The 72,089-nt window shown below is 37.5% G+C and overlaps 1 protein-coding gene across 1 annotated transcript; it reads right to left on the reverse strand.

The window, feature by feature from the left end:
* Positions 1–1,301: 1,301 nt before the first annotated feature.
* LOC128648290 (neuropeptide-like protein C4orf48 homolog) lies at positions 1,302–55,199 on the reverse strand. The gene is made up of 4 exons (XM_053700916.1): positions 55,158–55,199; positions 12,651–12,798; positions 5,115–5,203; positions 1,302–2,282 (listed from the first exon to the last, which is right to left on the reverse strand). Exons 2-4 carry the CDS (start codon positions 12,769–12,771, stop codon positions 2,211–2,213), a joined length of 282 nt encoding a protein of 93 aa, XP_053556891.1. The 5' UTR covers positions 12,772–12,798; positions 55,158–55,199; the 3' UTR covers positions 1,302–2,210.
* Positions 55,200–72,089: the final 16,890 nt, after the last annotated feature.

Raw genomic sequence — 72,089 nt, forward strand, 5'->3', positions numbered from 1 at the left:
GCCAATCGGCCGCCAGCAGGGGGGTGTCAATCAACCCGATCGTACTCGATCGGGTTGATTTCCGGCGATGTCTGTCCGCCTGCTCAGAGCAGGCAGACAGGTTATGGAGCAGCGGTCTTTGTGACCGCTGCTTTATAACTGCTGTTTCTGGCGAGCCTACAGGCTCGCCAGAAACACGGGGCATCAAGCTCCATTTGGAGCTTGATAAATATGCCCCATAGTCTTTTTATTACCATCTGCATGGTAAAAAGAACAGCCAATCAGCTTATTCATGTCACACTTTGCTATAATGTGATTTTAAGGGATTCTTGTGAGGCTTCACAGTAAATTTCTTAAACTAAAAAAGTAAATAAAGGGACTGTGTCTGCACATGCCAGATGCATGGTCATTAGCAAGTCTCAGGACTAGCAACCTGATTGGTTGCTTAAAGTTAATCTACAAGAGGATGTGGACACAGTAAATTATGAGGTAAAAAAGCTTTCTTTTTTAAAAGAGACGTTCAGCTGATATTTGCTTTTTACAGATATTCTGTATTGCTTTCAATTGTAATCTAGCATTTGTCTATCATGTTCCTTTAAATTACATTGAAATAGCATCATTTAAAATTGTATGCGTTTTTACCTGAAAAATATGTAATTAAACCAGTTTAAACTAAAATGTAAACTAAAATACTTAAGGGACTTCATATTAATGTTTAGAGAGCATTAGCAGTAAGTACCTATCTTATCATTGTTAAACATTGCTGGAAACAATGCTGTCATACAGTGCTCAAGGCACGTGCATGCTCCTGAGCCTACTTATGTATGATATTCATTAAGTATTCTAAGAGGAAAAGAAAGTACATTTTATAGACACAAGTCCATCTTTTTAACCCCTTAAAGTGATGGTAAATCCTAGCGTTTGTGAAACGCTAGGATTTACCATTGTAACAAATAAAGAGGACTTTTATTCATGAAGTATAAAATACTTCATGATGAAAGCTCCTTTATTTGTTCCAAGCGATCGCTGTTCTGGGCTGCAGAACACTATTTTCCCTATTCGGCTGAAAGGTGACGTTTCCACCTCTTAGCCAATAGCCATGCGGGAAATCCGGCTTAATTTTATGGGCTTGATTTTATTACACTAATGTTCATATTTTTTGATGCAATTTGCAATATGTATTTTTACCTGATGGCCTCATTTTAAGAGTTAATGGTTAATATTGTATTGTCTTAATGATCTGTGTCTTCTTGGTACACATTTCCTTTATCTACTCGGTTTTTTTGTTATATATAAGAAAAAAATAAAAAAAAACAAGGCAGTATCTATTATTTGTGTACTTTATTGTTTTATTTTAATGCATACATTGTATTTTATTTATTTTTTTGCATATACTCAATGTTCAAAACATAATACAGTAAATTCGCTTATTGCAGCATCTTTTTTTTATTAAACTGATGTTTGGAAAAAATAAGACAATGAATACAAGATGATTACTTGATACAGAGCTTGGATGTTTCAGTGCTTGAGGGTATTTTCTGACTGAAAACTTACTGATAAACATTTGAGGGGGATTTGAGAGTACAGTATATGTGTCAATAATTATCTGTAGGTAGATATTACCCTTGTTTGTGACGTTGTAATGTAGGGGGGGGGATTATCATGTGTGTCTTCAAGACAATGGCACGATTTTCAACAATCAGCATAAATTTCCTTCATTAAACATTTTGACAGTACTTTGCTGCCCTTACAAAAGCCCAAAAATATTCTTTTTTTGCCTTGTTTTATAGCAGAGCTTTTGTATGCTGTAAATGTGCACGAGCATATGTATAGTTCTTCTGATGTTAACTTAAATAATATACTTTTTTCACCATGGTTAAAAATGTTTTGTATATAGCCCATCATTTAACTCCTACTGAGCATAACTAAGTGATAGACAATTTATTAAAAATAATAATAAAGTGATATTGCAATTTAATTAAATGCACAAAACAGATTTAAAAATTGTGGTTGATTTTAAGAACCGTTCCTATGGCTGTCCCATTTCGCACACATGCACAATTTGTGTTGTTGAAATGCATTTGTCCCGTGTAGTCTTTATTCGTAATATACTTTCAACTGAACGCTTTCGCTGCAGGAGCAGGCCTACCACACATTGCCGTGCAATGTATCGCAACCTTCAACAGCAGCGAAAGAGTTGTTGTGGACATCTTTCGCAGGTTTCGTCATCTTCAGCTTAGGCCCTCGGCAGAGATGCAATCACACAGAGTTCTCCTCTCCACTTTTAGAAGAAGTGTCTCAGTCTTAAGAAAAGGAAAAAAATATAAATTTTATTTAAACAAATAAAGCCTATAAATTCCTGAACTTAATATTTCGGCAAGGAAATAATCACATAGTAATGCTAAAGCCTGAAAAGTGTTCTTTCCTCCAATATTTTTTTTACTTCCTTGGATAAATATTTTGTGTAAAATATAAATGGAAGTAAACATAGTTTTAAAGGAATTTGAAAGTTTTCTTCCCAGTAGTTCTTAAAATAAATGCATGAATTATGGACGTACGACCATTAACATACCCCTTGAAATGCTCCTTGGGTATGTTTATCTTATATTTTTTGTAATGGCCAATTAGGGGGTCCCTGCACTGATCAAATAATCGCTTAGCATGTTGCTTGGTTGAGGACGTGATCCTGCCAGATAAATAACCCGCCTCTCTGGAGGAATTCTTAGATATAAAGTACAGGTGAATAGAAAGTTGCTTAAATTGCTTGCTCTATCTCAATCATGGAAGAAAAAAATTGGGTTTAGTGTCCCTTTAACTTACGCTCATATTACAAGTTGAAAGCAAACATGCACCACAGAGCACAATCTAAATTAGAGCTTGTCAGGTTATGGCAAGTTAAGACCTCACGTAAAAGATTAGGGCTTTAAAAAAGTTGCACCAAACACAACTTAAATACATTAAACTCACTATCTGATGAAAAATATTTAGGCTTAAAAGGTATATGGTATGTGACAAGTTGTTTAAATGAAAAGGGCTATAACATATATATAAATATATTTATGTGTTTAAATATGTGTATGTGGGTACAGGTGTAGCTTGTTTTTTTGCGCTTTGCTTTATTGCACTTTGCAGATATTGCGTTTTTTTTACAAATTTAAGGTTTGTGGCAACCCTGTGTCGAGCAAGACTAAGGGAGCCATTTTTCAACATACTGTATATACAAATATAAACACATACATACACATTATTATATTATATATATATACACACACACCACCAGCAAAAAGATTACGACTCATTGAAGGCTCAGATAATGTGAAGCATTTTTTAGGAATAAATCGTTACTCACTTTATTGCAATATTCGCTTTATTGAAGTGGTCTGGAACCAAACTTGCAATATCTGCAAGGCATGCCTGTATATATATATATATATATATATATATATATGTATGTTTGTGTCTATATGTGTATGCATGTGTATTGATATATGTATATACATACATATATTCTCATATAAACACACACACATATATAAATATATATATATATAAATATATATATATATATATATATATATATATATATATATAGAGAGAGAGAGAGAGAGAGAGAGAGAGAGAGAGAGAGAGAGAGAGAGAGAGAGAGAGAGAGAGAGAGAGAGAGAGAGAGAGAGAGAGAGAGAGAGAGAGAAATAGAGAAAATAACTCATTGTGTAGTTCATTTACAAATCTAGACAAGTCAGAAGACTGGCTTTTCCCCCAGAAAACTTCTGAAAAAATTGTTTCCAACGCAGCAAAGGATTCTGGGTAAGATATGCAAATGAGGTTCACGACTCACTTTTTTACTTTAATCTGCTTTTAGGCAGACTTCCCTTTACGCCATAGCATTGCTGTATACACAGCTTATAAGCTTAGCTAGAGTTAGTGCAGTGATTAAGACCAAAACCAGGACATCTGTTTCGTGGTTTTTGCCAATCATCAGCTGGTAGTAGGTTAAATCACTGCTGGACCTACATTTTGTGCTTAGTAGGGAATTTTAAACTCACTTTTCGCCTCCCCATAATTTTAATTGTTAATGTATTTCACCCAGAAATCAACTTTAGCCAGCAGTGATTCAGACCTACTCCCAGCTGATAAGTAGCAAAAACCACAAAAAAACTGTCCTGGGATTGGGATTTCGCCCCTCCCCATAATTATAATTGTACTGTATATACAGTATATATACGTATATACATTGGAGCCATTTCCACTCAAATACTTTAAACCTTGAAAAATAACTTTTAATCAATATTAATATTTAATCATGTGTTTGTTATATTAATATATATATATATTATATATATATATATATATATATATATATATATATGTTTTTAAAATGAATCATAAATATATATTTAAAAACAAAAAGAAAATTTTCTTCTGTGTGAAGAACATTGGAATGTAAAATATGCATAGCTACCTTCGGGCTGAGCGCACTTCGTATAACGTGGTTTTTTTTCATCAGTACGCTCCATAAAAGTTTATGGGGAGAAGTTAGCGCAGTCCAACTTCCTTTTAAAGTGACATTTTAATTATTTTTTCTTTAATATTTTAAAGAACGTGTTCTAAGTTGCATTGTAGTCTTTTTTTATAATGAGAAGAATAAACTGCGTCAAGAATGTAATGGGTTCTCATTATCCACCAATGCAGAATAACAGCTTCTGAGTATGCTATAGCAACCCGGGCTACAGTCGATAATTTTTAAGGAATAAATATTGAAATTAAAGCTTTGTTACGGGGACATTCTTCTAATTTTAAAATATTTCCATTTGAATGTAATTTTAAATCAATTGTTACAGTTTAGTTCCTAGAAAAATAATTACAATATTTTTGGCATATAAGATTTTTTTCCCTATGTGCCTTTTAAATAGTTTTTTGTTTTATAGAATGGAAATGAGGAGGAGCCAGTGTTGCTGTGTGGCCAAGTACAGGCCTGTTCCTTTAATTATCTCCCAGCATAACACATATGTTGAAGAAGACTTGAGAGTCCAAAATCTAGTCTATTTATTATGCAGTAGATTGACTGGAGCAGCAAATGTTGCATCTGTATTTCAAATCTATACATATTTTATAATCAGTCCATTAATACTTACCCGTGAGTCTAGGCTATATGCTGTCTTTTTAAGGTCTTGTAAAGCTCTCTGCATGAATTCAAACGCATGGCAATCAACACAAGGGCGACCTAGCAAAGCAAATGGTGAAAAATAAAAACGGTGTCATCTAAAAACTATAAATCATTTGGCTATTATATGCACATCAGCGGTGTACTTTAGTTTTGAGGTCTAGCTCTATTGTATGATATTTTCCTATCTCACTATTTTATTTATTATTTTTATTACAAAGATACCTGGTTGTGTAGTGGCTAGGGTTGCCAGGTGTTCTGTATTCAAACAGACAATCCAGTATTTTAGCAAGCTGTCCAGTAAAATCTTCACACAAAAATATAATACAATGAAATGTTATGCCTAAATGCATTACAAATATAGAGCAGAAAGAATTGAAGGGAGGTAAAGGGGGTCAAATCACTTCTGTTTAAATATTTTACTGGCAGACAAAGAGGTAAAATGATTGATTTGTATGTTACTGGCAGCCAAGGGGTAAAATTACTGCTCAGATGTGAAAAATGGTAGAGCTTTTAGGAGAGCATTAGGGACTTTTTTTTTGGGGGGGTGGGGGTTGTGGAAGACAGCTGGCAACACAAGTCATGGGGGACCATGTTCTTGTGTAGTTGGCCTCAGGTTGTGAGAGATATAGGAGGCAAATATGAGCACAAATGTTTACGGGATTCAGGGGACAGCATATTTTCCATTCCCTAGGGCTGCACAAAAACTAAATACACCTCTGATGCACATACATTACAGAAAAATAAATAAATTATGCATAGTATGGTTGTAAATATATTATTGATGTAAAATAGTTAATACTTTAGTTAAAACTAAAAATTAAACAATGTACATTACTTAAAGATTATTGTTAACCACTATCTGTCCTTTGTGCACTTTACTTACATTAAAAATAGTTATTTTTATAATATGTTTCCAGAAAAAAAAGTATTATACACATTTGCAATACATTTTTGTTATAGTTTCCAAAGAGAAGACAATGTATTTTTAATGAACAGAATGTTTACTGTGCTAGAATGTAACTGGCATTTGAAAGCTATAATAAATTATGCATTTAGCTATTAATATTTTCTAAAATTAAAGGTGACTACATATGTACGTATAGAAGGAGGCTATTCAAACAGAGTGAAGTTCTTTAATAGAGATATGAAACCCAAACATTTTCTTTTGTGATTCAGACAGAGCATAAGATTTTTTTAAAAAGTTTCCAATTTAATTCTATCAAATTTGCGCTTTGATAAAGAGATACATAGGTTGGTGTCCGGAGCACTATATGGCAGCAAATAGTGCTACCATCTAGTGCTCTAGCAAGTGGATAACATTCTTGCAAAACTGCTGCTGTATAGTGCACCAGACACGTGCAAGCACCTGAGCTTACATCCCTTATTTTCAACAAAAGATACAAAAAGAACAAATTAAATGTGGTAATAGAAGTGAATTTGAAAGTTGTTTAAAATTGAATGAAAGAAACATTTTGGGGTTCATGTCCCTTTAAGACACACAAGTAAGGTTCATGATATCATTTTCACCCACGCAAAGTTAAAACAATTATAATTATATCCACTGTCCTTGGTGTCCTTACAAGAACACAAACATCATTAAAGCAAATGATAATTTGTTTTGACTAATAAACCCCTGGTTTGTTTGCTCATGATCTTTTTAGTAATGCATTAAAATCTAGAAAGTGTGTCTAGTGTACCGCAGGGGCTGCCTTCCCATAAACAAATATGAGCACATCAGCCAATCAGAGGTTGCAGGGTCTCTGATTGGCTGATCTGTCTACATCCTTTTGTGAGGGTGGCAGTGGATCTCATTAATAGCACTTCTTTTAGGCACTATTTTATTTAGAAATTGTTAAGCAAAAATCGCAGCAAATTGTTATGCAACAAAAAAATATAAACTCCTCTTTCTTCCTTATTTGCTCCTTTACAGTTGCAAATTTTACATTTGAAATTATGGGGCCAATTTATCAACCCCCTGTATTCACCTGATCACCTTCAGGCTCTCAGGAGTCAAGAAGCAGCGGTTTAAGATAGTTGCACCTTAACTCGTCCGCCGGCGGACAGCAATCGACACCCCCTGCTAGCGGCTGATTGGCCGGGAATGTGCAGGGGGCCATATTGCACAAGCATTTCACAAGAACTGCTTGTGCAATAATAAATGTAGACAGTGTATGCTGTCAGCATGTATCGATGTGAAGCAGACATGATCCGCTACAACGGATTAGTAAATAGGCCTCTATGAGTGATAGAATTGGGATTAGCAGATTAATAAATATTAAATGTGTATTTTATATGAAATTCTTCAGGTGTTTTCAGTGATGTCATTGTATAGACAATACTATTCTATCAATCCCTAAATCCAATCTCTGAATAGCTACACTAGGAAATGTAAGATAATTTGAAATTACAAAGCAGATAAATAGTCAAGCTTGTTTCCTTAAAAAAAAAAAAAGGACCTAACTGGTACAGTATGGGTTTTGACAAATATGACCACAGCGACAACAGGGTTTAATCATATTCTATTATATCAACTTCTCTGGCTGTGGTCATGTGGGTCAGACAAATCCTGTTATTTTAGGGTACATTTAACAGCTGTTTAATAGTTTAGCATTTTTAGCCGTTTACAGTTTGTGCCCTTTCAAGACTGCACATTGTCTGACATGGATTTTTTTTATTTTTATTTTATTTTACATGTTACAATGAACAGTGGTAAATAAAAGAATGTTAAAAGAACGTTAAACACTAGCGGCTAGATTACAAGTTGAGCGAAAATATTGCTTCCGCGAAAGCGATATTTGTGCTCAATTTAGTAATACCAGCGCATGCAAATGGGATCCTCATTCTCATGCCGTCAGACACAGCATGAGAACTAGCACAGCAAAGGTGGTAAGTCGCACAGCGACGGGCAGCAATGTTAAATCTATATACTATTATACATATTAAAACATACATTTATATGTATATAAGCATATACATATATATTTACTGGGAACACACAGTTCCCATAGACCATAATGTAAAGGCATTTTTCAGTGCTGTTTTTTTCTAACACCCCACACCTGCCAACTTAAGCCCCCAAAAACTGCTTAGAGCAGTTGTTTTTAAAAAAAAAAAAAAAAAAAAAAAAAAACGCTACAGTTTTTAAAAAAGGGACCTCACCCTTTATTTCGGATGTAATTGGGGGACATTTAAAAAATGAACCAGATGTCTGACCACTGCGAGCTTGCGGTAGCAATAACCAGCCACTTAATGGCTGGTTATTAATGGCGTGCCCGTTTGCAGGCACGTGATAAACAAGCACTCCTCTTGTAATATAGCCCTAACTAAAAATAATAAAATAAGATTCAATGGTCCTTAACAGACAGATTATTAGTGGTGCTACATTAAAGGGTTAAAATAACGTTCAGACATGAGCATTCTGCACACTCACACACGTATATTTACACAGAAAGAAAATGCACAACAAATGATTATTTACATATCCATATTGTAAAAATATACTATATTACTACAACAAACTAGAGTAAGTGGGGGGGGGATCTAATAAACACATAGGCCCAAAGAAAGCTGATACCAATAGATTATAGATTAAAATTCATTAGTCAGAAACAACCTGTCCTAGACAGCCGGTTTCTCCCTCGTGCTGTTCGTCATTATGACGATGTTTCTTCTGACTCAAGTCATGAATCTAAGGAAAAGCTACTTGCCAAGTGATTCACATAGTATACGGTGAGCAAATCAGTGACAAAAGCCTTCGTACACAATGTGCTGCAGTGATTTACAGCTATTTATACTCATTTTTATATTGATAAACAGATTTCATAATGTCACATTTAAAATCTTAAAAGATATTGTGTTAGCACAGCCCCTCAATGGACAGGACATGCAGATGAGTAGATGTGCCGTGTACTTCCTGTGTCATTTCATTTCTGCACTTGTAATTTTAGCAATTGTATTCATTTTAATTTGAGGCAGCTGATGCTCTGGGGAGGGGGCTTCAAATCCCCCCATCTCTTACTGTCGCATGCCCAAGCATCAAAGGTATCAGCAGCCCTGAATTTGCAAGCTAGAGCTATTCTTACACTTCCAGTGCTCTGTGCAGAGCAAGATTATTAAGATAGAGAATTCCAATTTACTTCTGTTATCAAATTTGCTTCCTTCTCATGATATTCTTTGTTGAAGAGATACCTAGGTAGGTAGGGTGCACTTGCCTGAAGCACTACATGACTGGATATCGTGCTGCCATCTAGTGTTCCTGCTAATGTATAACATTGTTGCAAAACTGCTGTCATATAGTGTTGCAGACACGTGCACACTTTTGAGCTCACATCCTTTTTTTCAACAAAGGATAACAAGAAAACTAAGAAAATTTGATAACAGAAGTAAATGGGAAAATTGTTTAGAATTAATTGGAATGGAGACCCAAACTGGCTCTTCTTATTGGGGGGGTTTTGTTTTTATTTATTTTGAGCAGCTGTGGTTGAGCCACTTCTCAACAGGATGAGGGTGCTAAACCTGGGGTATAGGGAGCATTTTTCAGTGATAAATGTACCTTTAGTTCTTAGAGTTAACTCAATTTCACAAAAAACAGCTACAATATCTTGATGAGACAAAGATTTTGCTTCTGCCCTTAGCTGTTTCTGGATGATAAACAAACGCATGGATCTATGGGAACCAAAAAAAGGAAATAATGGGCTAAAAATGCCAGAAGTCTTGAAAAACCTTAGGGTGTTTTTCAAATTGATTTGACTTAAACCAGTAAATACTTCTGAGCTTCTTTCAGATATATACCAGGTAGTTGTTAAAATGTTTGGAACCCAGGACACTGTATCTATCCCTCCCACCATGTTTGCTAACCTAGATGATGTTTTATGAAACTCCTAAATCCCACCATAAAAGGCACAGAGCACACAGGCTCCACCCATAGATTGTTTGGTCACGCCCATGGACCACCTTTACTCAGATCATTCAGCCACAATCTAAGACTACTTAAAGGGATACTAAACCCAATTTTTTTTCTTTCATGATTCAGACAGAGCATGCAATTGTAAGCAACTTTCTAATTTACTCCTATTATCAACTTTTATTTAATCCCTTGGTATCTTTGTTTAAAAAGCAGGGATGTAAAGCTTAGGAGCCAGCCCATTTTAGGTTCAGCACCCTAGATAACATTTGCTTATTGGTGGATACATTAGAAAAACAATAAGCAAGCATAACCCAGGTTCTAAACCAAAAATGGGCTGGCTCCTAAGCTTTACTTTCCTGCTTTTTAAATAAAGATAGCAAGAGATTGAAGAAAAATTGATAATAGGAGTAAATTAGAAAGTTGCTTAAAATTGCATGCTCTATCTGAATCATTAAAGAAAAAATTGGGTTTAGTATCCCTTTAAACAAATGCCCATAACCACCTAAACTCGGACTAAAAGATTATTTTCTGAAAGTCACAGACATGACAGCTTAGCTTTGAAAGTTGCAAATTATGGGGAAAACTAATATAGCTCAAATAGATAAGAAAATATCCTGAATGCAGGTAAATAAGAAAACCTGATTAAAGTGAATGTAAATTTTGATGTTTAAGTGCCCGGTTTTTAAAACTTTGATTAAAAACAGGGGCACTTTAATTCATCAAAATTTACATTTCACTCCTGTTGTGACAAAAAACTTACCTTTTTATAAATGTAAAGCTCTTAATGCTGACTTGAACCATTGCTTTTGGACTTGCCCTAAAATCAAGAAGTTTTGGTATAAGACTAACGCCTGGCTGAATAAAATTAATCACATAAACCTCCAACTTAAATTGGAACATATAATGTTCTTCATAGACGGACAAAAAATAGGCACATATAAACATTCACCTCAATTAAATTCAGCAATAATGGTCGGTAGACTACTTATATTGAAGTACTGGAAATCTAGTAAAGCCCCAACTTGAACAGAATTTATTCAAAAACTGAAAAATATACTGATTATGGAGCAAATGGACACATCTATAAATTCAGAAACACAAGTCAATCGTTTTATATTAAAATGGCGGAATGTAATTGCCAGCTTCCCGAAGGAAATACAACTACAACTGATTTCCCCCTTTCGGGGATCAGTGTCCATGGAGCTTGCTATTGCCAATAAACATTTTTTAGATGCTAGCGCCCAGACCTGAACACAAGACAAAGCCGGCATTATTGGGACTCTGGTAATTGGACATGATGTTGGGGAGCTGAGGGGGGGGGACGGACGAGCGGGAAACCCCCCCTTTTTTTTTTTTTTTTTTTTTTTTTTTTCTCTTTTGTTGCTTGTTCTGTTTTGTTTTTGTTTGGTTCTGTTTAGCATTGTTCAGAGAAGTATATAAAATATAATTCAACAGGGAAATATTAGAGATGAAGGAATGCTTGATTCAAAATTCTTTGAATAAGAATATTAGCATGTGGATCCTTCATGGATGTTTTGATTTTTCCTTTTCTCATTGCTTATATATCCTTCTTCTCTTTTCTTTTTGGAAAATGTATAAAAATGTACAATTGTGTTGAATTATAATAAAAAATTATAATAAAAAAAAAAAATTGCATGCTCTATCTGAATCATTAAAGAAAAAATTGGGTTTAGTATCCCTTTAAACAAATGCCCATAACCACCTAAACTCGGACTAAAAGATTATTTTCTGAAAGTCACAGACATGACAGCTTAGCTTTGAAAGTTGCAAATTATGGGGAAAACTAATATAGCTCAAATAGATAAGAAAATATCCTGAATGCAGGTAAATAAGAAAACCTGATTAAAGTGAATGTAAATTTTGATGTTTAAGTGCCCGGTTTTTAAAACTTTGATTAAAAACAGGGGCACTTTAATTCATAAAAATTTACATTTCACTCCTGTTGTGACAAAAAACTTACCTTTTAAACATCACAGCTGCTCCAGCTTCCTCCGGTCTCACAAGCCATTTCTGATGTCAGAAATGATTGATAGGTCATCCTCCAATCACAGATTCCCCCCCGGGGGATTCAGTGTCTGATTCACTGCTGTGATTGGAGGAAGCCAGATACCTCATTTTAGACCCAGGAAGAGGCTTTGAAACAGGTGGAGGAAGCTGGAGCTGCTGTGAAGATTAAAAAGTAAGTTTATTTTCACAACAGGAGTGAAATGTAAATTTTGATGAATTAAAGTGCCCCTGTTTTTAATCAAAGTTTTAAAAACCGGGCACTTTAGCATCAAAATTTACATTCACTTTAACTTTGATTCATTTAGCCATAATGCTGCAGCAATGTGACAGCAGTGACCTTATGTATAGGGTTGCCACCCATCCCTTAAAATACAGAACACTTATAAGTTACACATGCTGCAGGGTGTGAAGGGAGGAATATGAATAATGCTGTGCAGAAACACAATACATGTTCCTCCCTGCACACCCTGGAGCATGTGTAACTCATAAGTGTCCAGGAAAACATGGCTGAGGTGGCACCCCTACTTATGTATGACAGTAAACAAGCTTATTGTGGGATACTGTACTTACTTTCTGGTGGTATAGTTGTTCCTGCAAGTTCATCTGCAAGAGCAAGCGTCATGAAAGGCACCCCCAACGCTATCATCAGTAGAAGCAGGGAGTAGATACATCTTGATGTGCTTCTATGCATTGGACTGTAGCTGTATTTTCAGAGTGCCTAGAAAAATACACAACAAAAGGAGTATTACATTAGTAGAACAGCACGCAAAAACTATACAAAATGACATCATAATATAATAAATATTTCCTAATGAATTAATCACTAGTTACCAATGTTTCATATCTGTATCTGAACTAATAAATAATCATTGTTAAAATTATACTATTAAAAATGTCCAAGACAAGGATCATGGTTAAAAGAACATTTTAACAGTTGTTTAGCTTTATTTATTTAAAAACCCATAGTTATGCCTGAAAGAAAATAATTAGTATAGAAACAGACAAGTATAATTCTGCCATACATTTTTTAATAGACTTTATTTATGTTTCTCATTATTCAGCAGATATAAGATATAAACCCTTTCCTATACACAGATAACTGTGATTAACCACTTCTGGCAGCTGCATATACACCAATAATTAACCCTTACCTCCAACTAATTAACCCCCAAGAACAACCAGTTCTACAGCAGTTATTGACAACTTATTCCAGTCAGATATGGGATAGTGATCAACCCCTTTTAAATGCCATATATGTCAGCGATGAAACAGTTGTATCAGGTCCTCAGAAGTGATTAACTCCTCATGACAGCCACATATACAGCAATTATTAAACCCTTCATAAAACAGTGATTATATTTCTGCCAAAAAACATACATAACTCTTATTAACCATATCCATACCCTGTTATTTTCTGATGTGTGTATTGTTATATATATTGGTTATTTTTTGTTTGTTTTTAAAATTTTAAATGCATATTTTATCACCATTATGTCTGACCATTATGTTAAAAGTTAGTTTAACCAGTTAAGGCCCATATATCTTTTTTTGTACTTTGTTTAATGGTTTATTCCCCTACATGAATACCTCTGTCTTATCTCTGTAATTTTCAACTTTCCCTGTGTTTTTGCTTGAATGACCCTTATCTCAAATGTCCATAGATATACCCTCCCCATTCCTTTAAACTTTTGCAGGCCAATCTGACGCTAATATATCTCTGTCCTTGAGCCTGTTTTAAAAGAAAATACAGACATTCATCTCAGCTGTTCCACTGCTATGCAAACAACAGGTTTCCCACCTACCCCAGGCTAATTTCTTAATTTATAGATAGTTTCCCACACTACTTTCATTCTCCTTAAATGACAGCTGCAAACACTGATCAACACATCCTTCCTTTTACTTAACCCTATAGAATACATACCCTCTCCTCCTACAAATATCTACATATCACACATTAATAGTATATACTTTTTTTTCCCCATCTACACACCTCATACCACTAACATGAATCAAAATATGACCATACTGTTATTCATTATAACTCTTTTCTCACTCCAATTCAGTTCCTATCATTACCGCCATAAACACACACCTCAAACTGGAAAACACATTATCATACACCATGGCCTTCTCTGTTGCTGTAACTTATCTGCTGAGTGCTGGTGGAGGGTTATTAAAAATAACCCTCCTACCCCAACCTCACAAAATTATAAAGTATCACATTCACTATATGGCCAAACAAAAATTATTTCAAAATTCCTATTCCTTATGTTACTTGCCCTTGCAAATGAGGTAGAGTCTAACCCTGGTCCAGCAACAAATTCCATTCCTAGCCTTCCAGCTAAAAAAGGCCCCTCCTTTGTGCACTGTAATATCCGCAGCTTACTACCAAAAATCAATGCACTGCAAGCTTGGTGTTCGCATTACAAGCCCAAAATCATTGTGATCTCTGAATCGTGGCTAACCGCAAAAATACCTGACTCTGCCATTGCAATACATGGATATTCATGCCATAGAAATGATAGAGCAAAGAGAGGAGGCGGCATTGTAATTTATGTTGACAATTCTACAAAGTACACCCCCTTACAAAAATATAGCTCTCCTGCCACCTTTGATTTCCTTTCTGGCACAATTGAGATCCCCTGCAGTAAATCAATCATTGTTGCAGGAATCTACTGCCCACCTAGCTCCCCTGTGCATTCAATTTCTGACATAGCACATCTCCTTAGTGAAACCATAGCTCAAAACCCAAAAAGTTAAATTTTGGTTTTTGGAGATTTTAATATTAATTGGCTGAATCCAAAAAATAACAGTTGTCGCTCGCTGTTTAAATCTTTGCAGCTAACGCAATTAATCTCCTCCCCAACTCGCATAAACATCAAAAACCATAATCACACCCTGCTCGACTGGATTCTCTCCACTTCTCCTGACCGAATCCAGGAGGCAGGTGTTCTCCCTAACAATTTCAGTGACCACTGCGTAGTGTACTGTGTGCGCAAAATAAAGGCAACTAAATCCTCTCCCAAGGTTAAAATCACCAGATCCTTCAAAAAATGTAATCTTCAATCTTTTCTAATTGACATCCAGAACCTCCCCTGGCACAGATTAAACCTAATCCCTGATCTAGAATCTGCAGTTGAATTCTTTCAGTCTGTACTCCTACAAGTTTGGAATTTACATGCACCGCTGCGTAAGGTGAGAGTAAAAGGAGCACACTTGAATTAGATCACAGCTGACCTCATTCAAATGTACCAGTTTCGGGATTCATTGTGGTCAAAGTTCAAGCATACAGGCTCTATGAACGATCACTGTGTATATAGACAATGGTGAAATATATGCTCTAAACAAACAAAATTGGCCAAGGCCCAATATTTCTGTGAAAATCTAAACAATAACATATCAAACCCTAGAAAGTTTTGGAAACTCATAAATAACTTACAAAATTCTCCAATCCACTCCCAACTAGGGGTGTTGAATATAATCGTTTGTACGATGCATCGCGATGCAGCCTTCCACGATTCTGCATCGATGCAGTCAAGGGCCCTAATCGATTCACGTGATGACGTCATGTGACCCCGCCTCCAGGACTGACAACAGAGGCAAGAAAAAATACAGAGCGCTGGATTGGTGTCATGTTCCACCTTAACAATTGGGAACTAACGTCTCACACTCTTAAAAGAGCTAAACCTTCCATATTCCAGTGCAAGTATTACCCAGAGATACTTCAGCCATCATCCCTAACAGATTGCTTACTTTGTGTCTCGCTCTTACTCCTTACAGCAGGTAATAGCAGCCGTTCATATCTGCAGGACGGAGATCCGCTGACGTCACTACCTGCTTGGCGTCTCCCTTCTCTCAGCGCATCCCCGCCAAACCCTGAAACTACAGGGCAGCTTACTGAAGATCTCTGCAGCAGTCTACCGGAATGGCTCCATCTTTGGCCTCACTACTCTGCAGCCTTACCTACTCAGCTCCGGACACTGTGAGTACAGTGATAACTACACACGCTGTAACAGATTCTAAACGTTACCTACTTTGTATCATGGGGAGACACGCTTTACTGGGATTTGTATCCAAGTTGTCAAACCTGCCATAGCATTGCACTCTGTTACACTTTATATCTACACTTTGGGGTTTATACCTACGAATCTCCTAATACCTGAATCCTATACTCGTTTGCCTCATATTTCAGTGGATTCATTCCTGGTGTACTCCATGCATAACAGCGGTATATAAGTATCAATAGCAGTTGTACTGTTTGTGAACTGTAAACAATTTAAACTCTTTTGGAACAAACAAGCAATTAAAGGGACATACCATACCAAGTCTAACCCTGCTTCACAGATTCTAGAACTGCATTACAATTGGCGCCATTCGCCATTAATAAATATGTTTTCAATCCCTGCATAATGCATTACCACCACCAGTGTTCTCACCTATGCACTCTGCCCTTGGGACACATCAATTATTTCCCCATAAGCAATCTAGTGCTACCAATAGTGTTACGCTATTTCCGGTGTAGGGACTGGTGCTGAATCTGATAGTGTGTGTGATACGTAGTGGACCACAGTGTCTAATTTTTATTTTGGTAGTAGAAAGCAAGAATTGTCCTACAGTGAGAATCACTATTGTCAAATTTAGGGAGCAATTATGAATTATCCCAGGAGCACTTTATGTTGGGAAGAGAAATACAGCACGAGTGGGATATGACTCAGTGTTCAATCAACTGTTCAGACATGAAAACAAAATCTGCAATGTGTTGGTGGCTATGCTAGTGTAATTTATGACATAAGTTCAATAAGTGATAATCAATAATTATATGAGTCTTTATAAACATTTATAATACAATTTCCGTTTGAAGTATGTAGGGATTATTGTAGGTCAATTTTATATAAATATATATATATATATATAAAAATCATGGGCAGTAATCGTGATGCATCGTGATGCATCGCAGAATCGAATCGAATCGTTGAGAGGATAATCGTAATCGAATCGAATCGTGAGACCAGTGAAGATGCACACCCCTACTCCCAACCCCCCACTGTCAATGTGGACAACCATACCCTGCAACTCCCCTTAGAAGTAGCAAATGCCTTTAACAATTATTTTGTCAGATGCTCCACCACCCTGATTGACAAACTAATAAATGACACTGAAACTACAAATGTGGATCAGGCCCCACTAAATCAGCAAAGGCCCAATATAGAGAAGTTCAATTTTAGACCTGTACCCATCAATGTCATTAAGAAACACCTTAATAATCTAAAAATGAAAAACCAGTCTGGACCTGATCAAATCCCAGCAATGCTGTTGAAGCTCAGTGCGCCGGCAATCGCTAAACCGGTCATAACCCTAATTAACGAATCCTTGGTGTCTGGATACATACCCAAACTTTGGAAAACTGCAAGAGTAGTGCCTATCCATAAAAGTGGGGAGTTAACCTTGGTTTCTAATTATCGCACTATATCTTTGCTCCCAGTATTGTCAAAAATCTTAGAAAAATGCGTCCATACGCAATTATGTGAGTATTACCAATCAGGTTTTCTCCCGAATCACTCCACTACAACTGCCCTCCTAAAAGTTTGCAACGACATCCAAACTGGCATGGATCAAGGAGACCTAACTGGAGCTATTTTCCTTGATTTTGCAAAGGCCTTTGACACAGTAGACCACGACATATTACTGCTCAAACTAAAAGAACTCTGGTATTGCTGATAGTCCGTTAACCTGGTTTCAATCATATGTATCGGATCGATCACAATATGTCTCCGTTTCTGACAGCGACTCCCTCCCTCTCCCAGTCAAGTGTGGTGTACCCCAAGGTTCCATTCTCGGCCCCCTGCTATTCACAATATTTATAAATGATCTGCCTAATGTCTGCAAATCCTCAACTGTACACATGTACGCAGATGACACAGTATTCTATGCAAACAATTCCGATCTGCCACAGCTTGAAGCAGTGCTCCAAAACCAGTTCACAGAGGTAGAAAAGTGGATCTCAAAAAACAAACTCTTCCTAAACACTGACAAAACTGTCACAATGATTTTTGGAACGGGACCTAAATTACACAAATTACAAAATTCCCATCTTCGCATCAAAACAAAATTCAATTGCACGCTGACCGCAGTCTACTCTTTTAAATACTTAGGTATGTTGTTAGACCCTAATCTATCTTTTGGACTCCACGTAGAAAAACGTGCATCTAAACTTTATCCAAAACTAGGTGCCCTGTACAGAAACAAATCCTGCCTCAGCCCTACAGTAAAGGAAAAGATTGTACAGCAAATGCTGATGCCAATCTTGGATTATGGGGATGTAGTATATGCACCTGCACCGCAAACTCACCTTAATAAACTAAATACACTGTATAACTCGTTCTGCCGCTTTGTGCTACAATGTAACTACAGGACCCACCATTGTGACATGCTAAAAGAACTAAACTGGCTGTCGCTGGAATCCAGACGCACCCTCCATTTTTCCTGCCTTGTCTTTAAGAGCCTTTCTGGGAAGCTCCCACCCTACCTGAGCAGAATGCTCTCCCCGGCTGTTCCCACCTCCTATAACCTCCAATCCAGTACCAGCACATTATTTAGCTTGCCTCAATACAAAAAGAAAGCAGCTCGATCCTCCTTTTCCTACAGTTATGGAACGACCTCCCGCACACTTTCAAACCTTCCCCAAGCCTAATATCCTTTAAGAGATCCCTCTCTAGATATCTTTAAACAGAATGAATGCACCTGTCATGGTTGATTAAATATTTCCTACCAGTTCTATATTAAATGTTTGCATACATTGTGTATTATTATTGTTTCTGTATGTTATTGTACCCTATTGTAACAATGCAATGTTTTGTGATCCCAGGACATACTTGAAAACGAAAGAAATCTCAATGTATCCTTCCTGGTAAAATATTTTATAAATAAATAAATATCATCCAAACACTTACACTGTAGATCAATGAATGATCCTTTCTGCCAGTCATATAAAAAGTGATTAACCTCCTAATCAGCTGTATATGTGAACAGTAATTAAAGGTGCATGAAACCCAAATTTGTCTTTCATGATTTAGAGAGAGCATACAATAAAAAAAAGTTTTACTTCTATTATCAAATTTACTTTGTTCTCTTGATATTCTTGTTGGAAAATCAGGTAGGTAGGCTCAGGAGCATGCACATGTCTGGGGCACTGTATGGCAAGGGTTTTGCAAGAAAAACGTTTTTAACAATGTTATACATGTGCAAGAACCCTAGATGGCATCAGTAATTAAGTGTTCTAGACGTGCACACTACCTATATAGGAATGCTCTTCAACAAAGAATTCAATGAGAACAAAGCAAATGTAATATTATAAGTAAGTTTGAAACCTTTTTTTTATTATTATTATTGTAGCTGAATCACATATTTATTTTGATGTGTAAATACAAGTTAAATTGTGTTATGTTGATCATGAAAGAAAACTATTGGGTTTCCTGCCCCTTTAATTGGAAATACAGTTATTTCATAAAGAAATTTAAAAATATATATTATAGAGACTCACTTCAGTCATTAATTGCAAATTTATTTTATCAGAATTTTACAAGGGTAACTGTTTATTACAACAGCATAATTTACAAGTATTATACCTGCCACTGAATTACATTCAGTGTTTTTAACTGCTGATTAGTGAAATACACCAAGAATATACACTTGGGGAACTGCTTCTGAAAGGGACAGTCTAGTCAAAAATAAACTGGCATGATTCAGATTATTTAGGGCATGCAATGTTAAAAAAAACTTTCCAATTTACTTTTATTATCAAATTTTCTTTGTTCCCTTGGTATTCTTTGTTGAAAGCTAAACCTAGGTAGGCTTATATGCTAATTTCTAAACCCTTGAAGGCCACCTCTTATCTCAGTGCATTTTGAACATTTTTCACAGCTAGATAGCGCTAGTTCCTGTGTGATATATAGACAACGTGTTTAGTCCTGTGGAGTTATTTCTGAATCAGCACTGATTGGCATATTTGTCAAAAGAACTGAAATGGGGGGCAGTCTACAGAGGCTTAGACACAATGTAATCACAAATGTAAAAAGTATATTAATATAACTGTGGTGGTTATGCAAAACTGGAGAATGGGTAATAAAGTTTTTAAACAATAAAAATTCTGGAGTAGACTGTCCCTTTAAGAAAATACCTATAGAAGAGACATTCAACTTCAAAAATATACCATGCCTCTATATATATACAGTATATATATATATACAGATAGATAGATAGATAGATAGATAGATAGATAGATAGATAGATAGATAGATAGATAGATAGATTTAAACATGTAAACTATATTTGCATTAATGGTAAGTTAAAAAACTGTTAAACAAAATCAGGCATTTATACAAATTGCAATGATTTTTTTTTAGTTTATTCAGTCAGGCAGTATTTTGCTAGTGTTTAAGTGCTCATTAATGAAGATGTGACTTTACCCATTGTATAATGAATGAATGAATGAATGAATGAGCAATGGAGAATCTTTTTGAAAAAGTTCTCATTACAAGTGAAAAAGAGAGAGGCTTCTTTCAGATAAATCACTACAAGATTAAGTATCTAAAAATACAATGTTTACATGAATAAAAAATAAACATAAAAATGTATGTATTGCATATATATTATATTAAATCTATACATGTTTCATTTTAGTCCGAAGGACCATAAAATACAGTCGAATTTCATAATTAACAAGTGCATAATGAAAAAGAAAATGCAATAGCACTGAATTCTAACTGAGTAAAAGATTTTGATTCTGACAAATTTCAAAATGTACTTCAATTTGCCAGCCAACTGAGTCATGTGACAGTCATCAGCCAATCACAGAATCATATATGTATACACTGTGAACACTAACACATAGTTGCTGGTGCCTCAGAAATTGGAAAGTCTCTTAAAGGGATAGTAAATACCAAATATTTTATTGTTTAAAAAGATAATCCCTTTATTTACCATTCCCCAATTTTGCATAACAAACACTGTTATAGAAATATACTTTTTACCTCTGTAATTACCTTGTATCTAAGCTTCTGCTGACTGCCTCCTTATCTCAGATCTTTTGATAGATATGCATTTTAGGCTATTAGTGCTGACACTTAACTTCACGTGCATTAGCACAGTAATCTATATGAAACACATGAACTAACGCCCTCTAGCTGTGAAAAGCTGCCAAATGCATTCAGATAAGAGGCGGCCTTCAAGGGTTTAGAAATTAGCATATGAGTCTACCTAGGTTTAGCTTTCAACTAAGAATAACAAGAGAACAAAGCAAATTTTATGATAAAAGTAAATAAGAAAGTTATTTAAAATTGCATGCCCTTTCTAAATCATGAAAGTTTAATTTGGACTTTACTATCCCTTTAAAATGGCATGCCCTATCTGAATCATGAAAGTTTAATTTTGACTTAAGTGTCCCTTTTTAATGTCCAAATCTACACAAAATCTTGCTGACATGTTATCTTCTCTTTCAGGTTCTTCCTGTTATCTGAAAAATGTATACTAATATTTTATGTGAAAAAAAATCTTAATGCACTAGGGGACTGAGATGGTTTACTACAAACTATGAAATAAACATTCCTGCCTGATGAATACTACAAGATTAGGAACTTCTGAACATTGAAAGGAACACATGCAAAGTAAATTATCCTCATAAAATTGAAAAATAATAGATGTTTATCAGGAGGCATTGTGTCCAACTAAAAGCTTCATCTAATTAACAGCAGTTACATGGAACTAATGTGAAATTAAACCTAAAATAGATCAAGTTATTTTACCAAGTAGTCGAGTGTGAGGCTACACGTAATTAATAACCACATAGTAAAGAAATAATTTGACACCGGCTTTGAGGCTTGGCAATTTCTTAATGTGAGAAACAAGACTCACTAATAAACTGTGGATAGGGAACATCTAGGGCCGGATTTCCCATTAGGCACAGTAGGCATGTGTCTACAGGCGCACTGCAGTGAGGGGCGCCTACCGGCTGCCTGTATTATGACTCATGCATTTGCAAATGTTTTATTTATTTTTTGGAGCATTTTTTTTTGGAGAATTTCATCCCCCCCACCCCCAAAATACACAGTGACTCACTGGATCAGTAGAATGATTCACTGACCATATAGGTAAGAATTTTTTATTCACTACGTTCCCCTGGAAAATAGTCCCTCACGTCACCATTAGTTACAGAAGAAATACAGATTTTCTGCTCAGTTCTGCTGCTTCCCTCCTGAGTCCCACCCCATACATCTTTGTAACAACAGGTAATTTAAAACTATACGTTTTTTTTTAGAACTCATTAAATGTAGGCAAATGTGTACTGTGCAATTATAATTTAAGCTTTTTAAATGCTTAAAGGGACAATAAGCACTAAATAAATACTAGATAGAATGATGCATTCAAAGAAAAGCTTGAGAATATCATGTAGATGTATTTTTTAAACTTGCATTAGTTGTTAAAACAGTGACAAAATTAGTGTAAAGTTTTAGAGTCTATGAAACAAAGGTTGCTGCCATGTTGTAACTTAGGATACCTTCTCTGCTGTGGTGAATTAGGGATGGTTATAAATAGGTCACTAGAGTGTGCAGCCAATGACTGTGTGGAACAGTGTTCTGCACTTCCATTTCAGGAACTGAAAAGCTCACAATCTCAGAATGTAATTACAGGAAAAAGGGACAAAATAAATCATGAAAGTATATTGCAGAGGTATTTTTACATATGTGATTTATCATTTTATATTACCATCCCAAAATGTTTAATTTCCCTTTAAAACTAGGCCCGGCATTCAGTTTTTTTTCGGAGCCACATTTATTCTTGTGAATAAATGCGGCTCTGAAATAAAACCGAATGCCGCAAGCGGCCACCTTTTTCCATGTTTTAATCATAACAAATTATTTGAATGCACAGGCTTACTAAAACCCTCAATTGCAATAACAAGTTGGGCTGAAAGTTGGTACCTGAAAAAAGATTGCACATTCTTTACATTCCTATGTTCTTCACATAGAAAATTATGCACTTTTTAGAATTATATATATATATATATATATATATATATATATATATATATATATATATACATACAGTATATACAGGGAGTGCAGAATTATTAGGCAAGTTGTATTTTTGAGGATTAATTTTATTATTGAACAACAACCATGTTCTCAATGAACCCAAAAAACTCATTAATATCAAAGCTGAATAGTTTTGGAAGTAGTTTTTAGTTTGTTTTTAGTTATAGCTATTTTAGGGGGATATCTGTGTGTGCAGGTGACTATTACTGTGCATAATTATTAGGCAACTTAACAAAAAACAAATATATACCCATTTCAATTATTTATTTTTACCAGTGAAACCAATATAACATCTCAACATTCACAAATATACATTTTTGACATTCAAAAACAAAACAAAAACAAATCAGTGACCAATATAGCCACCTTTCTTTGCAAGGACACTCAAAAGCCTGCCATCCATGGATTCTGTCAGTGTTTTGATCTGTTCACCATCAACATTGCGTGCAGCAGCAACCACAGCCTCCCAGACACTGCTCAGAGAGGTGTACTGTTTTCCCTCCTTGTAAATCTCACATTTGATGATGGAGCACAGGTTCTCAATGGGGTTCAGATTAGGTGAACAAGGAGGCCATGTCATTAGATTTTCTTCTTTTATACCCTTTCTTGCCAGCCACGCTGTGGAGTACTTGGACGCGTGTGATGGAGCATTGTCCTGCATGAAAATCATGTTTTTCTTGAAGGATGCAGACTTCTTCCTGTACCACTGCTTGAAGAAGGTGTCTTCCAGAAACTGGCAGTAGGACTGGGAGTTGAGCTTGACTCCATCCTCAACCCGAAAAGGCCCCACAAGCTCATCTATGATGATACCAGCCCAAACCAGTACTCCACCTCCACCTTGCTGGCGTCTGAGTCGGACTGGAGCTCTCTGCCCTTTACCAATCCAGCCACGGGCCCATCCATCTGGCCCATCAAGACTCACTCTCATTTCATCAGTCCATAAAACCTTTGAAAAATCAGTCTTGAGATATTTCTTGGCCCAGTCTTGACGTTTCAGCTTGTGTGTCTTGTTCAGTGGTGGTCGTCTTTCAGCCTTTCTTACCTTGGCCATGTCTCTGAGTATTGCACACCTTGTGCTTTTGGGCACTCCAGTGATGTTGCAGCTCTGAAATATGGCCAAACTGGTGGCAAGTGGCATCTTGGCAGCTGCACGCTTGACTTTTCTCAGTTCATGGGCAGTTATTTTGCGCCTTGGTTTGTCCACACGCTTTTTGCGACCCTGTTGACTATTTTGAATGAAACGCTTGATTGTTCGATGATCACGCTTCAGAAGCTTTGCAATTTTAAGAGTGCTGCATCCCTCTGCAAGATATCTCACTATTTTTGACTTTTCTGAGCCTGTCAAGTCCTTCTTTTGACCCATTTTGCCTAATAATTCTGCACTCCCTGTATATATATATATATATATATATATATATATATATAATACTGTTCATGTCATATATATATATATATACCTATATATCTATAGGAATAGATATATAGGTATAGGTATACACACACACACATATATATATTATTATTATTATTGTTATCGGTTATTTGTAGAGCGCCAACAGATTCTGCAGCAATAGTTTTATATATATATATATATATATATATATATATATATATATATATATATATATATATTTATATATATGTATACAGTATATATGTATTTACAATAAAAAGAACATTTCCCTGTAAGTGAAGAACATTGGAATGTTAAAAATTGTGAACATGTTTAGACATGTGTATGTATGTATCTCCTTTGCCTGCCTTTTTTTCTTCCATAACCTGATACCTCATAACTTTGAGCCCTTATAACGTTTTAATGCAATATTTTTATTGAATAGACTGCCCAGACACACCAATTATCCCATCAACTGCCCACCTATTGGGGGTTATGTTTTCATTGTTTATTTTACCTGCTTTTAATACATTTTACTCTGACATTAAACATTCAATATGGTGATTGATTGATCAGTACAGGAGCTCATTTATACCTGTCCCTAGTTGGACAAAGCAGAGGAGATAAAATAAAGATATCCAAAAGGCATTTTACAAGCTATGTCCCCGAAGTGCATTAGCAAACAGTTTTTTTTAGAAATTTAAGAAGTTTAAAAGAACAATAAAGTAAAAAATAAACTTTTATGATTTAGATAGAGCATACAATATTAAAAATATTTACAATTCCCAAAATGTACACAATCTTTTTATAGCCACACTTTCAGAGGCACACGCTCCTACTGAGTATGTGCAAGAGTTTACAACTTTACAGTATATACATATGCATGTATGATTGGCTAATGACTGTCACATGATACAAGAGGTGGGGAAAATGGAAATAACTTTGAAATTAGTCAGAATATCAGGATACTAGTCCCAGGACATGCAAGGGACTGTGCATCTGGCATGGGCAGGCTCATTCATGTTATTTTCCTATTCAGTTTAAAGGGACACTAAAACCAAATTTTTTCTTTCATGCTTCAGGTAGAGACTACAATTTTAAACAATATTCCAATTTATTCTATTATCTAATTTGCTTCATTCTTTAGATATCCTTTGTTGAAGAAATAGCAATGCACATGGGTGTGTCAATCACACGAGGCATCTGTGTGCAGCCACCAATCAGCAACTACAGAGTATATCTAGATATGCTTTTCAGCAAAGGATATAAAGAGAATGAAGCAAATTGGATAATAGAAGTAAATTAAAAAGGTGTTTAAAATTGCATGCTCTTTCTTAATCATGAAATAAAAAATGTGGGTTTTATGACCCTTTAATGTCCCTTTAAGGAAGTTTGCTATGAAATATCACAAGACTTCAGTGAAATCTCATGAGGTTACAGCTAAGTAAAGCATGACCTCAGCACTGCTGATGTTAATTGGCTATTTTTTTTCCCAACGTGCTGCTGTACAGCAGCTGAAATATAAGTGTTTACAGAGCTCTTACTTTGGTGAGCTGAAGAAATTTTTAAGTAAAATATCTTCCCTTTTTACATAGAGATGCTCAGGTGATATTTTCCTGTCAGCTTTTTACAGTTATGCTGCATCACTTTCAAGTGATTTAGCATATGGGTATTATGTCCCTTTAACTATCTAACTTATCTTCTTTATTGTTGCCAGTTAGAGGCAGATATTAATGAGATCCTGCACTGATCTTGCAATCACTACTGTAGAACATTGTAGGAACAAGGGTCTGGATTTCGCAGGATGCACTTCAGCTTCTTTGGGTTAAATGTAAATACCCCAATCAAATTGCAGAAAAAGCGACAGAATAAATAATAAAAGTGGACAGCAAAGTTCTTTTTAGTACACACAGCTAAATGTTTTACAGGGAATACAAGTTTAAGCTTAATGCCCCTTAAATTGCACAAGGATCAGCATTGTATGTTTCTTTATGCTCAGCAAATTATTAAAGGGACATAAAAGGCAAAATAAAACTTGTTTGTTTCAGACAGAACATATATTGTATGAGACTTTTTAATCTTATATTTACGTAGGTCACGGAGCAGCAATGTACTATTGGGAGCTCCACACAACTCTTGTAATTAGCTCACCAGATGTGTTTAGCTAGCTCCCAGTAGTGAACTGCTGCTCTGGAACTGACTTTTGCTGTGGTTAAACACCTAGCTGTTTGCAAGCAACACTGCAATAATGAAATCCCACCGCCCAACATTTGTGGCTGGGTATCAGGGTCTCAGGAGGCTGATGGGGGCTGGTTGCCATTGTGTGGGAGGAGCTGTGTTGGAAGGGGGTGGGGGTGTCAATGTATCTGGGAGGTCAGTGGGTGTGTCTGGGTGGTAAGTGGGTGTGTATGGGCGGTAAGTGGGTGTGTATGGGCGGTAAGTGGGTGTGTCTGGGTGGTAAGTGGGTGTGTATGGGCGGTAAGTGGGTGTGTATGGGCGGTAAGTGGGTGTGTATGGGCGGTAAGTGGGTGTGTCTGGGTGGTAAGTGGGTGTGTATGGGCGGTAAGTGGGTGTGTATGGGGGATTTGTGGTTGGGGCTAAGGGCAATTCTGCAAATAAGGACATAAGGCTGTCTCAGAAGGACAGAGCTCAGAATCAGGTTCTGTCCCTCTCAAATAGGAACAGCTGGGAAGTCTGAATTGTCCTAACACATTAGGGCATTTCCTTTTTACACACTTATATCCCTGTAAAATATTGTTTACTAATCGTGCAATAATTTATTACTTATTAATCTGTCACTTTTATTTAACTAAAATGAGCTAAGCTCATGGTTACAGTTATATACAGGTAATTATCACAAACTGATTAGCAAGCAGCTGCAGCCACTGATACGACAATGACAATGTGTACTGAAGTCAATAAATGATAACGAGCATTCAACATGGAAGCAGCAATTCAGTCTCAGAATAATAGAGCCAAGCTCATTTTAACAGAAAAGGAAAACCTCTGCCCTTTAAAGCTGAAATGCTATTAAGGCAATTAGAAACTGTAATGGATTTTCAACAGTCAGGTTATAATCGTGTTGCTTTGGTGAGATTCTTGCTAAGCAAAACAAAGCACGAAAGCAAAAAATGCCTCACGCATGTCACTGATTTTTCTCTGAGCTATGTGCTAATTATGCTTATGTTCCTTAATTAAATGTGTGTTCAGCTGAATAGCTTCAGAGGCCCGTCCTAGATTGCACAGCAGTTACTAATAAGACAGCAGTACTTTCATTTGGTCAAATTAATAATATGGAAGCCAAAATTAAATATTTAGGATTTAGATCAAGTATGCAATTTTTTTTGCAGAATTAACCTTTGCTGAACCCTTAAAGGGATACTGAACCTAATTTTTTTCTTTCATGGTTCAGATAGAGCATGTAATTTTAAGCAACTTTCTAATTTACTCCTATTATCAATTTTTATTTGTTCTCTTGGTATCGTTATTCGAAAAAGCAAGAATTTAAGGTTAAAAGCCGGTCCATCTTAGGTTTAGCACCTAGGTAGTGCTTGCTGATTGGTGGCTAAATGTAGGTGCTGAACCAAAGATGGGCTGGTTCCTAAGCTTACATTCTTGGTTTTTCAAATAAAGATACCAAGAGAACGAAGAAAAACTGATAATAGGAGTAAATTAGAAAGTTTCTTAAAATTACATTCTCTATCTGAATAATGAAAGAAAAATATTGGGTTCAGTGTCCCTTTAAGTGCATACTGAATAGACTTGCCATGTCTTCCTGGTCAGCTATGTTGTAAGGAGAAACATGAAACGTGCTGCTGGACATTACATGAGTAGTGCTGCTCAACATTACATAAATAGTACTGCTGGATAGCATCTCCCTGCCATATATGGAACTCAAAGCTTTCCAGGAAAACATGGCCGAGGTAACAAGTAAACTATCATGATTCAGAGTAAACGTGTTTTTGACCAATTTTCCAATTTCCTTATATTATTTAATTTTCTTTGTTTCCTTTGTATCCTTTGTTGAAAAGCTAGCTGAGGTATGCTCAAGATCACCAATGCACTACTGGGAGCTAGCTGTTTGTTTGTGGCTGCATATATATGCCTCTTGTGATTAGCTTACATGAGGTGCTCAGCTGTCCAGAAGTGAATTGCTGCTACTTCACTAAAGGATATCAAGAGAATTAAGCAATTTTATATAAGAAGAAATTTGAAAAGTTGTTTAAATTTGTATGAAATATTAATTTTGACTTTACTCCCCTTTAAAGGGACAGAATACACCTTGAAATTTTAAAATAAAATGTTTAGTTATGCACACTAAAATAGCTATATATATATTTTCATTATTTGTCCCGTTTTATGTAATTTAGCCCTGAAATTGTAGTTTTCTTATTTTCAAACCTGGAGAAAAAAACTGCATGCTTTTCAAGGTTAGCCCTGCTACATATTTGTAGCTTCAACTGCATAACAATGCACTTTACACTAACATCGTGACCATGGCTAGCCTTGTTGTCTGGTGTGTGGAGTTTCAAAATTGATAAACAATAGCAGCAAACAAGATATTAATTTGTTTTAAAAATGTTTAGATATAGCTAGGGTTGCCACCTCAGCCATGTTTTCCTGGACACTTATGAGTTACACATGCTGCAGGGTGTGCAGGGAGGAACATGTATTGTGTTTCTGGACAGCACTATTCATATTCCTCCATGCACACCCTGCAGCATGTGTAACTTATAAGTGTTCTGTATTTTAAGGGACGGGTGGCAACCCTAGATATAGCTGATGTTATTCTATAGGAAGACAACAGAATTATCTTCTGTCAAGGCAACTATGAGATAGTTTGACCCATTATTTGAGGTCTGTTGTCCAGATCACACTATAAAAATAAAAAATAATGCAAATGTTTTCTTATGCATTCACTCAGTCTATAACAAATTTATCATACCTAACACATAGGGCCAGATTACAAATGGCATGCTAAGAGTTACGCGCAAGTGAAAAGGGGTTTATTGCGGGGGTTTGCGCACATCAGGTTTATTGCACGTATTACAAGTTGAAAGTTAATGCTCGTGGGATAGTGCGTCCTCAGAGATCATTTTAATTATTTTGTGAAACAAGTGTTACAAAACACATCAAAAATACATTACAAAGTACAGTTGCACTCATAATAACACTGTCTGATAAAAATTATTACAAAAAAATATTGCACAAAAAAAGTTATAAGGGCTCAAAGATATGTAAGACTTTTTATTAATTAAAGGGCCATAATACCCAAATGTTTAAACGCTTGAAAGTGATGCAGCATAGCTGTAAAAAGCTGATTAGAAAATATCACCTGAACATCTCTATGTAAAAAAGACAGATATTTTACCTCAAAAGTTCCTCAGTAGCCACCTCCCTGTAAAGGATTTCTAAGCAGCATTTTAGTGTGTCTGTCCTGGGACATCTTAGGGGATGAGCATCGTGAACTCTCATATTATTTCACTTATCAGGTAAAGGAAGTTTACTATGAAATCTCATGAGAGATAAGTCAAATCTCATGAGATCACAGTAAGAGTTCATGACCTCAGCACTGCTGATGCTGATTGGCTGCTGTTCATTTCTTCAATTTTTTTTTTTTTTTACCTGCAGCTGGGAGCAGCTGAGTATAACTTTTTAAACAGAACTTACTCTGCTGAGCTGAGGAGATTGTGAGGTAAAATATCTTCCTTTTTTACATAGAGATGCTCAGGTGATATTTTCCTGTCAGCTTTTTACAGTTATACTGCATCAGTTTCAAGTGATTTAGCATATGAGTATTATGTCCCTTTAATCAGACAAAATTGTATACGTGTAAAACCACACAAAAACGATTATTTACTAGTAAAAACAATTGGGATTAAATAAGGGTTGCCATTTGTCTGGGAATGACCTAGACAGTTTGGGTTCCCATTTGTGTGTCCGGGTTTGAAGCTGAGTCAGACAGTAAATGTCCGGGTTTGTTGGGAAACAGCCACAGCCAAAAAAAGGTGACATTATGCATTTGCAGCATACTCTTGTGTGAGTGTGTTTTTGTGTGGGAGTGTGTCTGAGTGTGTATAAGTGTCTTTGTGTAAGAGAGTGTGTATTTGTGTTTTTCAGTGTCTTTCTGTGTGTGTGAGTCTTTGTGTGAAAAAAAGTTAGTGTGTTTGTGTGTGTGTGTGTGTGTGAGTATGTGTTAGTGTGCTAGAGTGTGTGTGAGTGTGTGAGATAGAGAGTGTGTTAGAGTGTGTGTATGAGAGTTTGTGTGTGTGAGTATGTGTTAGTGTGCTAGAGTGTGTGTGTGAGTATGAGTTAATGTGCTAGAGTGTGTGTGTGTGAGATAGAGAGTGTGTTAGAGTGTGTGTATGAGAGTTTGTGTGTGTGTTAGTGTGTTAGAGTGTGTGTATGAGAGTTTGTGTATGTGTTAGTGTGCTAGAGTGTGTGTGTGTAAGTGAGTGTGTTTGTGAGATAGAGAGTGAGTTAGAGTATGTGTGTGAGAGTATGTGTGTATGTGTGAGTATGTTTTAGTGTGCTAGAGTGTGCGTGTGTGTAAGTGTTTGTGAGATAGAGAGTGTGTTAGAGTGTGTGTGAGAGAGTATGTGTTTGTGTGTAAGTATGTGTTAGTGTGCTAGAGTGTGTGTAAGTGAGTGTTTGTGAGATAGAGAGTGTGTGTGAGAGTATGTGCGTTTGTGAGTATGTGTTAGTGTGCTAGAGTGTGTTTGTGTGTAAGTGAGTGTTTGTGAGATAGAGAGTGTGTTAGAGTGTGTGTGAGAGAGTATGTGTGTGTGTGAGTATGTGTTAGTGTGCTAGAGTGTGTGTAAGTGAGTGTGTTTGTGAGATAGAGAGTGTGTTAGAGTGTGTGTGAGAGAGTATGCGTGTGTGTGTGAGTATGTGTTAGTGTGCTAGAGTGTGTGTAAGTGAGTGTGTTTGTGAGATAGAGAGTGTGTGCGTTTGTGAGTATGTGTTAGTGTGCTAGAGTGTGTGTTAGTGTGTGAGTGATTGTGTGTAAGTGAGTGTGTTTGTGAGATAGAGAGTGTGGATATCTATGTGTGAGTTTGTGTTTATGTGCTATTATACATAGTGTGTACTCTTTTGCTGCGTTGTGCACAGCGCAACAGTGTTCGGGTTTGGCCTGAACTAAAGGTGGCAATCCTAGGTATAAAAATGTGTTAAAAACAAATAATCTCCTACTGGCTCAAATATAAATGAAAAGAGGAGGGGCATAAATGTGTATATAACTGCAGATTTCTTTCTATGGTGCCACCTTTTATGACATCACCAGATATGCAAATTAATTAACAGTACTATAAATATTTTGCAAACTGGAGTGTTTTTAGCATTCTATGCCAGCTGTTTGCTACTATGTATAACATTGCTATGAACATTGTAGCAAACACTCCTGCTAGATGGCTAAAGACTCTTGCACGCTCCTGAGCTCACCTTTTTGTTTGTTGGTTTTGATAGGCTGGTGTAGATATGTAAAACATGTTAAAATGATTGACAAGCTCTATGCCTGCTGATAGATTCATTTTACTACTTTTGAAATAAATATTTTGCATTCCTTTGTGGTCAAATTGCATGACTCGAAATGTTATTTAAAGACTTCCTATATAATGGAGTTGGTAGGACACTATATGGAGGTAGAGGATTCAGAGTATTATACTACATTAGAAAGATTTGTTCAGCGTGTTACCTGTTCTGTAATATGGTCTACAGTTGGGTTATGCTGTGTGCTTTAATAGCCGTCGTATTGCATCAGATTTATCTTATAACTAGTGGATCCAACTTTAGTAATGTTCATATCAGATCATGCATCACTCATGCTGGTATAAGATAATGCATCAGTCATGTTGGTATCAGATCATGCATCAGTCATGTTGGTATCAGATCATGCATCAGTCATGTTGGTATCAGATCATGCATCAGTCATGTTGGTATCAGATCATGCATCAGTCATGTTGGTATCAGATCATGCATCAGTCATGTTGGTATCAGATCATGCATCAGTCATGTTGGTATCAGATCATGCATCAGTCATGTTGGTATCAGATCATGCATCAGTCATGTTGGTATCAGATCATGCATCAGTCATGTTGGTATCAGATCATGCATCAGTCATGTTGGTATCAGATCATGCATCAGTCATGTTGGTATCAGATCATGCATCAGTCATGTTGGTATCAGATCATGCATCAGTCATGTTGGTATCAGATCATGCATCAGTCATGTTGGTATCAGATCATGCATCAGTCATGTTGGTATCAGATCATGCATCAGTCATGTTGGTATCAGATCATGCATCAGTCATGTTGGTATCAGATCATGCATCAGTCATGTTGGTATCAGATCATGCATCAGTCATGTTGGTATCAGATCATGCATCAGTCATGTTGGTATCAGATCATGCATCAGTCATGTTAGTATCAGATCATGCACCAGTCATGTTGGTATCAGATCATGCATCAGTCATGTTGGTGTCAGATCATGCATCAGTCATGTTGGTATCAGATCATGCATCAGTCATGTTAGTATCAGATCATGCACCAGTCATGTTGGTATCAGATCATGCACCAGTCATGTTGGTATCAGATCATGCATCAGTCATGTTGGTATCAGATCATGCATCAGTCATGTTGGTATCAGATCATGCATCAGATTATTATATTGTCTTTTTCCAATATACATGCGCAGCAGGGGATGCAAAATAATGATCAGTTATGCAAAGGGTTTATAGTGCACTAATGACAACTCATTTATACTACTTATTGCTAAATATCTTTCCCTTTATTAGATCTAATTGTTTCTTTACAAAGAAAATCATCACTAGTACCTTACAAATTCAAGGCATCAGGGACTTGAGGTTTGGGGGTTCATAGCACACCCATATAATCACCACTGTTGTACACCAATTTGCACACTTCCTCTATATTTATTTAGAGGGCTGAGTAATGTATGATCTCTCATAAGAATGCTTGATGTGGAAGATAACAATTTTTTTTGGTCACATGATATATATGTCCCAGAATTTTCAAATCCTCATATAAACCTGGGGATTCCTCTGTTAAAAGCTGAGTCTCATGCCCTGTGTTGGGGGGTAAAAAATAAATAATCCCTCAATTAGAACCATGATGAACACAACAGAATACTTATGACAGAAAGGTCATTGCTATTTATATAGAAAATAATCACTTGTTTTCTAACCATTATGAGCTAGATAGATCATTGAAGGTCTCCTCTATTTTCTCCTTAATTTTCTCCTGAGAATGAATCCCCTTATTTATTATGTGAAAATGCGCTTAAAATAAGGGCGATTTGACTCCAGAATTCTCCTATCAAATCTGCATTCACCAAGGCGCACCGGTGTGCCAAAAAAGGGTACATTCTAGCATTTTTAAGCCTACGCCGTGTAATACGACTATTCACAGATTTATAAAATTGACTTTTTTTTCTTACACAAATTTGTTACACATTTTTAAATTCACATTTATTACACACAGAAGTAATATATAATATATGTTACAAATAAGGTGCAGATTTGCCCCATTAATGTACCCCTGTTTGTTTAATTCCTGCACATTGTTAAGATTAGATGTAGAGCTGCAATGCACTACTGGGAGCTAGCTGGACACATGGACACATCTGGTGAGCAAATGTTTGTAATCACTTATCACTCACTAGCTTTTATTCTTGAGCATATTCAAGTATGCTTTTTTACACCAAGACAATAATATAAGTGTAATTATATTTCATGCTGTATAGAAGTATAGGCACTTCTGACATTGTTTTGTTTTTTTAGTAAGTTAAATACACAAATGTTGTTAAATATGTTAAAGTTCTCATTTATTACACACAAATGATATATCAAATATAAGTTACAAATAGGGCACAAAATTGTCCCATGCAAAACCCAGTTGTAATGTTCATATATTAATATATATATATATATATATAAATAAAAAACTGAACTAAAAACAGAGCGCTTTTATATAATAAATAAGGAGAACTTCTTGTTTCGGGAAGAGAAATGTATCATTATTCACCCCAGCTCGCCTTATGCAAAGCGGGATTTAATACAACCTATTTTTTGATCAATTTGAGCGTACTGGTGCGCCTCTCCGAGGGCGAGCTGCAGAGAATTCAGAGGAGAAACTAATGGAGAATTCTCCAAGCACTTGATAAATCTAGCCCTAGATAATATGTGAAGGTAAGATCTTTTCAGGGCTTTTCAGAATAACAATTAAAAGGGATTTTCCTCTTTTCAAAGGGTGTTTTCTAATACAGGGTTTTTTTTTAAGATGGGGACCCAGCACTGATTCACATGATGATTTTTAGTGGATCATATCTCTCTTTTAGAAAATAAACTTGCCCCACTGGATAAATACTATAGAGACTATGTTTTAAATTAATGTTGATTGTATTTATTTGTACTTAACAAATTTTTGAATGTGCATTCAAAATAGAGATAATTTAGAACTTTCAATAGTAGAAACTAGTTTAAAGGGAAACACCTATGAAGGAGTTTTGTTCTACCATTCAAATGTCAAAAGATATTTTGGGCATATAGGTATCTAGCGATACGCATTTGATCAGAGGTCATATTTGACTAAAGAATCTTAAAGGGTTAGAAATGTTTGCTAACTTATATAAATAAAAACTTAAAGGGATAGTCTAGTCCAAAATAAACTTGTATGATTCAGATAGGGCATGTCATTTTAAACAATTTTCCAATTTACTTTTATCACCAATTTTGCTTTGTTCTCTTGGTATTCTTATTTGAAAGCTAAACCTAGGAGGTTCATATGCTAATTTGTAAGCCCTTGAAGGCTGCCTTTTCTCTCAGGGCATTTTTACAGTTTTTCACCACTAGAGGGTGTTAGTTCATGTGTGTCATACAGATAACACTGTGCTCACGCACGTGGAGTTCAGGTGAGCCAGCTCCGATTGGCTTAATTCGATGTCTGTCAAAAGAACTGAAATAAGGGGGCAGTTTGCAGAGGCTTAGATACAAGATAATCACAGAGGTAAAAAGTGTATTTATATAACTGTGTTGGTTATGCAAAACTAGGGAATGGGTAATAAAGGGATTATCTATCTTTTAAAATAATAAAAATTCTGGTGTAGACTGTCCCTTTAAGTATTAGACACAACAATATTTAAAGTTGTAAATGCACTTACATTTTTTTTAAAACCTAAAGCTTCTAAATATATATTTTTCATATGTTTATCTTTCCAATGAAGGGCTCCAATGACCGCATATAAAATAAGGCTGAGCTTGAGCATACTGCATAATTCTGCATCTTCCAATCATGCCACAGAATGCTTCATATAATTTAAATATTCATAATGCCCTCTGTTGTTAAATATCGCATGCGCATTAAAAAGTAATGGCAATCGCGCTTCATCTAAATTGAGCCGGTCATCATTTTTATTGTTCCATTAGAAAAATTGCTCGTTAGTCTAGGGGTTGAAATTCTTACACTAATTATAATCACACAATGCTCGTTCGTCTAGGGGTAGTTTAGATACTTACCATGATCGATATTGCTGCTTCTACTGCTCCTCCGTCAGCTCCAGTCACTCCCTCCAACGTCAACGTCAGCATCCACCTGTCGGCCCTGCAGTCGTCACTTGGTTAGTGACGCGCCGCAGGAGTGGAGAAAGAAGTAATTGAATGTGCGCATGCGTTAGACGGCAAAGTATTCTAACGCGCATGTGGGCCGCTATGATGTTTCTACCTAGGTAGAACATCATTATAGGCCCCGCATAAAGAAGGAGTATGTGGGTTTGGCGCAGTAAATGCTTTAGAGGATAAATAAAAGGAAAACCACAGAAAACTTTTAATTGGCACCAATTACAAAAATATATTATTTTTAAAGACGTTTTAAAATATATCAAAAAAATGTTTGGGTTTCCTATCCCTTTAAAAAAATAAAATCAGAACTATAATTTAATTCAAGTCTTTCTTTATGGACACACAGTTGTCAAATTGTATGTACCAAAGTGATAAATGGGACAAATTTGAGGGTTTTAGAAGCTCTTATTTTTCTAAATATTTCTATAAAACTGTAATCGTCTCCACAAGTATGTAAAATATGATATACATTTAGGGAAAGATTTATGCGGAGGCGAATGCCTTGATCAGTTGCTGATCATTTAAACCTGCAACTGATATTTATAAAGCATTGGTTTAAACCTCCAAACTGGAGATTCATTCGACCGGGGTGATTGACAAGTTTTACTCTAACACAATTGGTTGCATCAGGGTAGGAGGGCGGCATTGCACGAGTGTTCTGTCATGCAATGATAAATAAGGGGAACATATAAGCTTCACAATTTGCGATCAATTTGAGAATCCTGCCCTACCGCAAGTAGATAAATCTTGTCCTTAGTATCTCAATCTAAAAACATATAGGTCTCTATCTTTCCCCTTCTTTCTCTATATTTCACAGTTATTGTTTCTATGCTGTATTAACGATCTGCGTTTTTATTACCATTCTGGCTGTCAAAAAGATTAATTACGTTTAATATTACGTTTAATATGGCAGTCTTAAAATGCTCACACTTCTTTACTCTGCTTAGAAACCTTTATCCTGTCCAATTAGACTGGCTGTTTATTAGTTATACAGTAGACCAGAGCATGAAATCAGTTCGTATTTTGTGTTCCTAAATTGAGACATTGGGCAAAACAAAACAGAACAAAAAACACAAATTAACCCATTATATGCAGAACCATAAGATCATGATGCTGCTCACACTTAAAAGGACATGAAACCCAATTTTTTTTTCTTTCATGGTTTAGATAGAGCATGCAATTTTAAGCAACATTCCAATTTACTCTGAATAATGAAAGAAAAATCTTGGGTTTAATGTCTCTTTAAGCATTATTGTAGGCCAGTTTTCAGTGAGAAACCCACACATATTGGGCAAGATTACATATGCTTTGCGGGCAACGCCGTTTTTTTATGCGGTTTTGTTATTCCCATATACGGCGTTGTTATCACATATACGGCGCTGCATATAAATGTGGCACGTATATTTCACCCGTCACCCGCAATTTTTACTCCCATAAGCTAACATAGAACCGCGTCGCAAATCGGTATCACATATTCAGCGCTAGGATTTACGCAGCGAAAATTGATAAATTTTACTCCATTTTCACCTTGCCACACATAGGCAGACACAGCCTTGTGCTGAAAATGTGAGCACCATAACTGCCTGAAAATATAAACTAACACCTAACGCATGCGCAATATCTATCTACCTGTCAACCACCAACCCCCACCGCAATAACTAATAAAGTATAATAACCCCTAATCCGCCATTAACCTACATCACAATCTACCTAATAAATGTATTCACCCCTAATCTGCCATTAACCCACATCACAATAAACCTAATAAATGTATTCACCCCTAATCCGCCATTAACCTACATCACAATCTACCTAATAAATGTATTCACCCCTAATCTGCCATTAACCCACATTGCAATAAACCTAATAAAACTATTAACCCCAATCCGCCATTAACCCACATTGCAATAAACCTAATAAAACTATTAACCCCAATCCACCATTAACCCACATTGCAATAAACCTAATAAAACTATTAACCCCAATCCACCATTAACCCACATTGCAATAAACCTAATAAAACTATTAACCCCAATCCGCCATTAACCCACATTGCAATAAACCTAATAAAACTATTAACCCCTAATCTGCCATTAACCCACATTGCAATAAACCTAATAAAACTATTAACCCCAATCCGCCATTAACCCACATTGCAATAAACCTAATAAAACTATTAACCCCAATCCACCATTAACCCACATTGCAATAAACCTAATAAAACTATTAACCCCAATCCACCATTAACCCACATTGCAATAAACCTAATAAAACTATTAACCCCAATCCGCCATTAACCCACATTGCAATAAACCTAATAAAACTATTAACCCCAATCCGCCATTAACCCACATTGCAATAAACCTAATAAAACTATTAACCCCTAATCTGCCATTAACCCACAACGCAATAAAACTAATAAAACTATTAACCCCTAATGCACAATTAACCCACAACGCAATAAAACTATTAACCCCTAATCCACAATTAACCCACAACGCAATAAAACTATTAACCCCTAATCCACAATTAACCCACAACGCAATACAATGTATAAAACTATTAACCCCTAATCTGCCAAACCCACACAACGCAATAATCCTAATAAATCTATTAACCCCTAATCTGCCAAACCCCCACAACGCAAATAACTAATTAAATTACTAAAACCCCTAACCTAACACCCCCTAAATTAACCCCAATTACCTACATTAAAAAATACTAAGTTACAGTTAAAATAAAAAAGCTAACATTACTTAAAAAAATAATAATAATCTAAGATTACCAAAAATAAAAAGATAACATTACATAAAATAATAAACCAAATTATCAAAAATAAAAAAAATGAAACCTAATCCCTATGAAAATAAAAAGACCCCCAAAATAATGTAATCTTAGGTTTATTTTTCTAAGTACTGTTAGGTTTTTTATTTTAATTATAATTTAGTAGTTATTATTTTATGTAATTTGGGGTTAATTTAGTGGGTGTTAGGTTAGGGGTCTTAGTAATTAAATTAGTTATTTGCGTTGTGGGGGTTTGGTGGATTAGGGGTTAATAGGTTAATTAGGGTACTTCCGTTGTGGGAGTTTGGTGTATTAGGGGTTAATAGTTTTATTAGGATTATTGCGTTGTGTGGGTTTTGCCGATTATGGGTTAATAGATTTATAAGGTTTATTGTGATGTGGGTTAATGGCGGATTAGGTGTTAATAGTTTTAATAGGTACTTTGCGATGTGGGTTAATGGCGGATTAGGAGTTAATACATTTATTAGATAGTTTGCGATGTTGGAGTTGGCGAATTTAGAGTTAATACTTTAGGTAGATCGCAATGTGGGTGAATGGCGAATTAGGGGTTAATAGTTTAATTAGGCATATTGCATTGTGGGGGGTTGTCGGTTTAGGGGTTAATACATTTATTATTAGTTGCGTTGTGGGGGGGGGGTTGCGGATATAGGGGTTTTACGTGTCGGGTTTATTTTTTGGAGGCGGGTTAGACTTTTACGGGATATTTGATTTTTTTTTTTTTTTTTTCTTAGGCGCGGGCAGTTTCTAAAGTGCCGTAACTCACTGACGACTCCAGAAATGTGTATTTAAGCACATTTCTGGACATCACTAGTTTATCCGACTTACGGCACTTTATGAACTGCTGGGACTGTATATGTGATACCCTGATGTGCAAGGTGAAATTACGAGCGGTGCGGGTTTCAGCAGTTACGCTGAAACTTGCACCGCATATGTAATCTCGCTCATTATATCTTGGGGGGGGGGTTCTATAGAAGACCCAGGATAATTAAACTACCATTATTGTATGTATGTATCCTAACATGAGACATATTTACAACAAAAATTATGAAAATTATATTCAGTTTTACTGTCTGCATGAGTAGAACAAACTCAGGAAACTGTGGTTGAATAGGACAGAAGAAAAAAACTGATTTTATTCCTTGTATCCCTTTAAGAGGGCATAACATTAAAAACGTGTTCTATTCTGCATGTTGACCAATAGGAGATACATGTCTGTGCACAAGTCATACTCAAGTTTTACTAAAAAAGGATCATTCCCATAATTCTTTTGGTAGCCAGGAATATAGTTTTGAAAGGTTAAAAACAAAAAAGTAGTTTTAACATATTAAAAAAAGATCATTAAAATATTTTTAACTTTTAGGGGGAAATGTGTTAAAATGCTTAAATAAAGAGGTCCCTAAGAATTATAATTCAGAACTTAAAAAGCTAAATCTAAAATCTACATTCAATAAAATACAAATATCTTTTTAATATGTTTATTATCTTTTTTAGACTTTTAAAAGTTGTTTTGTTTAACAGGAACAAAAAAAAACTTTAATACAATTTATATTGCCATCTTTTTGATGGATCTAATAGGGAAAAAACATTTTTGGTCTCTTTAATCTCTTTGGTGCTTAGACATTTCACACCCCTGAGATGTGTCCAGTCATTTGGCACTCATTGCATTTACACATCAGTTTCAGTGCTTTTTTTGTGACGCACCCACACAAATCATACTTTGGTTTTTCTTCAGCAGACTAAGCATTTTTTAAACATATTAGTTTGCATGAATACAAAGGGGCAGGTGATCACTGCTGCAAGGGTCCATGTGACAACAACATCAAGCAAAACCTACATGGTGACATTATGGGGTAGATTTATTAAGCAGCGGATGCTGCATTCTACGCCCATCGTTTCAGGCGAGCCCATCGTTTTGAGTCATAAGACCGCTGCTCCCGATCCGATACAATCAGGGTGATTGACACCCCCTGCAAGCGGCCAATTGGCCGCTGGTGAGCAGGGGTCGGCATTGCACAAGCAATTCACAAGAAATGCTTGTGCAATGGTAAATGCACAAGCACAGCCAGTGAGGCCTGTGAAGATATCAGGACTGCTTATTACAAATAGTACCAGTGAGTGATGCCTGCAAATGCGATGTGATTGGGAAAAGTGGCCCCAAAGGATGATGACGCACTATTATTGCTCTTATTATAAGAGTAATACCGACAATTTCAAGAAGTCCAAGAAGTTAAAGCCCTGAATGCCCCAACTACTGAGAGACAACCATAGTGATGTGGATATGGAAATGATTATTGAATAACAAGAGAACTATTCTTCATAAGAGCCTCAATCAGTCTTTCTGATATTGACTGCCGATAACTCGGTTTCGGTTCAGCCTATATGGGAAGTGTGATTACAATCCAAAATGGACTGTTTAAAATAATGTCATGAAATGTGTTATTAATATATCAGTTAGGTAACTTGGTCCCCACTTGCTCACGTGCTAACTGTGCTCAACTTCGGATTATCAGGTACTATAGGCATGTAACAGATAAGTAGGTACTATAGACATGTAACAGATTAGCAGGTACTATAGACATGTAACAGACAAGCAGGTACTATAGTCATGTAACAGATTAGCAGGTACTATAGGCATGTGACAGATTAGCAGGTACTATAAGCATGTAACAGCCCAGCAGGTACTATATGCAGGTAACAGATCAGTAGGTACTATAAGCATGTAACAGACCAGCAGGTACTATAAGCATGTAACAGACCAGCAGGTACTATAGGTATGTAACAGATTAGCAGGTACTATAGGCATGTAACAGATTAGCAGGTACTATAGGCATGTAACAGATCAGCTGGTACTATAGGCATGTAACAGATCAGCAGGTACTATAGGCATGTAACAGATCAGCAAATACAAAAGGGAGGTAGCAGAACAAGAGGTACTATATGCAGGTAACAGACCAGCAGACACTATAGGCACGCAACAGACCAGCTAGTACTATATGCAGGTAACAGATCAGTAGGTACTATAGGCACTTAACAGACCAGCAGGTACTATAGGCATGTAACAGATCAGTAGGTACTATAGGCACGTAACAGACCAGCAGGTACTATAGGCATGTAACAGATCAGCAAATACAATAGGGAGGTAGCAGAACAAGAGGTACTTTAGATAGGTAACAGACCAGCAAGTACTATATGCAGGTAACAGATCAGGAGGTACTATAGGCAAATAACAGACCTGCAAACACTATAGGCACGTAACAGACCTGCAAACACTATAGGCATGTAACAGACCAGCAAACACTACAGGGAGTGCAGAATTATTAGGCAAATGAGTATTTTGACCACATCATCCTCTTTATGCATGTTGTCTTACTCCAAGCTGTATAGGCTCGAAAGCCTACTACCAATTAAGCATATTAGGTGATGTGCATCTCTGTAATGAGAAGGGGTGTGGTCTAATGACATCAACACCCTATATCAGGTGTGCATAATTATTAGGCAACTTCCTTTCCTTTGGCAAAATGGGTCAAAAGAAGGACTTGACAGGCTCAGAAAAGTAAAAAATAGTGAGATATCTTGCAGAGGGATGCAGCACTCTTAAAATTGCAAAGCTTTTGAAGCGTGATCATCGAACAATCAAGCGTTTCATTCAAAATAGTCAACAGGGTCGCAAGAAGCGTGTGGAAAAACCAAGGCGCAAAATAACTGCCCATGAACTGAGAAAAGTCAAGCATGCAGCTGCCAAGATGCCACTTGCCACCAGTTTGGCCATATTTCAGAGCTGCAACATCACTGGAGTGCCCAAAAGCACAAGGTGTGCAATACTCAGAGACATGGCCAAGGTAAGAAAGGCTGAAAGACGACCACCACTGAACAAGACACACAAGCTGAAACATCAAGACTGGGCCAAGAAATATCTCAAGACTGATTTTTCAAAGGTTTTATGGACTGATGAAATGAGAGTGAGTCTTGATGGGCCAGATGGATGGGCCCGTGGCTGGATTGGTAAAGGGCAGAGAGCTCCAGTCCGACTCAGACACCAGCAAGGTGGAGGTGGAGTACTGGTTTGGGCTGGTATCATCAAAGATGAGCTTGTGGGGCCTTTTCGGGTTGAGGATGGAGTCAAGCTCAACTCCCAGGCCTACTGCCAGTTTCTGGAAGACACCTTCTTCAAGCAGTGGTACAGGAAGAAGTCTGCATCCTTCAAGAAAAACATGATTTTCATGCAGGACAATGCTCCATCACACGCGTCCAAGTACTCCACAGCGTGGCTGGCAAGAAAGGGTATAAAAGAAGAAAATCTAATGACATGGCCTCCTTGTTCACCTGATCTGAACCCCATTGAGAACCTGTGTTCCATCATCAAATGTGAGATTTACAAGGAGGGAAAACAGTACACCTCTCTGAACAGTGTCTGGGAGGCTGTGGTTGCTGCTGCACGCAATGTTGATGGTGAACAGATCAAAACACTGACAGAATCCATGGATGGCAGGCTTTTGAGTGTCCTTGCAAAGAAAGGTGGCTATATTGGTCACTGATTTGTTTTTGTTTTGTTTTTGAATGTCAGAAATGTATATTTGTGAATGTTGAGATGTTATATTGGTTTCACTGGTAAAAATAAATAATTGAAATGGGTATATATTTGTTTTTTGTTAAGTTGCCTAATAATTATGCACAGTAATAGTCACCTGCACACACAGATATCCCCCTAAAATAGCTATAACTAAAAACAAACTAAAAACTACTTCCAAAACTATTCAGCTTTGATATTAATGATTTTTTTGGGTTCATTGAGAACATGGATGTTGTTCAATAATAAAATTAATCCTCAAAAATACAACTTGCCTAATAATTCTGCACTCCCTGTATAGGCACGTAACAGACAAGCAGGTACTATAGGCATGTAACAAACCAGCAGATACTATAGGCACGTAACAGAGCAGCAGGTAACATACTAGCAAGTATGAGAGGGATGTAACAGACCAGCAAGTACTATATGCAGGTAACAGATCAGCAGGTACTATAGGCACATAACAGACCAGCAGGTACTATATGCAGGTAACAGATCAGCAGGTACTATATGCAGGTAACAGACCACCAGGTACTATAGGCACGTAACAGACCAGCAGACTCTATAGGCATGTAACAGACCAGGCTAGTACTATATGCAGGTAACAGATCATTAGGTACTATGGGCATGTAACAGACCAGAAGGTACTATAGGCATGTAACAGATCAGCAGGTACTATATGCAGGTAACAGATCGGCAGACACTATAGGCACGTAACAGACAACCAGGTACTATAGGTACGTAACAGACCAGCATGTGCTATATGCAGTTAACAGATCGGCAGACACTATAGGCACATAACAGACCACCAGGTACTATAGGCACATAACCGACCAGCAGGTACTATATGCAGGTAACAGATCGGCAGACACTATAGGCACGCAACAGACCACCAGGTACTATAGGCACGTAACAGACAAGCAGACTCTATAGGCATGTAACAGACCAGGCTAGTACTATATGCAAGTAACAGATCAGTAGGTACTATGGGCACATAACAGACCTGCAGGTACTATAGGCATGTAACAGATCAGCAAATACAATAGGGAGGTAGCAGAACAAGAGGTACTTTAGATAGGTAACAGATCAGCAGGTACTATATGCAGGTAACAGATCAGCAGGTACTATAGGCACATAACAGACCAGCAGGTACTACAGGGAGTTCAGAATTATTAGGCAAATGAGTATTTTGACCACATCATCCTCTTTATGCATGTTGTCTTACTCCAAGCTGTATAGGCTCGAAAGTCTACTACCAATTAAGCATATTAGGTGATGTGCATCTCTGTAATGAGAAGGGGTGTGGTCTAATGACATCAACACCCTATATCAGGTGTGCATAATTATTAGGCAACTTCCTTTCCTTTGGCAAAATGGGTCAAAAGAAGGACTTGACAGGCTCAGAAAAGTAAAAAATAGTGAGATATCTTGCAGAGGGATGCAGCATTCTTAAAATTGCAAAGCTTCTGAAGCGTGATCATCGAACAATCAAGCATTTCATTCAAAATAGTCAACAGGGTCGCAAGAAGCGTGTGGAAAAACCAAGGCGCAAAATAACTGCCCATGAACTGAGAAAAGTCAAGCGTGCAGCTGCCAAGATGCCACTTGCCACCAGTTTGGCCATATTTCAGAGCTGCAACATCACTGGAGTGCCCAAAAGCACAAGGTGTGCAATACTCAGAGACATGGCCAAGGTAAGAAAGGCTGAAAGACGACCACCACTGAACAAGACACACAAGCTGAAACGTCAAGACTGGGCCAAGAAATATCTCAAGACTGATTTTTCAAAGGTTTTATGGACTGATGAAATGAGAGTGAGTCTTGATGGGCCAGATGGATGGGCCCGTAGCTGGATTGGTAAAGGGCAGAGAGCTCCAGTCCGACTCAGACACCAGCAAGGTGGAGGTGGAGTACTGGTTTGGGCTGGTATCATCAAAGATGAGCTTGTGGGGCCTTTTCGGGTTGAGGATGGAGTCAAGCTCAACTCCCAGGCCTACTGCCAGTTTCTGGAAGACACCTTCTTCAAGCAGTGGTACAGGAAGAAGTCTGCATCCTTCAAGAAAAACATGATTTTCATGCAGGACAATGCTCCATCACACGCGTCCAAGTACTCCACAGCGTGGCTGGCAAGAAAGGGTATAAAAGAAGAAAATCTAATGACATGGCCTCCTTGTTCACCTGATCTGAACCCCATTGAGAACCTGTGTTCCATCATCAAATGTGAGATTTACAAGGAGGGAAAACAGTACACCTCTCTGAACAGTGTCTGGGAGGCTGTGGTTGCTGCTGCACGCAATGTTGATGGTGAACAGATCAAAACACTGACAGAATCCATGGATGGCAGGCTTTTGAGTGTCCTTGCAAAGAAAGGTGGCTATATTGGTCACTGATTTGTTTTTGTTTTGTTTTTGAATGTCAGAAATGTATATTTGTGAATGTTGAGATGTTATATTGGTTTCACTGGTAAAAATAAATAATTGAAATGGGTATATATTTGTTTTTTGTTAAGTTGCCTAATAATTATGCACAGTAATAGTCACCTGCACACACAGATATCCCCCTAAAATAGCTATAACTAAAAACAAACTAAAAACTACTTCCAAAACTATTCAGCTTTGATATTAATGATTTTTTTGGGTTCATTGAGAACATGGATGTTGTTCAATAATAAAATTAATCCTCAAAAATACAACTTGCCTAATAATTCTGCACTCCCTGTATAGGCACGTAACAGACAAGCAGGTACTATAGGCATGTAACAAACCAGCAGATACTATAGGCACGTAACAGAGCAGCAGGTAACATACTAGCAAGTATGAGAGGGATGTAACAGACCAGCAAGTACTATATGCAGGTAACAGATCAGCAGGTACTATAGGCACATAACAGACCAGCAGGTACTATATGCAGGTAACAGATCAGCAGGTACTATATGCAGGTAACAGACCACCAGGTACTATAGGCACGTAACAGACCAGCAGACTCTATAGGCATGTAACAGACCAGGCTAGTACTATATGCAGGTAACAGATCATTAGGTACTATGGGCATGTAACAGACCAGAAGGTACTATAGGCATGTAACAGATCAGCAGGTACTATATGCAGGTAACAGATCGGCAGACACTATAGGCACGTAACAGACAACCAGGTACTATAGGTACGTAACAGACCAGCATGTGCTATATGCAGTTAACAGATCGGCAGACACTATAGGCACATAACAGACCACCAGGTACTATAGGCACATAACCGACCAGCAGGTACTATATGCAGGTAACAGATCGGCAGACACTATAGGCACGCAACAGACCACCAGGTACTATAGGCACGTAACAGACAAGCAGACTCTATAGGCATGTAACAGACCAGGCTAGTACTATATGCAAGTAACAGATCAGTAGGTACTATGGGCACATAACAGACCTGCAGGTACTATAGGCATGTAACAGATCAGCAAATACAATAGGGAGGTAGCAGAACAAGAGGTACTTTAGATAGGTAACAGATCAGCAGGTACTATATGCAGGTAACAGATCAGCAGGTACTATAGGCACATAACAGACCAGCAGGTACTACAGGGAGTTCAGAATTATTAGGCAAATGAGTATTTTGACCACATCATCCTCTTTATGCATGTTGTCTTACTCCAAGCTGTATAGGCTCGAAAGTCTACTACCAATTAAGCATATTAGGTGATGTGCATCTCTGTAATGAGAAGGGGTGTGGTCTAATGACATCAACACCCTATATCAGGTGTGCATAATTATTAGGCAACTTCCTTTCCTTTGGCAAAATGGGTCAAAAGAAGGACTTGACAGGCTCAGAAAAGTAAAAAATAGTGAGATATCTTGCAGAGGGATGCAGCATTCTTAAAATTGCAAAGCTTCTGAAGCGTGATCATCGAACAATCAAGCATTTCATTCAAAATAGTCAACAGGGTCGCAAGAAGCGTGTGGATAAACCAAGGCGCAAAATAACTGCCCATGAACTGAGAAAAGTCAAGCGTGCAGCTGCCAAGATGCCACTTGCCACCAGTTTGGCCATATTTCAGAGCTGCAACATCACTGGAGTGCCCAAAAGCACAAGGTGTGCAATACTCAGAGACATGGCCAAGGTAAGAAAGGCTGAAAGACGACCACCACTGAACAAGACACACAAGCTGAAACGTCAAGACTGGGCCAAGAAATATCTCAAGACTGATTTTTCTAAGGTTTTATGGACTGATGAAATGAGAGTGAGTCTTGATGGGCCAGATGGATGGGCCCGTAGCTGGATTGGTAAAGGGCAGAGAGCTCCAGTCCGACTCAGACACCAGCAAGGTGGAGGTGGAGTACTGGTTTGGGCTGGTATCATCAAAGATGAGCTTGTGGGGCCTTTTCGGGTTGAGGATGGAGTCAAGCTCAACTCCCAGTCCTACTGCCAGTTTCTGGAAGACACCTTCTTCAAGCAGTGGTACAGGAAGAAGTCTGCATCCTTCAAGAAAAACATGATTTTCATGCAGGACAATGCTCCATCACACGCGTCCAAGTACTCCACAGCGTGGCTGGCAAGAAAGGGTATAAAAGAAGAAAATCTAATGACATGGCCTCCTTGTTCACCTGATCTGAACCCCATTGAGAACCTGTGGTCCATCATCAAATGTGAGATTTACAAGGAGGGAAAACAGTACACCTCTCTGAACAGTGTCTGGGAGGCTGTGGTTGCTGCTGCACGCAATGTTGATGGTGAACAGATCAAAACACTGACAGAATCCATGGATGGCAGGCTTTTGAGTGTCCTTGCAAAGAAAGGTGGCTATATTGGTCACTGATTTGTTTTTGTTTTGTTTTTGAATGTCAGAAATGTATATTTGTGAATGTTGAGATGTTATATTGGTTTCACTGGTAAAAATAAATAATTGAAATGGGTATATATTTGTTTTTTGTTAAGTTGCCTAATAATTATGCACAGTAAAAGTCACCTGCACACACAGATATCCCCCTAAAATAGCTATAACTAAAAACAAACTAAAAACTACTTCCAAAACTATTCAGCTTTGATATTAATGAGTTTTTTGGGTTCTTTGAGAACATGGTTGTTGTTCAATAATAAAATTAATCCTCAAAAATACAACTTGCCTAATAATTCTGCACTCCCTGTATATGCAGGTAACAGATTAGCAGGTACTATAGGCCCATAACAGACCTGCAGACACTATAGGCACGTAACAGACCAGCAGAACAAGAGGTACTTTAGATAGGTAACAGACCAGAAAATACTATATCAAGGTAACAGATCAGCAGGTACTATAGGCACATAACAGACCATTAAATAACATACTAGCAAGTATGATAGGAATGTTACAGACCAGCAAGTACTATATGCAGGTAACAGATCAGCAGGTACTATAGGCACGTAACAGACCTGCAGACACTATAGGCACGTAACAGACCAGCAGGTACTATATGCAGGTAACAGATCAGCAGGTACTATAGGCATGCAACAGATCAGCAGGTAACATACTAGCAAGTATGATAGGGATGTAACATACCAGCAAGTACTATATGCAGGTAACAGACCTGCAGACACTATAGGCACGTAACAGACTTGCAGACACTATAGGCACGTAACAAACCAGCAGATACTATATGCAGGTAACAGATCAGCAGGTACTATAGGCACATAACAGACCTGCAGACACTATAGGCACGTAACAGACCAGCAGACACTATAGGCACGTAACACACAAGCAGGTACTATAGGCATGTAACAGACCAGCAGGTACTATAGGCATGTAACAAACCAGCAGGTAACATACTAGAAAGTATGAAAGGGATGTAACAGACCAGCAAATACTATATGCAGGTAACAGATCAGCAGGTACTATAGGCACCTAACAGACCTGCAGACACTATAGGCACGTAACAGACCAGCAGGTACTATATGCAGGTAACAGATTAGCAGGTACTATAGGCACGTAACAGACCTGCAGACACTATAGGCACATAACAGACCAGCAGAACAAGAGGTGCTTTAGAAAGGTAACAGACCAGCAAGTACTATATGAAGGTAACAGATCCGCAGGTACTATAGGCAGATATCAGACCAGCAAGTACTATATGCAGCTAACAGATCAGCAGGTAATATAGGCACGTAACAGACCATTAGATAACATACTAGCAAGTATGATAGGGATGTAACAGATCAGCAAGTACTATATGCAGGTAACAGATCAGCAGGTACTATAAGCACGTAACAGACCTGCAGGCACTATAGGCATGTAACAGACCAGCAGGTACTATATGCAGGTAACAGATTAGCAGGTACTATAGGCACGTAACAGACCTGCAGGCACTATAGGCATGTAACAGACCAGCAGGTACTATATGCAGGTAACAGATTAGCAGGTACTATAGGCACGTAACAGACCTGCAGACTCTATAGGCACGTAACAGACCAGCAGGTACTATATGCAGGTAACAGATCAGCAGGTACTATAGGCATGTAACAGATCAGCAGGTAACATACTAGCAAGTATGATAGGGATGTAACAGACCAGAAAGTACTATATGCAGGTAACAGACCTGCAGACACTATAGGCACGTAACAGACCTGCAGACACTATAGGCACGTAACAAACCAGCAGGTACTATATGCAGGTAACAGATCAGCAGGTACTATAGGCATGTAACAGACCTGCAGACACTATAGGCACGTAACAGACCAGCAGACACTATAGGCACGTAACACACAAGCAGGTACTATAGGCATGTAACAAACCAGCAGGTAACATACTAGAAAGTATGAAAGGGATGTAACAGACCAGCAAGTGCTATATGCAGGTAACAGATCAGCAGGTACTATAGGCACCTAACAGACCTGCAGACACTATAGGCACGTAACAGACCAGCAGGTACTATATGCAGGTAACAGATTAGCAGGTACTATAGGCACGTAACAGACCTGCAGACACTATAGGCACATAACAGACCAGCAGAACAAGAGGTGCTTTAGAAAGGTAACAGACCAGCAAGTACTATATGAAGGTAACAGATCCGCAGGTACTATAGGCAGATATCAGACCAGCAAGTACTATATGCAGCTAACAGATCAGCAGGTAATATAGGCACGTAACAGACCATTAGATAACATACTAGCAAGTATGATAGGGATGTAACAGACCAGCAAGTACTATACGCAGGTAACAGATCAGCAGGTACTATAGGCAGATATCAGACCAGCAAGTACTATATACAGCTAACAGATCAGCAGGTACTATAGGCACGTAACAGACCATTAGATAACATACTAGCAAGTATGATAGGGATGTAACAGACCTGCAAGTACTATATGCAGGTAACAGATCAGCAAGTACTATAGGCACATAACAGACCTGCAGACACTATAGGCACATAACAGACCAGCAGGTACTGTATGCAGGTAACAGATCAGCAGGTACTATAGGCACGTAACAGACCTGCAGACACTATAGGCATGTAACAGACTAGCAGGTACTATAGGCATGTATCAGACCAGCAGGCACTATAGGCACGCAACAGACATTAAAGACACTATAGGCATGTAACAGACCAACAAGTACAATAGGGAGGTAACCAGCAGGTACTATAGGCATGTAACACACCAGCAAATACAATAGGTAGGTAACAGACCAGCAAGAACTATATGCAGGTAAAATATCAGAAAGCACTATAGGTAGGTAACAGACCATATAGGCAGGTAACAGACCAGCAAATACAATAGGTAGGTAGCAGAACAAGAGGTATTATAGGCAGAAAACAGACCAGCAAGCTCAATAGAGAGGTACAATAGGTAATACAGACAGGATACCGAAAGGCAAGTACAATAGGCATATAACAGACCAGCAGTTACTATAATCAGGTAACTGACCAAAAATTTCAATAGGGAGGTAACAGACTAGCAAACACTTTAGGCACATAACAGACCAATAAGTAAAAAAGGGAGGTAACAGAACAGGAGACACTACAAGTATATAACAGACCAGCAAGTACAATAGGGAGGTAACAGACCAGCAGGCATTTTAAGCAAGTAACAGACCAACAAGTACAATAGGGAGGTAACAGACCAGGAGACACTATAAGCACGTAATAGACCAGCAAGTACAATAGGGAGGTGACAAACCAGCAGATACTATAGGCACGTAACAGACCAGCAAATAGAGTAGGAAGGTAACAGACCAACGGGCACTATAAGGACATAACATACGAACAAGTACAACAGGGAGGTAAAAGACCAGGACACACTATAGGCAGGTAACGGACCAGCAAGTACAATAGGGAGGTAAGAGACCAGGAGACACTATATACACGTAACAGACCAGCAAGAACAATAGGAATGCAATGGACCAGCATAGCTTCAAGGTAAAACAAACTATAAAAAAGCTCTATCAGCTCTGCCCACTAATGGAAGCCACTAAACCCCTAAAGCTTCAGAGTCTGGACCTACCTGGTGTTGTTGGCAGCATAAAACTATCTCTGCCTGGCACCATGCCACACTTAGATCATCCATACCACACTGATATGATCACTGCACACAGAGACAGCACCAATACAAGGTTTGCTCCAATGGGCACTCAGCTGGTATAGCAATGATGAACAAGCACAGGAATATATATAAATATATATATGCAAAGAAAAAAGAAACAATAGTGACTCTTAAACCAGCACTTAGGTATCAAATAATTAATTAACTGGGTAGAAGGAACACAAGGGAAACCAGGTATGCAAATAAAATGTTGCATTTATATTGCTCAACTGTAACAAATGGTTGATAATACAATGAGTGGCAATTATAAAAAAATAGTAATGACTCCCAAATGATTATAGGATACCTTGTATAGGCCGGAAGAAGCATGCTTACTTATGGGTGAAACGCGCATAGCTGAATGTTTGTCGGAGGGGTAACAGCTGACCACCTCTGCTCAATTTCTGAGCCCCAGTAAAGTCAAGCCCTGAAAGGTCAGCAATGGAGCTAACAGCAGAGAGCGGTAAGGCATGGGTAACCACTAAATGCCTTCTGAATGATGGAATACCGAATTGGTAAATATATGGAATCTTAATGGAAAAGGTACCGCACAATGACAAGTGTTAACAGCTTTAAATGAACATTTACACAAGACAGATTCATTTGGAAATTACAAAAATACGGATCATAATGAGCCCTAAGCAATTTCTTAGGAGTGCTACCCTGTAAATAAATAGCTACACTTGCTGTTTACTAAAGCAGTGAAAACCGTTTCAAGTCCATTTTCAATACAAGTTTTAGTTCTAAGAATCCGCTCTGAATTACACCATTAGAGTGAACTGTTATCGCTCTTTTGCTGCCAAACAGGCCCTTCCTTTTAAGGCCACAGTATGGGATATATTTGCCTTACATTTAATTCAGAACTGAATGGACATTGTGACCCAACTATTAGAGGCCTCTAAGGGTATTTTATATAGGACTGTCTATACAAGGTATCCTATAATCATTTGGGACTCATTACTATTTTTGTATAGTTGCCACTCGTATTATCAACCATTTGTTACAATTGAGCAATATAAATGCAACATTTTATTAGCATACCTGATTTCCCTTGTGTTCCTTCTACCTTGTTAATTAATTATTTGATACATAAGTGCTGGTTTAAGAGTCACTATTGTTTCTTTTTTCTTTGCATAATTAATTTTCCTAAAGGTCATTCAGTTATTTTGTATTTTGGAGTTGTGCTGGTATTTATCTTTAAATATATATAAATATATATATAATATATATATATATATATATATATAAGCAACCACAGGAAACATGTTCTTGCAATTGGCTTGTTGGCAGATAGGTTAACCCTGGTTTGTGGGCCCAGTGCCAGTTCACTGGCTGCATCACTGGTAATTCTGCAGTTGGTTTAGGGAGCGGAGCAGGATTGTTCTCTAGTTTAACAGTCATGAGTACCCATAACATAACTATGCACACACAGGATAAAGCAACATGAGCATGCAGACATTACAGGCATTAGTGATGTAAATCTAGTCTTTTCAAGGAGGTATTTCTCATGTTAGTTCAGTTTATAATCATATAACAATGAAAGTGGTTCTGGTTTAGTTCATGGAAGGTTGACTGGGTTCTAGACACAACCAATTACATTAGCATTTAAACAAATATTTATAAAGCTCCTGCGCCATAGGGATAAATGTATTTAAACTGCATAACTACACTATGTTACATGTTACATAAAGCATATTCCCTTCCAGAAGAGTGCAGAGAGCAGATATTACCCAAGGTCAGGAATAGAGGAGAGAATGTACATGAATGAAAACAGGAATCTCATAGTCTTGGTTATGTCACTATGCTAAGAGGTAAAAAAATAAAACAAAATCAATGTGGATGCCAGAACTGGGTGACAAATAAAAAAGGGTCTTTTTTTTTTTTTTCGTGGATGTAGAAGAAAGAAATATATGAGGGGGGAGGGGAAACATTGCTGTGTGAAAGAAACATTGTTACATTGGTCAAGATTTTAATTTTATAAATAAAATTATATGAGGTATATTTAGAAGAGAACAAGCAGAGACAATTAGACAGGATTAGATAGATAGATGATAGATAGATAGATAGATAGATAGATAGATAGATAGATAGATAGATAGATAGTGCAGAATTAGGTTTACAAAAGAAACAGTAAAATATGTTACAGGTTTTGCTTTGTCAAACAATCAAGGATCCTTAATTTAATAAAATAAATTTAACAACAAGCAGCAATGAAATGTTTGTTATAAAAGGACCAAGACTGACCTATACTGTTACTTAATCTTTTGTTTAACCTTAACCCCTAATTATATGATGTTCTTACTTATAAGGTCCAAGAGTGAGCCATATTGTTAGATCTAGGGGAGAAAATATGAGGACTTTAATTTTAGTGGCACATTTAAGAACCATAATATTGCTGTAATGTGAAGGTTGCACCTGTACTATATGCTTGTACACTTTTTTTGTTCTCAATAAAAAAAAATATTTAAAAAAAAAGGTTTGTTATAAATGAACATATATAAAGTGAATATGAATAAATATAAAGTACTATTCATGCAACAGAAAAAAAACATGCTTGCAGCACAATCAGATCTGTAATTGTATCTAATACTTAATGTCTGTCACTGTTGAAAATCCATATTTAACCCATTTCTCACTGGAAAAAAACAGGCCTTTCTCAGATGCCTGGCAAGTACAAATTTACTATTAAATAATCACTTTTACACTATGTGCGTCTATGAACGAAACTAGCATTTACCATATCCACATTATAATTACATGGAACATCTTAACTGCTTAATTAGATGTATGCAGTACCCATCCACAGACTAATATGACTCTAATTTCAATTTGAATATGTGCTGCATAATGTAGACTGTGACACAGAAATTTCTAGAATGCATGTGTATTATTAGACTAAAATGCAATACTTAACCAAGCTAACAAATAGCATTGTGCAAATTATCAGAAAAGATAATCATGTAAAAGAATTAAAAATAATTTATATATATGAATATTAAATATTTGTATTATTAAAAAATAAATAAAGCAAGCAGTGCAGCTAATACCTTTGCCTCTGTTTTCCTTTTGTCTTCTTGGTGTTAGAAATGGCTGCTTCAAGCTGCTACCAGAACAGCATTTGTGAGCAAATGCTCCCGATGAAAAGAATTAGGTGATGCTTGTTGCCATGGCAATCAGTCATAGCAACAGATCGCTCGCTGCAATGGTACTCAGGAGACAGCTGACATTTTCAGAAGTATGTTATAAAAAAATTTTCCATTTATTTGATAAATCTAATATTTCTGTTGACAGATGTACAGTATTATATGCAAATGCTAATAAAGTGCGTAACAAACAAAATAAGGTTGTTATTTTTTTAGGGGGGGAGGTTGTAAAAGATACTGATATACATACAGGATTATTTTTGTAAAATCATAAATTTGTTAGCTTTTTAATTAAAGCTGTTTGCCATGGAATACAGGTTTAATGACATAAACAAACAAATCTTTACCTAATTTAGAGCTAGATTGGAGCGCTAATTTATTCAGAAAATTAACCAGGGATCAGATCTCTGGTTAATTTTCAAAAAGTGCCCCCAAATTAGTATTGTAGTTTTTTATTTGTAATTCTTTTAGGAGTTAAAAGTGGCAGGTTTGGGGTGTTATAACAAAACGGCACTGTAAAGTGCCTTTACATTGCGGTCTTTGGGGAACTGTGATTTCCCTGTAAATATATATGTATATGTTTATATATATATATATATATTTATGTGTTAATATGTGTATGTACATATATAAACACATAAATATATATGCATATAAGCATATTTATATATATTTCAATCTGCTGTGCTACTTACACCTTTGCTGCACTAGGTTAGGTCTTTGCTGCGCTAGGTTAGGTCTCACGGCATGAGAACGGGGCTCCCATTGGAGCCTATGGAAGCGCGCTCTTTTGAGCGCAATGCTTCCATGCAATGCGAACAAGAGGTTGCTTTCGTATTGCACCTAACTTTTAATACCAGCATACATTTGCAAGTGGAGCGCAAAATATCGCTTTCACAAGGGAGATATTTGCGCTCCAATTCTAATCTGGCCCTTAATAAACTATATTAATTGTTAAAAGCTTTATAAACATGTACAGCTATTTACAAAGTATTTTTTTATTTTGTTGTACGTTTATGAATTTAATGTTAGTTTACAGTTAAATGAGATACTAAAAAATAATGCCTTTTTACTCTGTTGTACATTAATATATTTAGCTGTAGTCTACAAATAAAGGTAAAGTTTGGCCTGTATATACAGTGTATATATATAAGACTCCATACATCCAAAGGAGGAAGAAACAGGAACTCCGGACTCATGGAACTTGTGCAAAGAAGTTTATTCAGCAATGTTGCTCATAGTAAGGTGTGCAACCTAGAATACACCTGACGCGTTTCGCGCATGCGCACATGCGCTTCATCAGAGGTCAGACCTCTGATGAAGCGCATGTGCGCATGTGCGAAACGCGTCAGGTGTATTATAGGTTACACACCTGACACGTTTCGCGCATGCGCACATGCGCTTCATCAGAGGTCAGACCTCTGATGAAGCGCATGTGCGCATGCGCGAAACGCGTCAGGTGTATTCTAGGTTACACACCTTACTATGAGCAACATTGCTGAATAAACTTCTTTGCACAAGTTCCATGAGTCCGGAGTTCCTGGTTCTTCCTCCTTTGGATGTATGGAGTCTTGCATATAGCGATTGGGATTTCGCAGTTTGGCTCTCTGGACTTGCCTTTTGCCCGCTTTTCACAACAGCCTGGAGGACTTCATTCCAGTAGGTGACACATCTTTGAGCGCCAATTGAGCGTCGTCGCTCTGACGTCAGAGCACCCGACCACCACGAGGAAACTGAAATCAGCGGTCTGTGGACATTTCCTGCCGACGCGACTGAGGGTTAGCAGCCTGTTGGTACGTGCCGGTGGATGTTTACTACATCGACTGACTATACCCACTGCCTGGTTAAGTGGATGGAATACCTCACAAGATGTATTAAGGCTTGTTGCGACTAAGCGGGGAAAGCTAAGTATTCACTTCCAATACATTATTGGTGACTCCGAACTGATTTGCACGATTTGGAGCTGAAGTTTACTAACATTCTGACCTTAAAGTGACTGATGAACTATTGTAATTTCTTACATTTATTATCAGCTACTGACTTCTGAAGTGGAGTTATTATACTCTGTTTTACTTGGCTATACTAGTATCATCATAAGAACGGTTGATATTTGTTGCTTTAACTACCTATTCCCCTTTTTGGTATATTACTATATATATATATATATATATATATATATATATACACTGTATATATAAAAACTGAGTAGTACATCCCCCACAGAAAACCTGAACAACCAGTTTTTGTACAGTAGCAGAGGAATCTGGGAAAGGATATGCAAATAAGCTAAACAATACCACGCCTTTTTCTGCATCAAGTATCTGTTTTTAACACATATTCCCTTATTCTAGTGCCATGCAGCTCTGGGCATACTGTTTTAAACAACTTTCAAATTTACCTGTAATATCAAATTTGCTTCATTCTTTTGAAATCCTATGTTGAAGGAGCAGCAATGCACTACTGGGAGCTAGGTAAACACATATAATGAGCCAATGACAAGAAGCATATAAGTGCAGCCACCAATCAGAAACTAATTCCCAGTAGTGAATTGCTAATCCTGACCTACGTAGATATGATTTAACACATTATACTAAAAGAATGAAGCAAATCAGAGGTGGCTCTACCATTAAGCCAAATAGTTGATCGCCCTCAATCATGATGGGCCTCGCACAGGGACATAGGATAGTAACCAAGCCCATTGGCTTCCTCCAAGCACAGTCATATAGCCTAATATTCATAAGCGTGATCAGGTGGTAGAACAGAATTGTCCATGCACATTATAATGTAGGGATTCCTGCTTCAATAAGCCCTATGTTCAGTTAATGCCTAGTCTGCTTAGTTCTCCACCTCTATCCAGCTGAAGTGTGTGGTGAAGGAACTGCAGACAACAGCAGAGTAATATGAGCTCCTAGTTGCATGTAGCCTGGTATTTTAAGCTATTCTGATCTTTGTTAGGCGGGATCAGACCCAAGGCTTGATTGGCCTACCAGGATACCAGGAGATTTCCTGATGGGCTGCAGCAGCTGGGGCTTGAAAGCTACAATTTAAAGTGGTAATTTTTGGATGCAATTGGGTTGTAGGGTGCCTATATAACAATAACCCGACACTTTTTTTTAATACAAACTAAAATAATATAATTTTAAAAAAAATATTGTGGAAAGGAGTATCCCAGTAATGCCCTTTGAGAAAACTGGGGTGTGCGCATTCTACTGACTCAACGAAAAATAGGACTGGTCTCCAAATTTTCCAGGGCTGCTTTTTATTCCCAGTCCGGCCCTGATCAGACCGATATACTTCAGGAAAGTTTTCCTCTATGAAAAGCACAATTGGGCTAAAAGAAGCTACTCCCAGATGGTAACCAGCCGTAGAACAAGCTACTGAGCTGTTGTTCTTCCTGACAGATTGCTTCTCTTTCTGTATCTCCTACTTGCATGTACAGTCACTCACAAGGCTTTATCTGCCTGGCTAATATGTTTGGTAGTAAAGCTCAGTACTTTTTTGCCATACTTCTCTCCTCTATAGCAAAAGTGCACTGAATTAGAGGGTAGTGTGACAGCTGCTTCCTCCTCAGTCAGTCACTTTAGCTGAACTGCCGACATTCCTGTGTGAGTCTGTGAACCCTTCCCCTGCTTAGGCAGCTTGTTATTGACAGCCACACCATGAGCAGTTGCCGGCTGTGTTTGTATATATTAACCCACTAGATACCAGAAAACACTGTAATTGCCTGTAAGGGCTGGTAAATACAAGCAGTGTGTATATGCATATCAGATTATAGAACTTTATAGCTATAGTTAGCATTGATATGCTCTTTTAAACAACATTTTCTTTATAACTTGTGTTTTTATACATTTTTAAGAGGACAAATTTATTTCACTTTTAGTAAGGACCCAGATAACAGTGTTTCTGTATAGATATTAGCCAGAAGTACAATCCCAAGCTTAGATTTAGCAATCCTTGCATGAAAAAAAATATATATATATATATATATATATAAATTAATATATTGGTCTGTCAGTGTATGGCTGAGTGGCATTGCATATCACATAATTTAATATCTTATTTTGCTAATATCTACTATGAATTGATTTAGCTGCACTGTGTATGACACTGAAATGAGTGATATCAACCTCCCCTTAGTTCTGAAACACAGATTTGTAGAACAAAGAAATAGACACTTGTAAACACAGGGTGTCTCAATTATCCACTTCAAAGGAAGCCTGTATAAGGAATTTTCCTATCTGAAGGAGCAGTCGCTCAGTCTGAAGTGATCTTTGAAGCTAGCTAAATCTCAGAGGATGTAGCTCTTATCATATAGGTGTTAAATTGTCCCATACTGAGTTCAAATATTCGAAGCTCAGACGTACGTCTCAATGGAAAATAGCAGGAGAAAACAGAGAAACATCTTTAACCCTGTGAGTGCTGTAAGCATATAAGAATTTAAATCTTGGTTTTAAAAGGAGAAGTTAGAATTTCATATAAAATGAAATTGTGTAATTTTCAAATATTTAATATGTGCCTCAGACTATCCAAATAATATGCATAAATAAATGGATATGAGATTGCTTTTGGTAACTATATTATAGTGGATAAGTATCTATAATAAATTTGGAATGTTCTAAATTATTTCAAAATAAGTAAATGTTTCCTTGTTTTCCAGGGAGGAACCTGATGTGAGGTTTCTAAATAAGTCAGATAAACATATATATTTTATTGATTCATACTACTAGTCCACTCATGAAAATGGGATTTAAATGCAGTTTCTTCAAATACCTTTTATTTATGATGGTGACTAGGAAATGCAATATATATATATATATATATATATATATATATATATATATATATAATATATATATATATATATATATATATATATATATATATATATATATATATATAGTATATTGAATGAACTGATATATTAATTAATATCATACTGAAAATATTAAATTATTAAAAATCCTTTTAAATACCCTAATATTAGGAATTACTCTGTAATATGGTACTAGAGATATACTCATGTTTAGTATGAAAATACTCATTAAATAGTACTATATGGTCCAATATATGCTGAACATATAATTTGTTAATATCAGGAAATAGTAAGTATATTAAAGATACATTTGGATATAATAATATTGTGCTAACAAAGCCGTTTTTCCTGCTCATGTTGCCCTCTGGTGGTTTATGCGAGAATTTCAACCAAAGGAGATTGTAGTATCAAATAACCATACATTCCCAGTAAGCCAATGAAGGGACAAGCTTCGATAAGGGCGTATCCGAATATTCACCAATGATAACAAAATAGAGACAGGCTTATCACTTGATAAAAGCTCATGCAAGAGGAAAGAAAGAGGTCTTTTCTGGAATTTTGACTGACTGACAACTGCTGTCTTTGGAACACCGTCTTTATAAGCAAATATTTACCTTTCTTTATCCATAATTGTAATACCTCTCATATGAGGTGAACGGATTTATCTGAAAAAGCTGAAACTTTCAAATTGGTTATGTGGTAATGTATGGCAGTGATTATAATTTATTATTTTAAAGCAAATACATTCATTGTTGCTACAGTTTAATTGAAGCTGGTGATTTAAAGAGATATTTGGTATTTTAAATTTCATATCAGTTCTAAGAAATTTATTTGCTAGAAAGGATTTTGCACTCCAGATTTATAAGTCAGTTTTATTATTGGGAAGTCTCTTAGAACTGCATCTCTGGTAACATCTCTGTTTACAGTAAATTAAGCGCTGTAAATTTGTAATCCACATTTGGCATTGAATTAGAGTTATTGGCTAATTATAAGTTGTTCTAGTAGAATAAATTTGTGGAATTTTAATGTGATTTATTGTGAGTAAGGTTAATTTAAGAGATATATTTTGGTTTGCTTTGTAAAGAATATTATAACAGCATAGACATATAATTGGTTCATAATCTAGTTTCTACATAAATATAATTCAAGGTGTCTATAAAGGTAACTAATCTAGAATTAAGGAATAAATATTGATTTTAATAAATATATTGTTACGTATATACATTTTATTAGTTGGCAACTGCTGAGATAATATATACAACATTTTATTGGAGGTTACTGCTAAGATAAAAATAAATAATAATTTTGTAACCTAGTCATATACTGTACATGTACATTGTTTTTCTTTTGTGTGTTAAAGAGATATGCCAAACAATAGTTAAGCTGGGGCAACTCCCATGGTGGGGTGTTGAGTAACCCTATATTGTTGCAAAAATTGTAAAATGTTTTTAGTATTCACCTGCTTCTCTGCTTTTAGAGCTTTCAGTGTCCTTTTAAAGGTTTTGACAAATCTCTCTGCTTGCACGTTGTGGCTGGGTGATATGGTGCTGTCCGATGATGGTGAATTCCATTTGTATGTAAAAATGTCTGGAAGTCTTGTGACACAAACTGGGGGCCATTATCTGTAACCAGTTTTCTTGGCAACCCAAATACTGGAAACAGTCTTTCTAATGCTGATATGACTTCAGTAGTTGTGGTCCTTGTCATTGGAATTACTTCCGGCCACTTAGAGTGTGCATCAATTATGATTAAGTATGAGATTCCATCAATAGGACCAGCAAATTCTAAATGTAGTCTCTCCCAAGGAGTAGTAGGCCAGTCCCATGGTTGTACAGCTCCTCGTGGAAGCTGTTCTTGAGCTTGAACACACCCTTTGCATGCCATAACATAGTTCTCAATGTCCTTATCAATGGTCGGCCACCAAACATGACCCCTGACCTTCTGTTTCATTCTGACAATGCCTGGGTGTCCTTCATGAAGGAGTTTTAACGTAGCTTGCCATAACCCGTTAGGAACCAGAACTCTCTCACCCCATAAAATACATAGATTTCTGAGTGTGAGTTCTTTCGCTCGTAATATGTATGCTCGCTGCACATCACAGCCAGTTCTTGGCCAGCCATATCTCAAATACTTTGCCAGAAGGTGTAATTCAGTATCACAAGCTGTCTCCTTTGCAATTTGTTTGGCATGTACTATACCCGTAAAACACACACTTGGAAGGCTTTCTTGAATAACTGGTGAGGAATTCATTAGTGGAAACCTGGACATGGCATCAGCATTGCCATGGGAATCATGGGCCTGGTATTTGATGGAGTAATGATATGCTCCCAAAGTTAGAGCATACCTTTGTAATCTAGCCACTGTAGTGGTTTAAATTCCCTTCCTTGGATTAAAGATGGTCAGCAGTGTCTTATGGTCAGTTAAAAGAGTACATGTTCTACCATAAATATAGTTATGGAACTTCTTAAGAGCCCATACAATGGCCAATGCTTCCTGGTCTAATTGAGAATAGTTATTCTCTGCCATCGTTAGAGAACGAGAAGCAAAGGCTACCAATCGGTCTGTCCCATATGGCATTGTGTGTGACAAGACAGCCCCTAAACCATAAGGTGAAGCATCACATGCTATCATGAGTGGTTTCTGAAGATCATAGTGCATTAACATACTGGAACACTGAAGTAGGTTCTTGGATTCCTGGAAGGCTTGATTGCATTCACTGCTCGACAACCAGGGTCGATTTGTCTCAAGAAGCTGATGTAGTCGGTGTAATGTATGGGCTAGCTGTGGAAGAAAACTGTGGCAATAGTTAAGGAGACCAAGGTATGATTGTAGTTGTGATGCATTCTGTGGTATAGGAGCTTCTTGCAATGCCTTGACTTTGTCATCAGCAGTGTGTAGACCATGACAATCTATAACATGGCCACAAAATTCTAATTTGTCACACATGAAAGCACACTTCTCCAAGTTGACCTTCAACCCGTAGGTCATTAGCCGCTGCAGTACCCTCTCTACATTGTGTCGATGTTCTTCCTCCATCCTGCCCATGATTAACATGTCATCTAAAAGGCATTGGACATTGGGTAGTCCATTTAACAACTCTTCCATGGTGCGTTGCCAGATGGCTGGTGCAGGAGCAATGCCAAAGACCATATGATTATATTTAAATAAACCACAGTGAATATTGATGATGAGTAACTTTTGAGAATCTGGATGTACTTCAAGTTGAAGGTAAGCATTCTTTAAATCAATCTTTGTGAAATGTTGTCCCCCAGCTTAATTAGCAAAAATCTCTTCTGTCCTGGGTAATGGATACTTATCCACTGCTAACTGTTCATTCAACACCATCCTAAAGTCTCCACATATTTGGATCTGTCCATCTTTCTTCCTTACCGGTACAATAGGAGAAGCCCACTCACTACAATGCACTGGGGTTATAATTAGTGATGTCGCAAACCTAAAATTTTGGGTTTGTGAATGGCGAACGCGAACTTCCAGAACTGTTCGTGAACGGTCGAACCGGGCGAACCGCCATAGACTTCAAAAGGCAGGTGAATTTTAAAACCCACAGGGACTCTTTCTGGCCACAATAGTGATGGAAAAGTTGTTTCAAGGGGACTAACACCTGGACTGTGGCATGCCGGAGGGGGATCCATGGCAAAACTCCTGTACACTACTGTTACACCAGATATGAGTTGCACTGGTGTGACACTGTGCCTTGACAGGCACTGAAACGCACACGTGTGAAGGAATCTGACTGCTATTATTTCACAGTCAAAAAAGTGTTGTTTTTTTTAAATGTACACTACTGTTACACCAGATATGAGTTGCACTGGTGTGACACTGTGCCCTGGAAGGCAGGCACTGAAACGCACACGTGTGAAGGAAACTGACTTCGATTATTTCACAGTCAAAAAAGTGTTTTTTTTTTTTAAATGTACAGTACTGTTACACCAGATATGAGTTGCCCTGGGGTGACACTGTGCCCTGGAAGGCAGGCACTGAAACGCACACGTGTGAAGGAAACTGACTGCTATTATTTAACACAGTCAAAAAAGTGTTGTTGTTTTTAAATGTACACTACTGTTACACCAGATATGAGTTGCACTGGGGTGACACTGTGCCCTGGCAGGCAGGCACTGAAACGCACACGTGTGAAGGAAACTGACTGCTATTATTTAACACAGTCAAAAAAGTGTTGTTGTTTTTAAATGTACACTACTGTTACACCAGATATGAGTTGCAATGGGGTGACACTGTGCCCTGGCAGGCAGGCACTGAAATGCACACGTGTGAAGGAAACTGACTGCTATTATTTAACACAGTCAAAAAAGAGTTGTTTTTTTTAAATGTACACTACTGTTCTCTTCTTCAGACTCCTCTCTCTGCGTTACCTCTCTCTGCGTTATTATAAGGTGTGTTAAGTAGTACTATTCCTATCATGTTAATCCCTGTTACGTCCCCTATCAGGGGACGTGTATATGGCATCGATTTTAGGAACTGGGAGATGGAAAAAGATGGTTGGTCGGTCCTCCTACTTCAAATTTGGGGCACTGCACATGCAATCTAATGTGCCACCAGATAGGAGTGGTGTGTTAAGTGGTTCTATTCTTATCAGTTTAATCCCTGTTACGTCCCCTATCAGAGGACGTGTATATGGCATCGATTTTAGGAACCGGGAGATGGAAAAAGATGCTTGGTCGGTCCTCCTACTTCAAATTTGGGGCACTGCGCATGCAATCTAATGTGCCACCAGATAGGAGTGGTGTGTTAAGTAGTTCTATTCTTATCAGTTTAATCCCTGTTACGTCCCCTATCAGTGTTGTTTTTTTTAAATGTACACTACTGTTACACCAGATATGAGTTGCACTGGTGTGACACTGTGCCCTGGCAGGCAGGCACTGAAACGCACACGTGTGAAGGAAACTGACTGCTATTATTTCACAGTCAAAAAAGTGTTTGTTTTTTTTAAATGTACACTACTGTTACACCAGATATTAGTTGCACTGGTGTGACACTGTGCCTTGGCAGGCACTGAAATGCACAAGTGTGAAGGAATCTGACTGCTATTATTTCACAGTCAAAAAAGTGTTGTTTTTTTTTAAATGTACACTACTGTTACACCAGATATGAGTTGCACTGGGGTGACACTCTGCCCTGGCAGGCAGGCACTGAAACGCACACGTGTGAAGGAAACTGACTGCTATTATTTAACACAGTCAAAAAAGTGTTGTTTTTTTTAAATGTACACTACTGTTACACCAGATATGAGTTGCACTGGGGTGACACTGTGCCCTGGAAGGCAGGCACTGAAAAGCACACGTGTGAAGGAAACTTACTGCTATTATTTAACACAGTCAAAAAAGTGTTGTTTTTTTTAAATGTACACTACTGTTACACCAGATATGAGTTGCACTGGGGTGACACTGTGCCCTGGCAGGCAGGCACTGAAACGCACACGTGTGAAGGAAACTGACTGCTATTATTTAACACAGTCAAAAAAGTGTTTTGTTTTTTTTAAATGTACACTACTGTTACACCAGATATGAGTTGCAATGGGGTGACACTGTGCCCTGGCAGGCAGGCAGGCACTGAAACGCACACGTGTGAAGGAAACTGACTGCTATTATTTAACACGGTCAAAAAAGTTTTTTTTTTTTAAATGTACTCTACTGTTACTCCAGATATGAGTTGCACTGGGGTGACACTGTGCCCTGGCAGGCAGGCACTGAAACGCACACGTGTGAAGGAAACTGACTGCTATTATTTAACACAGTCAAAAAAGTGTTGTTTTTTTTAAATGTACACTACTGTTACACCAGATATGAGTTGCACTGGGGTGACACTGTGCCCTGGCAGGCAGGCACTGAAACGCACACGTGTGAAGGAAACTGACTGCTATATTTAACACAGTCAAAAAAGTGTTGTTTTTTTTTAAATGTACACTACTGTTACACCAGATATGAGTTGCACTGGGGTGACACTGTGCCCTGGCAGGCAGGCACTGAAACGCACACGTGTGAAGGAAACTGACTGCTATTATTTAACACAGTCAAAAAAAGTGTTGTTTTTTTTAAATGTACACTACTGTTACACCAGATATGAGTTGCACTGGGGTGACACTGTGCCCTGGCAGGCAGGCACTGAAACGCACACGTGTGAAGGAAACTTACTGCTATTATTTAACACAGTCAAAAAAGTGTTGTTTTTTTTAAATGTACACTACTGTTACACCAGATATGAGTTGCACTGGGGTGACACTGTGCCCTGGCAGGCAGGCACTGAAACGCACACGTGTGAAGGAAACTGACTGCTATTATTTAACACAGTCAAAAAAGTGTTGTTTTTTTTAAATGTACACTACTGTTACACCAGATATGAGTTGCACTGGGGTGACACTGTGCCCTGGCAGGCAGGCACTGAAACGCACACGTGTGAAGGAAACTGACTGCTATTATTTAACACAGTCAAAAAAGTGTTGTTTTTTTTAAATGTACACTACTGTTACACCAGATATGAGTTGCACTGGGGTGACACTGTGCCCTGGCAGGCAGGCACTGAAACGCACACATGTGAAGGAAACTGACTGCTATTATTTAACACAGTCAAAAAAGTGTTGTTGTTTTTTTAAATGTACACTACTGTTACACCAGATATGAGTTGCACTGGGGTGACACTGTGCCCTGGCAGGCAGGCACTGAAACGCACACGTGTGAAGGAAACTGACTGCTATTATTTAACACAGTCAAAAAAGTGTTGTTTTTTTTAAATGTACACTACTGTTACACCAGTTATGAGTTGCACTGGGGTGACACTGTGCCCTGGCAGGCAGGCACTGAAAGGAACACGTGTGAAGGAAACTGACTGCTATTATTTAACACAGTCAAAAAAGTGTTGTTTTTTTTAAATGTACACTACTGTTACACCAGATATGAGTTGCACTGGGAAGACACTGTGCCCTGGCAGGCAGGCACTGAAACGCACACGTGTGAAGGAAACTGACTGCTATTATTTAACACAGTCAAAAAAGTGTTGTTGTTTTTTTAAATGTACACTACTGTTACACCAGATATGAGTTGCACTGGGGTGACACTGTGCCCTGGCAGGCAGGCACTGAAACGCACACGTGTGAAGGAAACTGACTGCTATTATTTAACACAGTCAAAAAAGTGTTGTTTTTTTTAAATGTACACTACTGTTACACCAGTTATGAGTTGCACTGGGGTGACACTGTGCCCTGGCAGGCAGGCACTGAAAGGAACACGTGTGAAGGAAACTGACTGCTATTATTTAACACAGTCAAAAAAGTGTTGTTTTTTTTAAATGTACACTACTGTTACACCAGATATGAGTTGCACTGGGAAGACACTGTGCCCTGGCAGGCAGGCACTGAAACGCACACGTGTGAAGGAAACTGACTGCTATTATTTAACACAGTCAAAAAAGTGTTGTTTTTTTTATGTTAAAATTGTTTTTATTGAGATAACATCAACAAACATAACAAGTGTCTTATACAGTTGATTACATATTTGGTTCATCAAGTGTTGGTATGCATTAGTTAGTACATTCCGTGTTCAGATTATTATTTTATCTGTGTCATCTATCATAATCAATACATTCTCAGAACCAATACATCACACCCGATGTTGTTCTCGTGAAAGACTGTTATCACATGACTCATTTTTTGTTACCAAAAGAAATACAAACAAAAAAAACGATTTAACAAACTGTAATTGAGCAAACAAATCAAACAATTGGTCATTTAAAATCTATCAATTATATATCACTGCAACTTTCTGCAAAGTAATCCTCTAGCGTTTTTTCCTTTTTCAGTAGTGGAGGGGGGCCTACGTTAACCTGTTTAGTTTCTCTACCTAATTTATTCCCTGTATTAGTTAACACTTTTCTCACCTCTGTGCTTGTTTCTTTTTTTAAATGCTATTTCTTTCTGTGTTCATGGTGTGGGGTTGAATTGGCTAGATTGGATGTGTTATCCAATAAAACCAGATTTTATGAAACACATCAACCGTTCCTAATAGCATTGCTGCCATTTCATGTAAGGAGTATGTCATTTTAAATCTTTCTAGTATCTCATTCCATGTTGGCACTCCCTCCTTCCAGTACCTGGCAATACTCACCCTCGTGACTGTGCATAATATTCTAATGAAGGTATTGATATGTTTATTGAAGTTTGGCAAAGGGGCATTTAACAATCCCTGAGAAACAGTTAACGAGATTCGCTCCTCTAGAAGAAAGCCAAGATGAGTTGATAGCTTAGCCCAAATATGAGCTACTCTGGGGCATTCCCACCACATATGCATGTAGGTTCCAATTGAGTTGCATCCCCTATAGCAGTTTCTACTTCTGCTTTCTGTGTAATGTGACGTTTTAATTGGCGTCAAGTACCATCGAAAGATGGTCTTGAGGCTATTTTCTCGTAGGTCAGCACTAATTAGCCCCCTGCACGAAGAGTGAAATATGTCTTGCCATTCTGGCATTTCCAATGTTATGTTTGTGTCCGTTTCCCATTTAAGCATTATAGGTGATTTAGTGCTTTCTTGTGTTTGGATCTGTGCTATAGAGGCAATTCTTGCCCGCTCACGAATCCTATTTGCTAGATATCTGTCTGGCTTATTTGCATATATATAGTAATTGGTCTTAAGCCGAAAAGCTGCTTTGACTGCTTGATCATTTAAGATAGATGCCAATTCTGTTCGTTTACCTTGAAGCAGTTTCAGTGTGGTCTCAGACAGTGTGAGTTTATGTTGTCTCTCTAGAGTGTCTATCTCTCTCTGTAAGTCTACTCTCCGTGTATGTCGTTTCTTGAGAAAACTGGATTTTCCTTTTATAAGTAGTCCCCTCAGATAAGTCTTGTGTGCTGCCCATGTCATGATAGGGTTGGTCGTCGTCCCCGTGTTAATGTCCCAGTACTCTAACATACTACGTTCCACTGCAGCGTGGACCATAGGGTCTTTTAAACAGATGGGGTCGTATGTCCACGATCTGGTTCTATTCGGGACTCGGATACTACCTAGTGTGAGCTGCACTATGGAGTGGTCTGACCATACACATGGGTGAATGCTTGAGTTTATTAGGGTGGATTGTAAAAACTGGCTGACAAATATGTAGTCCAGCTTACTGTATGTTTTGTGTGCCACGGAAAAAAAGGTAGTGTGATTTGTGTGTCCATATAGTGTCTTCCAAGAGTCTATCAATAGGCCTGTGGTTAGATAGTCTTGTATTGTCTTGATCATCTTGCGTTGTTTGTGTTGTTTATTGGTAAGTGGGGAGTTGCATTGTTTGGATTGTAATGTAAGGTCCACATTGAAGTCTCCCGCAAAAATTGTCCTAATTTGGGACCACCCTGTCAAAAGATGTGTGATATGTCTGAAGAAAGTGTCTTGTTTGTCATTAGGTGCGTAAATCTTACAGAATAAAATGTCAGTCTCTTGAATTTGGCCTTTCACAATGAGGAATCTGCCCTCCTTGTCTTCAATTGTTTCCTGGTGTATAAAGGGTAGGGAGGAATGTATTAGTATAGATACCCCCCGTTTTTTAGAGTCAGATGTAGAGTGATAATGTTGTCGGAAATCTTTGGTCCAGTATCTAGGTATTTGAGATTTTAAAAAATGTGTTTCCTGGAGAAAGATCACATTTGCTTTCAGGGATCTATATTGTGTAATTGCCATTCGTCGCTTAATGTCTGAGTTCAGACCTCTAACATTATGTGAGAGTAAGTTAATAGTCCAAGATTCCATCTGTCTCAGTGTCTGGGTATGTGCTATTGTATCTAAAGTTCTCTGTGAGTAACAAACAGGTGGAAGAGAGGACATTGTAATAGTAAAATCTATCTAAATGCAGATGTGTTATACAAGAAAATATATTGCTCCTCACCTTAATACTCCTTCCATCTTCTCTGGATAGCTTAGGGGAGGTTAAGTAGTTGCAGTGATATTGTGACCAAATAAATGTAACAGTTGTGTAACATGAGTTTTCCCATGCCAAACCAATAACGATAACTAATAAAAACATAAACAAAAAAAAAAATAAAACAACAACAAAACATGATAACAGTAATGTGTAGGATATACACCGCATCTGTGTCCAAACAGTTATTGCACATTGGGGTAGATGTGCATTATTGAGCTGTGTACATCGTAAAAAATAAACATTGCTAGTATAAGAGTATGCAAGTTAGTTTTGGCTAACTGTAGGTTAATCATTTACTATGAAAACAAATTAAACCGTCCTTGGAGGATCTTAACTCGACGTCTGTGGCGGTAAGCTTTTGAAAGGATTAATACTCTAGCTTCTGCCTCGATTCTTTCTCTTTTTGATCAGAGTCCATGAGGCAGTGCCTAATGAGCTTACCTGTAAAGAAATGTTAATCTATTATATGTCTTAAGTAGTTGGAAAATCTCCAATAGAGCAGTCCTCTCAGCTTCTTTTAAGGCAGAGCGTCTTTAGTATTTGTGCAGGCTCAGGAATCCTTCAAGCTTTCTGCTTCTTTTTTGCTACTTTGGTCCATCTGTCTCTGGTGGGAAATATTTGACGGGTAGATTGATGAGCTGTGTCTTGTTCTTGGGATGATGACGGTAGATCTGGGCATTCGAGTTTCATCAGTTTGCAGATAGTTGGTATCTCTGCTGGGTCTTTGAGGGACACAGTTTTTCCTTCGTGTAGAATATTGAGGGAGAATGGGAATCCCCATCTATAGGGTATTTGGGTTTTGCATAAAAGTTGTGTAAGGGGTCGCAAAGTACTACGCCTCTGAAGTGTTCTCAGGCACAAGTCCTGGTAGAATTGAATAACCGAGCCTTTAAACTTGAAGGTAGGATTTTGTCTTGCAGCTGTTAAAATTTCTTCTTTGTCGCGAAACAGCAGCATCTTAATTATAATGTCTCTTGGCGGGTCTCCTTTTTTGGGTCTTGCTCTTAAGGCTCTGTGTGCTCTTTCCGTTTCAAATTTGCCGTCTTCCTTGTTGTCTGTGATGGCTTGAAATAGTTGTAGGAGAAATTCAGGAAGTTCTGGTGTTGTTATTGTTTCGGGAACCCCCTTTAATCTGAGATTACACCGGCGGCTCCTGTTCTCCATGTCCTCCAGTTTATCTTGCATTTCTTCTATATCTTGTTGCTGAGAGGACATGTGTTGGGAGAGGGTATTTATATCTTCAGTGGTGGTTTCCTCTTTTTCTTCTAAAGATTCAATTCTGGTACCTAAGTCCAGAATATCTTGTTTGATATCTGTCAGGCTATTAGTGACCGTGGTCTGCAGCGTGTCCATTTTCTCCCACATCTTATTGAAAATATTATTGATGTCCTGTTTAGACATTAGATTTTTAAGGTCTGCTTTAGTCGCTGGAGTTTGATCCATTTTAGTGTTTTGAGAGTCAGTGTCAGAATCCATTTCTTCCTCTATCATTAATGCTTCTGCTTCTTGACCTTTGTCTCCTTTAGATGACTTAAAAAAGGGATGTTGTGCAGATATCTTTGCTCCTACTCCTGTTTTATTTTGTTTTCTGGCAGACATGTCTGTGTCAGTGCTATGAAAGCTTAATTGTTTGTAACCAAATCAAGCTGTCTGTTTTCTTTCAGCTGCTGTTTGTGAGAGTAAAGCAATAAAGTGTATTTACAACAGTTAGCAGAAATTTGATATGATTCTCAAGTTTTATATCAGCATTTGTAGTTAGCGCCCTTTTTACAATATAGGGATTCCCATATCCAGCAACTCCCCAGTGATTAACTTTTGCAGGTATTTTTACATCATTGGTGCATGTTTATTTTATGTTGCCTTCCTGCCTTCCAGGCTCATGTCTCCGTTGTGATTGTAATAAAGGAGTCACCTTTTCTAGGGCATATTCTGGTCAGCTACTATGTCATTCCTTAGATCTCCAAAACGTTATATACGGTGAGGCTAGTATGGTGGTTTCAGTCCCGTATTTAGAGATAAAGTTTTTTTTGGGGCATATGTGAAACAAGTTGTGCAAGCTTATTTTTATACCCTGCTTATCTGGGCCAGATTCAGTA

Source organism: Bombina bombina, chromosome 2 (genome assembly GCF_027579735.1).
Source record: "Bombina bombina isolate aBomBom1 chromosome 2, aBomBom1.pri, whole genome shotgun sequence".
Classification (NCBI taxonomy): Eukaryota; Metazoa; Chordata; class Amphibia; order Anura; family Bombinatoridae; genus Bombina; species Bombina bombina.

Coding starts and splice junctions, on each gene's coding strand:
- LOC128648290 (XM_053700916.1), bottom strand. CDS start 12,771: ATGCATAGAAGCACATCAAGATGTATCTACTCCCTGCTTCTACTGATG. Junction 5,204..12,650: donor AACAACTATACCACCAGAAA/GTAAGTACAGTA, acceptor TTGCTTTGCTAG/GTCGCCCTTGTGTTGATTGC. Junction 2,283..5,114: donor CATATAGCCTAGACTCACGG/GTAAGTATTAAT, acceptor CCTTTTCTTAAG/ACTGAGACACTTCTTCTAAA.